This window comes from Zalophus californianus, chromosome 1, assembly GCF_009762305.2.
Source record: "Zalophus californianus isolate mZalCal1 chromosome 1, mZalCal1.pri.v2, whole genome shotgun sequence".
NCBI classification, from domain to species: domain Eukaryota; kingdom Metazoa; phylum Chordata; class Mammalia; order Carnivora; family Otariidae; genus Zalophus; species Zalophus californianus.
The window spans coordinates 3,173,122-3,240,631 of NC_045595.1; the positions used below are offsets into that span (position 1 = coordinate 3,173,122).

A 67,510-nucleotide genomic window follows, 5' to 3' on the forward strand; every position below is an offset into this window, starting at 1 on the left:
CTCATACAAGTCCTGTACCTGTTTTGGTAGACTTACATCTAAGCATTTCTTTTTTTCTTTTCTGTTTTTGAACAGTTATAAACAGCATTGTATTTTTTTATATAAGATTGTATTTATTTATTTGACAGAGAGAGAGAGAGAGAGAGCACAAGCAGGCAGAGCGGCAGGCAGACGGAGAGGAAGAAGCAGGCTCCCTACAGAGTAGAGAGCCCAATGTGGGGTTTGATCCCAGGACCGCGGGGATCATGACCTGAGCCAAAGGCAGACACTTTTTTTTTTAAGATTATTATTATTTTTAAAAGATTTTATTCACTTGACAGAGAAAGACAGAGTGAGAGAGGGAACACAAGCAGGGGGAGTGGGAGAGGGAGAAGCAGGTTTCCCACCGAGCAGGGAGCCCGATGTGGGGCTCGATCCCAGGACCCTGGGACCATGACCTGAGCACAAGGCAGCCGCTTACCGACTGAGCCACCCAGGTGCCCCCTGAAGGCAGACATTTAACCAACTGAGCCACCCCAGGCACCCCAGCATTGAATTTTTCATTCCAGATTTCACTGCTAGCACACAGATGTGCATTTATTTTTTTTAGGCATAGATTTTTAATTTTTTTTTTAATTTTTAAGTAATCTCTACATCCATAGGGGCTCAAACCTACAACCCTGGGATCAAGAGTCACACGCTCCACTGACTGAGCCAGCCAGGTGTTTTTACTTAAGGGGCACCTGGCTGGCTCAGTCGGTAGGGGATGCGATTCTTGATCTTGGGGTCATGAGTTTGAGCCCCACCTTGGAGGAATAGATTCTACTTTTAAAAAATCTTTAAAGTTTTATTTAAATTCTAGTTAGTTAACATACACATTATATTAGTTTTAGGTGTACAATCTTGTGATTCAACACTTCCATACATCACCCAATGCTCATCGTGACAAGGGCCCTCCTTAATCCCCATCAGCTTCTTCTCCCATCCCTCTGGTAACCATCAGTGTGTGCTCTATGGTTAAGAGTCTTTACTTAGGGGTGCCTGGGTGGCTCAGTTGGTTAAGCGACTGCCTTCGACTCAGGTCATGATCCTAGGGTCCCGGGATCGAGCCCCACGTAGGGCTCCCTCCTCAGCGGGGAGTCTGCTTCTCCCTCTGACCCTCTTCCCTCTCGTGCTCTCTGTCTCTCATTCTCTCTCTCAAGTAAATAAATAAAATCTTTTTTTTTTTTTTTTAAAAGAGTCTTTACTTGGAGTCTTTACTTGTCTCTCTCAACCTCATCTATGAACCAACTCCTTCCAAACTCCTGGTACTGTTAATATTTTGCCCTCTTCCCATGAGCCACCGTAAGTATATAATAATAATGCAAAAGATTGGAATGGTATGAGAATTACCAAAATGTGACACAGACGTGAAATGAGCAAACGCTGTTAGAAAAATGGTGCTGCTTGACGCAGAGTTGCCACAAACCTTTATTTAAAAAAATGAAATATTAGTGAAGTGCAATAAAGTGAAACACATGAGCATGATGTATTCCTCCTGTACATTTCTTGGCATTTTTCATGAAGACCATCACGTCATCTGTAAATGGGGCTAGTTTTATTTCTTCCTTTCCAATTTGTATGCCTTTCATTTCCTTTTCTTGCCTTATTGCCCTGGCTAGAATTTCCAGGACTGTGTTGGATATGGGTGCCCTCTTCCCTCTGTTATGGGGAAAACATTTAGTCTTTCATCATTAAGTAAAATGTTAACTGAAGATTTGCAGATGTTCTTCAGCACGTGGAGGTGGTTTCTGTTTCTAGTTTGCTGAGAGTTTGTATCATGCATGGGTGTTGAACGTTGTTGACAAATTATCGTAAATGTAGAGGCTTAAAACAACACAGATGTGTTACTCTACAGCTCTGTACAAGTCCTACATGGATTTTACAAAGCTGAAATCAAGGTGTTGGCAAGTCTACCTTCCTTTCTGGAGGCTCAAAAGATGAATCCGGGGCGCCTGGGTGGCTCAGTCGTTAAGCGGCTGCCTTCCGCTCAGGTCGTGATCCCAGCGTCCTGGGATCGAGCCCCGCATTGGGCTCCCTGCTCGGTGGGAAGCCTGCTTCTCCCTCTCCCACTCCCCCTGCTTGTGTTCCCTCTCTCACTGTGTCTCTCTCTGTCAAATAAATAAATAAAGTCTTTAAAAAAAAAGATGAATCAATTTCTCTACCTTTTTCAGATTCTAGAAGCTTCTTGCATTCCTTGTCTCATGGTCCCTTTTCCCCATCTACTAATCCGGCAATGCAGGTACAATCCTTACATCATATCACTCTCAATTTCTTCCACTGTCATTTCTCACTTCCGCTTTTCGGAAACCCTGTGATGACATTGGGTTCATCCAGATAATCCAGGATAATTTCTTTAAAGTCAGTTGATTAACGATTTAAACTCCATTTGCAGTTTAAATTCCCTTTGCCACGTAACCTAACATATTCACAGGTCCTGGGGATTAAGATGTGAACATCTTTAGGGAACCATTACTCAACCTACCACAGCCTGTTAAATATGGTGGATAACATTGCTTCTTGAATACTGAACCAGCTTTGCACCGCTGGAGTAAACTCCACTCAATCATAGTATGTAATTCTTCTTATATATTGCCGAATTCTATTTCCTAATATATTTTTAAACGAATTTATTTATTTAAGACACAGAGAGAGCACAATGGGTGGGGAGGGGCAGAGGGAGAGGGAGAAGCAGACTCCCCGCTGAGCATGGAGCCAGACTCAGGGCTGGATCCCAGGACCCAGAGATCATGACCTGAGCCCAAGGCAGACGCTTAACCGACTAAGCCACCCAGGCGCCCCTATTTCCCAATATTTTGTTAAGGACTTTTTGCATCTATTCATGAGGAATATGGTCTATAGTTTTCTTTCCTTTTTTTTTGTATTACCCTTAACTGGTGTTGCTAGCAGGGTAATGCTATCTTCATAAAATGAATTGGGAAGTGCTCCCTCCTCTTCAACTTTCTGGAAGAGATTATTTAAAAGTGGTGTTAATTTCTTCTTTGAAACTTTGGTAGAATTCTCCATCTGGGCTTGGAGATTTCTTTTTGGGGAGTCTTAAAATTACACATTCAATTTCCTTAATCATTACAGGTCTGCCTGGACTTTATACACATAGTGAAAAATAGCCTTTGTAATCCGTTCAAGAGCTGTCTGACTTGGTAATCTCTTTATCTGATTAACTGTCTTACAAAGTTGATAACAATACCTGCCATAAAGGGGAGTCATAGATGGTTAGTAAGGTCACAGCCGTTTAATTTTATTTATCAAAGGCAATGGGGAGCCATAGAAGGGTTCAGACCAGGAGAGGGAGGTGGTCATGGTTGCATTTTAGTAAGATCCCTCTGGGGCCAGGGTGGAAGATGGATGAGGAAGATGGAGAGGCTGGAGGTCTGACCCAGGGTCTTGGGAACACAGTCAAAGAGAACATGGGCAAGGATATAGGGGTATAAACTGAGGTCAGAGCCTGGAGATGCTAGGGAACGCCCAGTTGGTAGCTGGACCGGGGTGGGAGGGTGGGGGATGTGGGTGGCGGGGCGCGTGTGGGAAATTCCAAAAGCAGGCGTGGACTTCACAAAAATTTATCCAGCTCTTACAAAGCTGTCAAGCCTGTTCTGCAACAGCCCTGAGGTAGGTATTATCATCGCCCCCATGGTGAACCCCAGACGAGGAGCCGCTCGGCCAAAGTCACAGGGCTGGGAAGTGGTGGGGCAGGGTCTGGAGCCAGGTCCGGTCGGACTCCAGACCACCCTCCGCGAACGTCCCCGCCCCCGCCCCCCACGTCCTGTCCCGCTTTCCAGCCCGGGGCCGAGTAAACCCGTCCGCGGCAGAGCCCAGCCCACGGCTCCCCCCACCCTGGACTTCTAGTCCTGCCAGTTCTGGGAAGCGTCGCTGCGCCTCGGAGCAAAGGTCCTGGAACAAGGACCGGGGACAAAAGACAGGGACGCACCCTTCCAGCAAACACCCGGCCGGGCTCCGCCTACTAACACCCCGCGCAAGGGGGCGTGGGAAGTGGGGGCGGGAGGAGAGCCAGACCGCGGACGCGTTTTTTTTGACCCGGGAGCTGATTGGCTGGCGGAGGACCAAACTCTACCACTGAATGGATACGGGAAGCCCAGGAGCTCCTGCTCATTGGCTGGGGGGGACAAGTTTGGCGGTAGCAGCAGCTTAACACTGGTTGGCTGGGGGGAATCCAGCGGCTGCTGCCTATTGGTTAAAGTTTAAATGACCCTTCTATAAACGGGCCAACCGTGAAATCAGTTCAGGGACTGGAAATTAACCCTTTAGAGACTGACGTCCGGCTGGGATGCTTCAGAGCCGCTGCGCGGGGCTCCTTCCCCATTCTGGCTTGCAGCCCCAGGGCGCTGTGGCTCGTTCTCAGGGCCTCAGTTTCTCCCCTGGTCTCAGCGACCGAGATCTCTGGCCCCTCGAGTTTCCCGTCTGGTCCCAATGAGCTGAGTCCCCCGTAGCCTCCAGCTCCAGGCCTCAATCCAATAACGGGTCGCTTCGAGTGGAGGCACTAGTTCCCCGAAAGCCGAAGTCCCGGGGCCTCAGTTTCCCCACTTGTATGTTGCCACGCGCCTCCCACGGAAGGTAGCCTTGGGCCTGCGTTTTCCGAATGGTCCCGGAGGGCTGAGTCCCCCAGCTCCCAGTCCGCGCACAGGCGCGAGGCCTCAGCTTCCCCGCTCGCCCCGGCCGGCCGAGCTCCCCGCCAGCCCGCAGGCTGGGGCACCTCCCCTTGGGGGGGCGGAGCCGTGTCACGTGCCGGGAAGAAAGGGCTCGCGGCGCGCGGAGCGCACGGGGCTCGGGGCGCGGGGCGCTGGGCGGAGCGGCCATGGCAGGTACGGCGGGCCTGGCGGGGGCCGGGGAGCACCCGGCGGGGTGGCTGGGGCGGCCGGGGGCGCGCGGCCCCGTGCAGCCTGTCGCTGCCCGCAGCTCCGGAGCCGCTGTCCCCGGCGGGCGGCGCGGGCGAGGAGGCGCCGGACGAGGATGAGGACGAGGCGGAGGCCGAGGACCCCGAGCGGCCGGCTGGAGCGGGCAGCACGCGCAGCGGAGGCGTCGGTGGCGGCGGCGGCGGCGGAGGAGGAGGAGGAGGCTGCGGGGCCGGGGGCTGCGGCGGGCCGGGGGGCGCTCTCACCAGGCGCGCGGTCACGCTGAGGGTGCTCCTCAAAGACGCGCTGTTGGAGCCGGGCGCCGGGGTGCTGTCCATCTACTACCTGGTGAGCGCCCCTACCCCCATCCCATCCCGGCTGAGGCAGGAAGGGGAAACTGAGGCCCAGAGCTTCCTGGCCGCCGGCCGAGCCCGGGTGTGGGGAGGGAAAGCTGAAACACGGAGCATCCAGACCCAGCAGGAGCCCCTCTGCGCGGGAGGACTTCGTTTCCCAAACACCCTACTGCACAAAGGAGAAACTGAGTTCAGAAGAGGACACCACCGCTTTCCTGGCTGTGGGACCTTGCTCAGCCTCTCCATATCCTGGTTTCCTCATGTATAAAATGGCATTTTTCCCCCCCTCACGGAGTTGTATGAGGATTAAATGAATACAGCGCACAGCAGGGTGCCTGCTCTACCGTGAGTGCTTTACAGGCTTGCTGCTGTTGCTGTAGGTCTGGGAGTGGGAGCAGTTTATGAATGGAGCGCTTGCTGGTCTGGGAGTGGGAGCAGTTTATGAATGGAGAGCTTGCTGCGCGACTGACTGTGAGCTGTGTGTTAGGGATCGAGCAGACCCCGTCCCTGCCCTTTGGGGGCTCACAGTCCGGTGAGGGGGTGGAGACACAGAGCTGGGCACTTTCAGCCCAGGCTGATGAGGACTGTGATAATGGACACACAGGTACTGGGAGGCACTTAAGCCGGAAGGCTTCCTGGGAGGGATGCTGTAGGCGGAAGTGGGTGCCAAGCCCTGGGGAGCAGCAGGGGGTCAGGGAGGACTTCCTGGAGGGGCCTTGGTGGGTCCCAGGTCCCTGGGCCCAGCCAGGCCACTGTTAACTGCAGGGGAAGAAGTTCATGGGGGACCTGCAGCCCGACGGGAGGATCGTGTGGCAGGAAACAGGGCAGGTGTTCAACTCACCCAGCGCCTGGGCCACCCACTGCAAAAAGCTGGTGAACCCGGCCAAGAAGTCCGGCTGTGGCTGGGCCTCTGTCAAGTATAAGGGCCAGAAACTGGACAAGTACAAGGCAGCCTGGCTCCGGCGACACCAGCTCCACATTCCCACCGCTGCTGCCGATGAGGTGCGTCCTTCAGCCTCCTGGAGCAAGCTCTCCCTGACTTGCTGTTGGATAAGGAGTGCCCAGAGTGAGGGCGTTGGAGCTGGGGCCCTGTGGTATGAGCAGGAGTTTGTCAGAGCAAGGTGAAGAGAGTTTTCAGAGGGCAGGAATGGCACAGCCAAGCCACGTTGGTAGAAAGCAACAGAGCACTTGGGGGGCCATGATTAGCTGATACAGCTGGAGGCTCACGTGTCTTGGGTAGCTGAGGGGACTGGGCACATTGGCAGGGACCAGATCTGGTTGAGTTTCGAATGCTACGATAATAATAGATCTTTGAGTATTCACCAGCTGGGTGGACTTACCAACCAAAGACCCTCTCTGGGTCCTAAGTCTTATTCGTATGTAAAATGAAGATGACCACAGTACTCATATGTATCAGATATGTGTATCTGGCTGGCAGGTCTGAAATCTGTAGGGCAGCTGGCAGGCTGGGAACAGGCAGGGAGGACTTGGGCTTTTACCCCGAGGCGGATGGGAGCCCTGGAAGGCTAGGTGCAGAGGATGGACCTGACTCAGGAGCCCACAGGGGCCCTCTGGTGGCCGCTATATGCTGTACAGACTAGAAGGCAGGGCGAGGGTGGGAGCTGGGGACCAGTATAGGAGACTGAACTGGTCCAGGTGGAAGATGATGGGGTGGGCCAGCCCAACAATGGATGGGGGGAAGAAGTGGGCAGGTTTTGGCTAATTTTGACGGGATCTGCTGCTGCATGAGATGTTGGTTAACTGCTGAGGGATATTTTGTTCTGAGGATGGCTGGAGCTGCCATCCTCAGAGAGATGGGGATTGGGGAGGAGCAGGTGTGGGGGACAGTCCGGTGCAGTGTCGCCCAGCTGAGTGTGAGACGCCCGGGGGGCCCCCCACAAAGAGACCTCCAAGTCTGGAGCTGGACCCCCGAGTCTGGAGCTCAGGGGAGGGCCTGGCTGGAGACAGGACTGTGGGCATCATCCTGCCATAGACAGGGAGGGAGAGTGGACGAGGCTGCCCGGGAGGGGAAGAGGCCCGAGGACCGAGGCGGGGTATGGGGGGCCGTGGCGGGAGGGGAGTGAGGTCCTTGAGGAGTTCCCAGGAGGAGGGCCAGTGAGACACCGCGGCGAGGGGGAGGAAGACAGAGACCATGTGACTGTTGGATTCGGACACTGGGAAGTCACCCGAGCACAGGCAGTTAAGGGGAGGTCGGGAGGAGGGATTATTGAGAGAATCTGATAAAATAATCCCTGTAAGCACCGGCTTGCCCCATGAGTGAATTCGACAGGAGGCATGCTGATTGCTTTGCAAGGCATTATCTTATTTCACCCCAATACTGTCCTTATGCAGGTGAAGGTCACTGTGTGGTTTTACAGATGAGAATAGAGCTCAGGGAGGTTAGGGCGCTTGCGGGAAGCCACACAGCTTGTAAAAAGCAGAGGCGAGGTTTGGATCTGCAAGGCGTTCAGACGGGAGTTGCGACCGAACCGTAGGCCGCCTCTGCTCACTCCCTCCCTCTAGTGGACATCTGGGGCAATGGCAGGAACCTAAGGCTCAGGCCCGCCGAAGGTCTGGGTGGACCGTGGTGAGGAGGGTGGGCGGCACCCAGCTGAGGGTCCTGCGGCCTTCCCCCACTCCCGCCCCCTCCCCATCAGAGCCCGCCTAGTGAAGGGGAGGAGGAGGAGCTGTTGATGGAGGAAGAGGAGGAGGACGTTCTGGCAGGGGTCTCCACCGAGGACAAGAGTCGGAGACCACCTGCGAAGGGGCCCTTGGAGCCTGCCCACCCAGGTGAGAGGCTTAGGGGAGGGGAGGAGGCCGCGCAGGAGGCGGGCCCAAGTCAGGTGAGGGAGGTGGCAGGGGACAGATCTGGCCTTTCCTTTTCTCAGCGCTCCCAAGATGCCTGGCTGACTTCCTAGCCCCACTGCCTAATTTCTTTCCCGTGCTGCCTGATTTCCATGCTCCCCTAAAGGACTTCTTTGCCTCATTGCCTGATTCCTTTGGCCCCCTGCCTGGTTTCCTGAGGTCCTCACCTGATTTCCTAAGCCCCCCTTCAGCTGGTATTTTAATCTCCTTTTTCTGATTTGTTAACTCGCCGCCCTGATCTCTCGGTTCTGCGGTCTGATTTTTCAAGCGGCCTCGGGAGGCTTTTCTTTCTTGGGCCGCCTGGGCTTTTGTTTTCTGGTTCTGGGCTGGGAGGGATTGATGCTGTCTTCTTTCCGTTACCCCACACGTGCAGAGGCCGTGCCCCCCGGGAAGCGGGTGGAAAACAAGATCCGGGTGCCTGTGCGTTACTGCATGTTGGGCAGTCGCGACTCTGCCAGGTCAGACACACCCTGTGCCTGCCGCCACCAACCCCCGGCACCCCCCGTGTACATTCGCTCTGCGGGAGTGGGGGCAGCCCGAGCAGGAGTAGGGTGGGCACAAGGCCTCCCGTGCTCAGAGCTGGCTCCGGAGGCCTGGGGAGCTAGCTCCTGAAGCTGTGGGACCCTCTGGCTCCAGCAGGAGCCCCCACACCCTGGTGGAAGTAACATCCTTCGCTGCCATCAACAAGTTCCAGCCGTTCAACGTGGCCATCTCCAGCAACGTGCTGTTCCTGCTGGTGCGTGCCCCGTTGCCACCTTGTCCCTTTGCGGGCCAAGGGCCAGGCCTGGGCAGGTGGCTGGGGCACCTGGGAGGGGTCCCTGGAACGTTAGCTCTATGAGGGCAGGGACCTTGTCTGCTTGTCACTGCTGGTAAACAGTAGGCACTCAAGGTTTGCACCTGGGAGGCGGGTGGGGTGGTCCCCGCACATAGCAAGGGCTCTGGCCCTGTGGATAGACATTTGGGGCTGGGCTGCAGCCTGAGCCGCTCTTCCGATGTCCATCCCCTCCCCAGGACTTCCACAGCCACCTGACTTGCAGCGAGGTCGTGGGGTACCTGGGGGGCCGCTGGGACATCAACAGCCAGAGTGGGTATTTGGGGCCAGGTGGGCAGGGGGGTGCTTAGGGCTGGGGATGATGTCTACACCTTCTCCCCACCTCTGCGCAGTGCTCACGGTGCTGAGAGCCTTCCCCTGTCGGAGCCGGCTGGGGGACGCGGATATGGCCGCCACCATGGAAGAGGAAGTGAGGGGGCACGTGGGGTCAAAGTGTTCTGGGGAGGGCAGGGGTGGACACAGCTGTCCTGGCGGCTAGCACGGTGTCCTAGTTCAACAAGTGCACAGATGTGTGTGTGTGTGTGTGTGTGTGTGTGTGAGAGTGAGTGCCTGCCCCGTGGCTGTGACCCCACGGTTATCCTTCCTCTGGGCACAGGTGGCCCACCCCCTTTCCCTCTGAACCCCCGTCTGCATGCCGTGTCCGGCGTGCAGTGACAGCCCCGTGAATACCAGCTGCCATTCTAATAGTGCTTGCCTGGAGCGGCCTTGCGTGTGCCTGGCGCTGTGCCAAGCGTTCCACACCCGCCTTCTCCCGGCCCAGCTCAGCTCGCTCTTGCTCCGTAGGCCCCGGCTTGCCCCTACTTGCTTCAGGCACCCGGAAATGCCTGTCCTGCTCAAGTGCGCCACACCCACCTAGCTCCTCACTTAATCTGAGTGCCTACTGAGTGCCAGGAATTATTCCATGAGCTAGGGATACCGCAGTGCCCCCAATAAATTTCTGCCTTTGCTTTGGTGACAGGTGCGTCTTTTTTGTAATGTATTTGTTGACTGTGCCCCCTCCACTGGCCTCATTGAGGGTGGGGGCAGGGTCCTGGCCACCGCTGTGTCCCCAGGCCTGGTACACAGCAGGCACATATTCAGTGCTGGCGTCACATGGGGATGGAACACGGCAGGCAGGTGTGCGCACATGGGCTGGTAGAGCCCCCGGCCTGCGCCGCCCTGCCCCAGCCTCGCCTGTGCCCCCCCCCCCCCCCAGATCTACCAGAGCCTGCTCCTGCGGGGCCTGTCCCTGGTGGGCTGGTACCACAGCCACCCACACAGCCCCGCGCTGCCATCGCTGCAGGACATCGACTCGCAGATGGACTACCAGCTGCGCCTGCAGGGCTCCAGCAATGGCTTCCAGCCCTGCCTCGCCCTGCTCTGCTGTAAGTCCGGCTGCCCGGAGTGTGTGCGCGTGCGCGTGGCCCTCCCGGGCCGCTGACCCCCTCCAGGCCCAGCCCCCACTCTCACTCTCCTCCTGCAGCCCCTTACTACTCTGGCAATCCGGGCCCGGAGTCCAAGATCTCACCCTTCTGGGTGATGCCGCCCCCTGAGGTAGGCGGGACTGCTGGGGGAGGCGGGGCCGGGAGGGGGCTGGGGCCTCAGTATCTCCTGTGAAATGGGAACATAACCCCTGCACTATCTGAGGTTCCGGTGAAGGCCTGGGCCGTGAGGGATGTTGAAAAGGTGTGCGCTCCACACGGAGCATGCTGCCCTTGTTACTAAGACGGCCTCCTTCCCGAACCTGTCCTGGGGTCGGAAATGGGGTTTGGAGAGCTATTCCCGGCCTCTCCTGCTGGGGGCAGGGCCACGTGGCCTTGAAGCTGGTCGCAGGGCAGAGCCAGGCCTGGAGTCTTGATTCTCCGATTGCTGGCCCAGGGCACATCCCTCATGGGATGGGGCGCTGGAGGTGGCTGGTGGTGACCTGCTTGTGTCCCTGCCAGCAAAGGCCCAGTGACTACGGCATCCCCATGGACGTGGAGATGGCCTACGTCCAGGACACCTTTCTGACTAATGACATCCTGCATGAGATGGTGAGCTCACTTCCGGGTGGGGTGGGCGGGGCCCCAGCGGGGGGGGGGAGGGTGGGGCTTTGGGGCCCCAGCTGGACGGGGGCGATACTGCAGGACTCAGGGTGGCTGAATGCACCACATCGGAGCAGGGGTCAGACTCCTCTTCCGCGGCCGAAACTCAAGTCCCAGATTCTTGCCCACCTGCCCCCCCGCCACCCTCCCCCGCCCCAGACCTGGCCTTGCTCTTCTGGAACTTGCTGGAGGTGCCCCGGCCTAGCGCCTCTACACCTGCCACTGATTGAAGACACGTGAGGGATTTCAGGTGGTGCCCAGATGAATGTTTTCAGTGCCCACGTTCCAACAGCCGTTTTAAAAACAGCTAGTAGGTCACACCTGTGGTATCGCGGATTCACTGCTGCGTGGGAGGAGGCTACACAAGGGGGCGGGGGCAGGTCTGTGGGGACATCCAGAATCACTGCTGCTTCCCACTGCCGGGGGAGGGGGTGCCCCTTCCGTCTCCCCCCTCCAGGGGCCTGCTGCGAAGCTCCCTTCCTTCCCTCTGGTGGCGCTCCCGGGTGGTCTGTCTTGGGGTCCTGGGTAGCGCCTGTGTGCTATATAGGACTGGGAGCCCCCCCGAGAGGCGGCGGTAGGCACCCGTGGTGCTCGCTGCTGTGTGCCGAGCGCCTGCGTGGGAGGGCGGGCGCCAGGGGTCCCATCGGTGCCCCGTCCTCTAGATGCTGCTGGTGGAGTTCTACAAGGGCGCCCCGGACCTCGTGAGGTTCCAGGAGCCCTGGAGCCAGGAGCACACGTACCTCGACAAGCTGAAGGTAAGACTCATGACCCCAGTCTCCTGCAAACCCCTTGTGGAAGACAGTTCTTGGGGAGCCCTCGAAGGATCTATCCAGGGGCAGCCTGAGAAACGGTGCTGTCCTAAAGTGTTCTGTATAAAGTACGTCAGCTGGATATTAAAGCTTGTTCGGCCCCATGTGGGTGGTGACGGTGACAGGGAGCACTGCTGAAATGCAGCTGAAAGCACAGCGGCACACGGACCTGGGCTGGGGAGAAGCTGCGCTGGGGCCGTCTCTCCGCTCGGGCGCCCGTGGGGAGCGCACGGGGGCTGCAGTCCCAGAGCAGCTGGTGCCCTGAAGGGTTCCTCCAGCTCACCGGCCCTACAGTCATTTAGGGGGACACGTAAAGGCTTGGTGGCCTGGGGGGGGGGGCGGTTTCTGACTTCTGACATGGAAGTCCTTCTCAGAAGGCATTTTCAACTCTACTGGGTAGAGAAATGCAGTTTTGCATGCTTGTTTTGTTCAAACTTAAGAGTGACCAGAGCTTCAAGCTGCCACGGGTCCCCTCCACCCCATCACTGGGCTGGTGGGGTCGGGGGTGGCTCCCCTCGCAGGGGGTGTGAGAGCCTGGGAGGGAGGCAGCTAGGGAGAGAGCAGGATATGGAATGTGCAGAGAGCACAGAACATTGCAAGGGAGAGCCGCCTCCTTTAAAAAATAAAACGTTTTCGGGACACTACTGTGTACCTCGGTTAGTAAAACCCCCCTGCCAGGACGGGGGCGGGCAGGACCACAGGGCCCAGCCCTGAGGCGCCAGCCCTGCCCGTTTCAGATCTCCCTGGCCAGCAGGACACCCAAGGACCAGGGCCTGTGCCACGTGCTGGAGCAGGTCTACAGCCTTCTTAAACAAGGGAGCTGAGGCACCACCGTCTCCGAGGGCCTCTCGGTCAGACTGTGAACCCCCAGTGGCTCCGGCTGAGGGGGAATGGGTCTGGGGGCTTTGTTTGTGGCACAGATAATAAAGGGGAGAAGCAAATAGTCTGGGCGTGTGTCTCACCTGGGGGTGCCTCCCCCCCCCCGGCGCCCCCCGCACTCATCACTGGGCACGTGGGTGGCTGTCTGGGCAGCGTGGCACCTTGGCCGGTGCAGGAGGGGACGCTTTTCGTGCAGCCGTGGTGTGGGCTTCCCGGGGCCAGGGCTGGACAGAGGACAGCTCTCCCTCCCTGGCTCCTCGGGGGCAGGTACCCTCCCCGGGAGTGGCCCTGCCCCGACAGGGGATGCCTCGGGGGAGCCGTGAGGGTCCAGGGAAGCTGGGGGAAGACCCACCCCACACCACAACCAAGCAAGAGGCTCTAGAAAGAGACCTTTAATACTTTTTTAAAAAAAATCAGGATTACATTTTGATCTGCCCTTGATTGTGAACAAGGCTACGCTGCTCATTCTTTGCTGGGAGGTCGGTGCCTCCCCCCCTCCCCCGCCCCGGAATGGCAATGGGGGGGGCGCTCAGGGAGGAGCAGAGCCTGGTGTCCCCAGGGCTTTGCTGAGTCATCAGAGGAGGGGGGGATGTGATCCAGTCCCGAAGTCCCCCAGTTGAGCCAATTTTTGGACGAGGCAAGAGAGGAGGTGGATGCAGGGCTGGGCCCTGCTCGTCAGGGCAGCTGCGCGCCTGGGGCCACTGTCAGCAGTGGGCACAGCAGCCGGCTCAGGAGGGGGAGGCGCCTGTGACCCTCTCTTGAGGGTAGTCCCAGCAGCCAGGGGTCTGGGAAGATGCCTCAAAGCCTGTGTACTTGACCTTCAGCCAGAGCAGAGGCTGCAAGACTTCTGTGGTCCCGTTTGTGGGTGCACACGGGTGTGCTGCGTGCACAGTTGGTGGTGGCAGCTCGTGCCGGAGAAAAACGTCTGTGTGCTTGTCTGGGGTGGGGCACCCTACACGGGGAACTGAGGAGAGGGTGCGGGATGGGGGGAGGGTGCTGGCGTGCAGGGCTGGGTGCCCTGTGGGAGGAAGAGAGCCACTCCAAGGCTGCTCAGGGAAGGGCCGGTCTTTAGGGGAACCCTGAGGACCCCAGGCTTGTGTCTCCCCAAGGAGGCGGCACCCCGGGTGTGCCAGGGCCTGGGGAGGCCTGGAGTTGGGGCTGGGAAGGAGTGCTGTGGGGTAATTTAAAAGCACGGGTGGTGAGTCTTGGCCACGGGGCCTGCTCAGAACCCCCAGTGGCACAGATGTTTCAGCTCATCGTTAAGAGCAGCTCTCCTGGGGGGTGGGGGCCACCCCAGGAGAGAGGGGACGAAGGAGGGACAGAACAGGGTGTGTGTGCACGCACCTGTGTGCGAGTGAGGGGGCCCACCTGGAGTTACCCGTTCCTGGACGGGCGGGCAGAAGTTAGTGTTTCTAAGAGCACCTTAGTGTTCGCCCCCTTGGGGCGCGGGGCTGGGGAGATGCAGTCAGGGAGCAGCCCGGCCCAGACTGCCGCGTGGAGAGGGGGCTGGGGGTGAGCGCTAGTGTCAGCGCTCCCCGCTGCCCCCCCACTCCGCCCCCGGCCCCAGGAGTGCCACAGACGCAGGCGGGATGCAGGCCGTGTGGACGGGGCCGACGCCCTCACTGCGGCAGGGGCACCAGCACCTCCACGTAGCTGAGGGGGAAGAAGCCCGACTGGCCGTGGAGCATGCCCTCGTACCAGTTCTCATCGATCTGGTTGGTCAGCGTGATGACGTCGCCCTCGTGGAAGCCCAGCTCCCCGGCGTTCTCAGGCTCGAAGTCGTACAGCGCTTTGCAGCTCGGCTGGTCCAGGGGTGCTGGGGGCAGGGGCTCGGCTCAGACCCCTGGCTCCCTCCCACCGCGCCCGCCCCAGCCTGCTCGTGGCCCCTGAAGGACGGCTGCCGCTTCCTCTGTTGCCCCCCAGTCTTGTCAGAAAGGAGGGACAAGGGAAAAGGGGACAGAAAGGGACTCCGGACGTGCTCCTGGGAAGAGCTGGGGACGCCCAGTGGCATCAGGGTGAGAGAATGACCAGAAGCCCTCCGGCGGCCCCTCAGAGAGCCTAGAGGCTGTTGGACACCCCTGGTGTTCACGGAAGACCCTCACGCGGATGGGGAGGCCCGGGGAGGCCGTGCTGTGCCGTGCAGGCCCAGTGCCTAGCTCCTCCCCTGCCCGAGATGGGCCAAGAGGACCAATCCCAGGGGCGTCCGCTTCTACCAGAGGAGGGTCCTTCTGAACAGACCAGAAGGCAGTGTTATACACTGAGGTGGGGAGCTTGTGAGGGCAGGGCCTGTGCCCACAGGGACACTCACGCATGCTCCTGCTAGGGGTCCGGGTGGGCTTGTCGGAAGACCGGAAAGATGATGAAGCTGCTTGCAGACAAAGCAAAAAGGGGGGCTGAGAACCTTGGGCTGGGCCCCCTCCCCAGAGGGAGTGGGATGGGCCTGGCTCTGCAGTTTGGACAGAGCAGCGGGCTGGGGGCGACCCCTCCCCACTCCTTACGTGTGATCTTGGGGGCTGTGGCACAGGGGAAGCCCCCATTGGACTGCTCAGGCTCCCCAAGGTCGAAGGACTCCCGAGGCTTGGGCTTGTATTCCCGCTTGGGACGAGAGGAGGCTTCCCGCATCCTGCAGGCAGGGAGGGAGAGCTGTGAGCAGCCAGCAGGGCCTGAGTCCTGTGTGTGCCAAGGTGAAGGGGCACCTCCCTCCCCACCGTTGATGCTGCTGTCCAGGACTTGGGGTCGGGGGAGAGAAGCCCAAAGGGTCTAACCAAAGGGCCTCCCAGTTGGTCAGCTCCCCCAGCTCAGGCCCTTCTTAGAGGCTGCCAACTGGCCAGGTCCTGCCAAACCCTGCAGCCCCCTTAGCATGCCCACCCAACCCGGGGACACGGCTACCCAAGGCTGTCCTTCTCAGGCCCTAGACTAGTGACGGCTCTCAGAGGGGAGCCCCGTCCACCCTGGCCCTGGGTAACGCACCCCCGCAGGCCCAGAGCTCTGAGGGGCCTCTTTCTTCTGGCCCCCCAGCCTCAGGTCACCCCAAGCCTCCCCTCTGACAACTGTGGCAAGCCTGATGCATCTTGCTTCCTCCCGGAGTCCCCATCCTACAAGTGTAGTCTGGGGATTCTTTATGAAAAGAAGCCAAGCCCCTTGCTCTGACACAGGCTCCAAGCAGGGCTGGGCTGTTGGGGAGGCTGGCGGTGGGGTCTTGGAAGCCCTGAATGGCCACCCAGGAATCCACGGGAATGACTCTAGGCTTCCAGGGCACCCCGGCCCAGCCCAAAGCAGGATAGGCTCCCACAGGGAAGGCCAGGGGCTGGGGCTCACCTTCGCTTGAGCTTCTCAGCCAGCTCGTCCAGGATCTGCACGGCCTGCCGGTGGTAGTCCAGCTGGGCATCCACCAGCGCGGAGAGCTGGCTCACCTGCTCGATCTGCAAGTGAGCAGCCCGCTGAAGGGCGGCCCTCCCTGTGACCCCTACCCCCAAGGGCCTCCTCTTTTAGGAAGTCTTGCTAGAATGCTCCTGGGACAGGGGCCGGCCCCCTCCCCAGCTGCCTGACCCCTGCGCTGCTGCTGGAGGAGACCCGAAAGCTTCAGGGGGCAGGTGGAGGCCCCTCGGGTCCCACAGCTGCCCCTTCAGGCTCAGAGCAGGGGCTGAGCCCACTATGGGCAGGGCATGGGTGACTCTGCCCACTGCCCCGCTTTTTTTGGGTGGGGGCCCTCCCCCGAGGGAGGGCCCAGACGCACATCGGTCTCCAGGAGGTTGTGCATGCTGGTCTCGGCCACCTCCTTGGACTCCTCAAACTTCTCCAGGGCCTGGCGCAGCTCTTCGTCGGGGATCCTACCCTGTCGCTTCTTCTTGTAGTCGAAGTCCAGGCGGCGGCCCTCCAGCTTTTTCAGGTGGTGCTGTGGGGGGAGGGGGAGAAGGCATCAGAGCTGTGAGGTACGTGCTGGGGTCTGCAGGAGGACGGGCACACTGGGCGGGGCGGAGAGGTGGGGGAGCAGGGCTGTGAGGAACCTGCCCTGGGGGCTGTGTGAGGGCGGGCACACTGGATGGGGCATGGGGGGGGCAGCACCTGGATCTCCTTTAGGTCTTTGTCACACAAGTTCTGTAGGGGGTCGATGAAGTTCTGCTTGACCTCTATGTCCAGAGAATCCTTCACCTCTGCCAGGCGCTTCATGGACTCCCCCGCGTCCAGCAGGGCATCCCCTGCAGCAGGGCAGGGATTGGGAGAGAAGCTGTCATAGGAGACCGGGGCCTGGGGGCCCAAGATACCCCCAACTGCTAACCTGCCCTCACCCCAGGGCCCAGACGCTAGAATTCAGGACAAAACAAGGGTCCCTGAAGTCTGAGCCCCAGCAGCCAGGAGGAGTTGGCGATGACGCGTGTCAAACCCCCGCCCCCGCCCGCCACTGCATGGCTTCCCCAGCATTAGCTGTGGCTTGAGGGTAGGCCTTCCAGTGGCCTTGGCCCTACAGGCAACACTCTGATCCTCGCTCATCCCCACTGAGGAAGGAAAGGTGTTCTTGGGAATGTCAGTCGCCCTCGTCCAGGGGATTAACGGGTACTGTGGAAGACTCTGGAGCAGTGGCAGGGAAGTGGCATCCCACTGTCCAGTGCCAGATGCTCTGGCCCTCCAGAGCCCTTACCGAAGTTGGACTCGCCGCCGAGCTCCTTCCCATGGCGGATCATGCACTCGCCCAGCAGGCCCTCTGACTGTGGGTAGCCAGGGTTCTTCACCTGCCCTCGGATCTTGGACACCGTGTTGAGCATCGTGAGCTTGGCCCGTGAAGCTGGAAGAGAACAGGCTGGGTAGGCGTGCGGCCAGTCTCTCTCGAGAACCAGGCCTGCACTTGGCCAGTGCTGCCGGCTGCCCCCTCCCAACACCCTTATTTCTAAAGCGCTGCCCTGACCCAAGGAAGCTTGGTTTCTATGCCTGCTGATGGCCAGCTCTGAGGAGAAACTCCTGCATAGACTTCCCTCCTCTGCTCACCTCGGCCACAGAGAACCCTGGCAATAGGCAGGTGACCGGCTCTCCCGGACCCCACGGGGCCTCCTCGTCCTGGAGCACAGCTCCGATCACAGAAGCTCCTTTCCCTGGCCTGGGGAGTAGCACCCCAGAGAAGTAGGGGGGCAGGTATAGGTGTGTACAGGTCCAGGTGCCCCAGACATAGCCCCCCTCACCTGGCGTGGGGGAGGAGCTGTGCGCTTGCCTCTGCCCGCTCAGGTCTGTCCCTGGCCGCGAACGGACCTGGCTGGTGTTGCTGCCGGTCCCACATCCATCACCTCCTGCTATGGGAACCCAGATTTGGATTTTCCTCAGGGAAAGGTCCTCATCTCTCTCTCAGGCTAGGAGATTCCCACTCCCACTCCCCGTGGGGTCCGGAGGAGCCAGTCACCTGCCCGTTGCCTGCTCCAAAGGTGGGCCTGCAGCTGGGGCCTGGCAAATGGGTGGGCAATTCAAACTGGTCCAGTGAGTTGGTTAAGGTGGAAAAGATGCTCTTTTCGGCTGGGACTATTAGCTGTAAGGGTGATTTTGGACTAGGGTTGCCACACAGAATGAGAGCTGCCTGATGAAGTGGAAAGGAAATGCAGGGCTCTGGGGACATCCTTTGGACCCTTGGATCTGCCCATGAAACCCGCCTGCTTACTCCTGGGCACTTCAGTTCTCTGAGCTCACACATTCTTTCTTAGGCTCCGGTAACCGGCCAATTCCGGGCTGACACGGACCCCTCCTAGCTGGCTGGCACCCCTACCTGGGTTGGGCTGCAGGTACTCAATGGTTCTGGCCAGTACTTCTGTCACAGCCTTGCTGGTAACATCCACTTTCTGTCAAGAGAGGCAGGGTGTGGGCTTTTGCAACCATCGGGGTGCCAGAGGCCAAACCCGGAGTCCCTGGACAGCCCATGCCCTGCTCCCCGGCCCCACCTGCCTCAGAGCCTGCACAAGAATGGCGTGCTGCGCTCAGGGCTGCTGGCCTCCCTGCCTCCCGGGGCCGAGGGACCCGTCCGTCCGTGAGCCCCCCCTGTAGCCCAGCTGTAGCGCTGCTGTGGCCCGTGAGGGTAAACGGCGCCGGGCGTCAGGCGGGCCGCACCACCTCTCCTGGTACCTTCTCCATCTCTTTGAAGTCTTCATCAAGCTTGGTCCCTTCGGCCCCTCCGACCTTCTCACTGACCAGCTGGGGGACAGGAGGGAAAACAGCGTGAGCCTCAGACAAGGAGAAGGCCCAACTATGCCTTCCAGCCACGTCCACTGCCGGGGAGAGCTGGTGAAGGGGTCAGCACATCCATGACGGCTTCTCAGGGACGCAGCTGACGGCAAGATGGGTGGCCAAGTGAGGCCCTGCTTCCACACCCACACCCTCCTTGGATCCCAGGGCAGGGTGGGAGGGTGGCGCCTCCTGCTGGAAGCCTTCCCTGGCCGTGCCTACCCCTCGAGTGCCCACCATCCCTGGAGACCTGCCTGGGGCCAACCGCAGCTGAGTGATGTCCTCTCTCAGGGCCAAGGTGCCCACACCCAGACAGTGATGCCATGGTTCAGCTCTAGGTGTGGGGAAGAGGTTCATCAGAGCCTCTTTGCTCGGGGATTGCACACCTCCCTTTCCCCCACTGAATTCCGGCCTCTTTGGGAAGGAATCCTGGGAACCCTGGGGCCAGCACTTCCCCAAAATACATTCTCCCTGGGCACCTCTGGGAAACGAACAGGTCTGTGGTGGGGAGGAGGTCCTGCGGCTGAATGGACACGGGGACGACCCAGTCCATCACTTTGGGCCCCGCCCCCCAACAGGGTCCAGAAGAGACAGGGCCATTTCCCCAGTGGGTCGGGGGTTCTTACTTGGCTGAGTTTGGGAGTCAGGAGGGGCCTGGGGTGCAGGTGAGCTGTGAGGCCGCTGTAGTGGGGGGACAGGAAGGAGGCAGGGCTGGTGCACGGCCTGCCTGGTGACTGTCTGCCACCTGCAGCGGCTCGGGCCCCGTGCAATCCTCTAGGGGACCCTGCAGGACGGGCAGGGGCTGCCCTCCTGCTGCTAGCCACTCTGTAAGGAAAGACCCTGGTTGCTTCCTAGGCATTTATGGGGCGTTCCACTTTATTTCATGGGACAGTTTCACTTCTTTTGATGACGGTAAAACAGGACGTTCTCAAATTCAGTGGTTGCCAGAGAGGGAAATGAGTTCACTGCCTAACAAGAGACAAGACTCTTCTGGTGAACTGGGAGGGAGCTGAAGCGTAGGTGCTCAAAACCACACCTTCCGGGGCCCCAGGACTGATGGCCCGCTCAGTGCAGGAGGACATGGCAGGGGGCAGACAGGGACAGGTCTCCCAGGCAGGAGCCACATCCTTTCCCTAATGGGAGGGGCATGAGCAGACCCTGCAGGCTGCTGGGGGCGGGTGGGGGGCATGAGTGGCACCTCCCTGTCTCCCCAGAGCCCTCAGCTCTGCAGGCACTATGTGTGGGGCTGGATGTACCAGGCTGTCCTTGCACCCGGGCACACAGGAAGCCATGCTGGGCCCCTATCAGTCTCCCTTCCCCCCGCCTAGGAGCTCTGGGCTCAAGTCCCTCAGGTAGCAGACGATCATTCCCCATGTCCTTTCTCTTCAAGGCTCACGGTCTTGGAACCAGCACAAATGGATAAAAGGATGACAAGAGGCCAAAAGGTAAAAGGGAAAATCAAAGAAGTCCAACGAAGAGCCGCGGCTCTGAATGTGGGGCTCCCCAGGGTGCAGACCCTGTCTGGCGGAGAGGGACCCGACTGGTCCATGGGAAGAGCTGTTAAGTGGTGCTGATAACAAGGACGCACCTTTGGGTACGAGGAGCAGGTGTTTCTAGGGACCAAGGCCTCCTGTCACTGAGCAGCCAGCCCTGGAGGCTCAGCGGGTGGGACGCTGCCTGGTGGAGGAGGCAGGAGGGCCCCGAAGGGCCCTGCCCATGGGGAAGCCTACGACCCTGACGTTTCAGTCCCGCTCAGGAAAAATGCACACGTTTTCAGATCCAACGAGAGCAGCAGATACCACCATGGAAATAACACCTGTAGAACCTGCACTGCACACAGAGCCCACCCCCCCCCCCCCCCCCCCGCCCCGCTCAGTTGGAGCTCAGCACAAGCCAATCCCGCTCCCACACAGGGCGGGAGGAAACAGCCGAGGTGCCTGGTGGGGCCCGCGGCACCGAGGACCTGTCCCCCACTGGCTGAGCCCTGCGTGGCTGCAGCACCTCCCGGGCGCAGGCAGAGAGGGTGGTGACCAGCGCCCACTGCCCTGCAGGGCCATGACCGCGGCAGTGTGTGTAAACTGCAGCCTCCCAGGCCCCACCCAACTGCATCAGGGCCTGAGTCACTAGCAGTGATCCCATCATGGCTGCCGTTGGGAAAGCCAGGCTGGTGCCTCCTTGGGTCCAACATGAAGCCCAGCCTGGGCCGGAACCTTCTACAGAACCCTGCCCCAGTTCGGAAGCCAGTCTGCGCCCCAAGTGGCCCCCACCAGGTGAGACCCAGGGGCTGCGGAAGAGGCTACCACGCAGGGGGACCTGGCAGCGGCCTCTGGAGGTGAGCTCCCCATTGCCCACCGGATGCTTCCCGGCTCTTTGCGAGACTGGCTCAGTGACTGTGTCCATGTAGGGCCTAGAGTGGGGTCTCTCCTGGGGGAGGCTGGGCACCCTGAGCAGCGAGGCCCCCGTGTCTGTCGTCAAGATCCTGCTGGCCTCCCCCATGTCTACCGGTCATGAATTCCCCTTGGATGAGTTTTAGTGCCAGCACCTCGATCCAGCTTCAGGACACCTCCAGTGGGCAGGAAGTTCCCTCTTTTCTCTCTGGTGGCACCTCTTCTGCAAACTGCACACACGGATTCATGCCGTATGTTTGGCCAGACTGATACTACCCCATACTACTTTTGACTTTTGGGAAAAGCATGCTCTGCCCCCAGCCCGGGTGGCAGGCGCTCCAGGATGGGACAGGGATCTGTGGCTCTGAGTGCCCTAAGTTCAGGCTGAAGGGGTGGGTGCTGCCGGGTAGGGAGCAAGAGGCCCTGCTCCTGTATGCCTCCCCGCATGCCTGACCCCCTCTTGCTGCTTTCTGGCAACTCCCCAGGCCCAGATCCCACCTGGCCTTTGAATGATCACATTGGCAATGACGTGTCCACATCGGGCAGACAGAGGCCTGTCAGAGGCTCCTGCGTTTATGAGCAGCAGGGCCACGTCGGCTGATGGTACCCCCTGCGAACTGGGCACCTGGGAAGTGAGCAAGCCTGGAACAGAGCTGGATCTTCACCCAGAGCACCCACGTGACTTCCACGCACAAGTGTTGGCCTGTGGGTGTTAACAGTAAAGACCAGTTGGGGGAGGGGCTGTTCTTTCAAAGACGGTGTTATCACTCCAGACCTGTGGCATCTTTGGGGAGAAGCAGGGAATCTGACACTCGGGAGAGAAAGAGCATATGCAGTGGAAGGATCCACGAAAGGAACTGGGGAGCTGCTGCACGCCACGAGCCAGCAGGGCAGCCCCTCCAGTAGCAAGCCAAACACGGAAAGCCAGAAGCTGCTTTCACGGGGGCGAGCGGATGACGGCCGCCTGCACTAGCAGGCACGTCCGCCGTGGCCACTTGGTGGTAGCTGGGGAAGCAGTTCGAATCCTGTGGGGTGGGAGGAAGCCAACAGCAGGCCTCCAAATGAATCATCTCCACAGGGAAACCTGATCAACACACGCAACACGGAAAATGAAGGGGCCAATCTGCAGGCTCGGTGACCTGGGCAGATGACCTGCTTTGATGATGTAAAGGTTTAAGAGAAAACAAGAGGAGGAAGAGGAGGAGGAGGAAGCTGGCACGGAGGCGCCAGGAGGAGGGGAGATGTGCAGGGCTGCTCAGGGCTGCACTGTCCCGGATGGGCACAGCGTGTCCCTAACTCCAGTGTCCTGCACCTCGTCCAGCCACCTTGTGTTTGGGGGCCACCTGAGACGCTCCAGGACCACCTCCCAGGGTAACACTGGAGGTCACCTGCACTCTCCTGGCCCGGGCTTCCCCTCCTGCCTCTGCGTGGCTAACTTCTCCCTGCCCAGCTGTGGGTGTGCCAGGATGATCTTTCCCTCACCAGGCATAGAGGGGAGAAGCTGCTTGTCGGCACTGCTGGAGAGCCGGAGTGAACGGCACAGAATAGGTGACCGAGACCAGGGCCCCGGGGCAAAGGGGGCCTTGAGGGTCTAGGCCCAGCCACTCTGGCTATGGCCCTACACGAGCCATCCTGAGATCTGGGCCGGTGAACAGGCCTCCCAGCTCTCGCGTGTGAGCCTGGCTGCCTCGTTAGCGATGGCTGTCAGAACGGGGGTCAACAGGCCGGCACCAGCTAATGACCACGTTACATGATCTGTGTCTAAAGCAGGAGAGGATACAGAAGGGGCACGAGAGTCTGTCTCCTGGCCTTGGGGACCAGCCCTCTGGCGGGGGCGATGAGAATGTCCGACATAGCAGCAACGCAGGGAAGAACACGGTGAGAGTCACAAAGGAAGTGTGAATGTGCCCAGAGGGTGGCGGGATGCAGCTCCGAGCTGGAGGAGCCACAGGGCCAGTGCTATCTGAGCTGGGCCTGAAGGGCAGGGTCCCAACTGGCAGAGCCAGGCCAGGTGGGCACAGAGAGTTCTGGGTTCTGGGTGAGATGCAGGTTTGGGGCACAAGGGCTACCATTCCTGGCCGACTATGTGCCAGAAACTGTGTAGGCCCATGCACTGTATCTACTGATGAAGGTGCAGGGACCAGCCAGCCCGCTTCACGGATGAGGAAACTGAGGGGTGAGAGGCTGTGGGGCTGTAAGTGGAGGATGTGGGTGCTGTGCCCAGACCTGTCGGACTTGCCAGTCCACCTGCATTGTGTCCTGTGCTGGAGGACTGGGCAGCAATAGGATGTGGGTGAAGCCTGGGGCCCGTGCGGGCCTCCGAGGGCTGTGGGGAGGTGTCAGAATGCCGTGTGCACAATGCCTGGACATGGGAAGCCCCAAAAGGCAGCAGTGATGATCCTGGGCGGAGCTGAGAAATTCCTGAGCCAGGGTGATGGCGTAGGGAGGGGAGCCCCCCCCCCCCCCCCCCCCCCCCCCCGCTGCCGGAGGACAGACACACTCCCTCCAGATCCCTTCCAACTCCACCCGCCTTCCTGCCACCTCCTAACATCTGGAAGGCTTGGAGCCAAACGCTGCGGAGCAAACCGCTCTAGTTTCCGTCACGGTCTTCTGTCTCATGACCCAGCGTCCACGGCCCCTCCGACTACACGGCTGCCGGCCGCCTCGTAGCTCTCCCTCCTCTTGCCGTGCTCCTGGGCCCCCGCCTGAGGGGGCACTAGCACAGATACCACCTGCTCTACTCTGGCTAACGGGACTCTCTTTCTGAAAAGGCAAGGCGAGCTGAGCACGCTTCCGGGTGGGTGATGTGTGTGGTGCACTGGCTGCCCCCAAACCCCCTTCTCTTGATGATCTGTCCCTACCCAGAAACTTTCAGTGGCCCCTGGTGTCACCAGGATACTTGGAAAATTCCCAAAGCCCGGGCCCTTGTGAGCTGCTTGAGGACAAGCTGCTTGATGACTGGGGTGGAGCTCCCTCGTGGCTCTGAGAGCAAAGGCCATGAGACGTGGGGCTGGGCCACAGTTTGGGGGGTGAGGAGGTGCCAGGGAAGTACAGCCTGTGGAAACATCATCTGCACCCTAACAGACCTTCATTCCCCTCCTGGGAGGAGCCGGAGGACACGCAGCAGACATGTGAGCAGAAGACCGAAAGCTCTTGGCACTAAGTGAGACGCTTCATCCGTCACAGGTCCTCCATAAATATTTGTGAGGTGACTGGGAGAATAAGTCACCAGCCCCTTGGTTAAACCTCACAGAGGGCAGGCTTCGGACAAGTCAGAACTTCCGGAGACATACCGGGAATTCTGAAATTTCCCCGGATTTGCTGGTACCCTTCATGCCTCAGGGCACATGCTTCCTCTCCTCCTAGCCATCCCAACTCAGTGTTTTCTAAAAAGCAGCTCGGTGGAAGGGCGCAGTGGAAATGATCAAGCAGGAAAAGTCTTCTGAAGTTATGTGCCACATGAAAACTCCCAATTGGACGCTGCGACTGCCAGATCAGGCCCTGGCGGACAGACACGCAGGCAGACATGCACCCAGACACACCCCTGCACGTGGTACTTCATCGGGAACCTGGTTCTGGGTGCCAAAGGACCGTGGCCTCTGAAGATCTCTTAGCAGAAGGGGTGGTGGTAGCCACGATGCTGGCTCAGAAGCAGAAGCCAGAGGTCCCCTAGACTGCAGGGCCGCACCAGCTCTGGTCTCCCAGCCAGAGTGGGGCTGGCTGTTGTCTGGGGAAAGAGCCAGGAAAGCTGTGGAGAGGAGCTGGGCAGGGGGGCCCTGGTCAGACCTGGCCTCTCACTGCCGAAACCCCCGTGGTCTTCTGCCACCCGCAGGGCCGGTCATTGATGTCCCGTCTTGGGCTGGCCTGAGCCTCCCCCATCCCTGCACAGATGCAGCTCAGGGCTGCTTGGCTCCCGGCTCCTCGAGATAGAGAATGGGACACTGGGCTGGCACGGGGAGATAAACGCTGTGCTGTCTGGAAGGTGGCGAGCCGAATGCCACACGAAGTCCCAGCTGCCGCTGCCCTGCCTGGCACAGGCTGTTCGAATGCCGGGGGGAAATCCCTCAAACAAGAAAATCCCTCAAAGTCACCTGTCTGGCTTCATCTGAAAGTCTGAGGTGGCCACGGCAAGGGCACTGGGAGCAACGCAGGAACTGACCACTGTAAAGAAGTGACTTTAGAGGGAGGTGGCGAGGCAGACGGGGCACCGTCACCCAGTGACTGTCCCGGTGGAGTAAGGAGCCAGATAATGAAGTTCTGTGTGCTGCTGTCCCGGAGATGGAAAAGGGATGCGATGGAGGCCTGGTCTTGAGGCCCTGACCTCTGCTTTTGCAGAGTTAAGTCTGAGTCCTGGCAGGGAGAGGCTCCTGCCGGGCAGACACCAAGACAGCTGCCCCTCCAGCTCCAGGCTAAGAAGAACTTTTCTTCACTGACTCCGCTAGAGCCTGCTTCATCCACCCCTCCCTGCGACTGTCACACTGCTTGCCTGCCAGGCCGACAACACCCAGAAATCCGTCTGAGGGCCGCATGTGTCTCTGCAGCCCTCCACATGCCCGAGCCAGGCCTGCCCCCACCCTGGCTCGGACTCTCCTCGTTCCTCCCCAGGACCCCGGGTAGCCTCTGCCCGGGTCCCCCTCCCCAGGCCTTGCTCCTGCCTTCTGTACAGAACCCTGCACGAGTCAAATCGGAGCCTGCCACCCTCTCCCCGCACCTGCCCTGTCTTTGCACTGCAGCCCCCACGACTGCTCCCCTCCCCTCCCCGCCACTCCAGCCTAATCCCTGTGTGGAGTGGGGGGGGGGGGGGGACTGAGGCCTCGGCTTCAGTGTAACTTCCTGTTAGAGTCCCCCATGCCTTTCAGAGCTCTTCCCGTTCTAATTCTGCATGCCACGCATGCCATGGATCCCACACTTGTCTCTGGGTGATGGCCAGCTCCCAGGGTGCGGGGACCCCATGTGTCTTGCTTTCTGGCCCAACCCAGCACATTGCATGGGTTTGATGGACACCATCTGACTGGTTGGCCCAAGGCCCACTGAAGGGCAGACTCTTGCTGGCCCCTCTCCCCACCTGCAAAGGGCAGGCTCAAGATGAAGCCTCCCTCACCTCCTAGGGCATGGCTAATGAGACAGAGGTGCAGCAGCACAGGAGGCCCCAAAGGCTGGGAGAGATCTGTGCACACGAGGCCGCGGAGGAACAGCGAGGGGCTGGGCAGACACAGACAGTTGCGAGGTGCCATTTCTTGTTGCTCGGTCCCAGTTCCCAGATGTTATGGAGCTGGCCTCGGCCCTCTCTGTTTGAGGGAAGTGCCTTGTTCCTCCCTGCAGGGTGACTCAGCAGTCCTAGGAGATGTGGTAACAAGGAACTCACCCTGCCTGGCCCCAGCTCCACGTGGATGGTGTGGGGAGAGGGCAGGCTGGCCAGCACTGGCCACGGGCAGGGATTTCCCCTCACGGTCTGTCTGGCCGGGAGCCAGGGGCTGAGCACCCTCCCGACGCACTGTGGTGCGGCAGTGGCCTGAGATCCTAGGTGCGGCTCCTCTGGGGACCCTCCCAGTTTCCTTGTCAATGAAATGGAGTGTTGGCCCAAGTTCAACAGTAAAGGTTGGCAATCCTGGGATTTCTATGAAGATGCCAAGTTTCCCCAAAAGGAATCAGAAGCCACTTAACAGAACTGGTCCCCACTTTCATCCATGGTTCACCAGTTCCCTGGTTGATCTCATAGAAACTGGGGGAGGAAGTGGGCCGCGCTGGGTGCTGAGAAGAGCCAGCCTCTAGCTCTGAAGCACTTAGGGCTTGCAGAGGGAGGCAGGACAGCAGGAGCTAAGGAGGGGTCATGCAGCACAGATGATGTTCTGTGGTCTTGCTGCCTTGCTGGCCCTTCTGTCATCCTTGAGACCCCAAGAGGAAGGGACAGAGCCATCAGAGAGCTCCAGCAACCACCTGGCCTAGCTGCGGCCTCTGGGCAGGTATCTTTACCTTATAAATGGGATAACTAAGACCCAGGAGGCCCCAGGATGTGCTGTGCCAAGGGCCAGGCAGCATAGTGCGTATGCGCAGGGGTGCTGGGGGGCGGGGTGGTGGTGGTGGTGTACGTGCATGTGTGTGTCCAAGCCAGGCAGGAGTCCCAAAATAGTTAAGTCCAACCCAACTCGAGGCTGTCCCTGGACTTCTCTGGCTTGTTTCCTCATTTTCAGAGGCGAGCTGGGTGTCAGGGTGCTGGGAGACAAGAGGCTGATTAATAATGAGCATGGGTCTGCTAGAGACTAAGGATGGCACTTGGGGTGGGCTGCAAATGCCAACCCTCCCACCAGCGAGCGTGGAGCCACATCTCAGGCCCTGTAAGCGGGTGGTCAGGAGGACCTTACCTGCTCCTGGACACCAGGCCAAGAACCTGAGTTTAAAGCAGGGCGGCCGTCCAGGACGACTCTGAGTTAACTGTGCCGGCCCAGACACCAGAGACCTGAAGTTGAGGGCCAGCCTTGCCCTGAGCCTTCTGGAACGCCACACAATACCCACGGCTCAGGGCTGACAGGGGGCCAGAACTCCTGGAACACTACAGAGCCCTGTGCAAACACCGAGGGTGCACCAGACTGGAGCCGTTTAGGGGGCTCACCAGTCTCCCTCACGGAGACCCATGCCCAGGGCATGGTGCTACTGACCTGGAAAGAATAGAACAGGAGTTCTCTCGGGCCGCTGGCTGTGACTCGGCCCAGGACGCACCCTGGGAAAGTGAGGAATCTGGGCGGCACGAGACCGGGGCGGGGGGGGGGGGGGGCGCTCAGGCTGCAAGCTCATTCGGCTTCCTCCTAGGACAGGTGGAAGGAATGAGGCCTGCTGACCAGGGGACTCTGAGCTGGGCCTGATCCCAGCTGGTGCCCCTGGCTGTAGAGAAGGTTTTTCCCAACCCCCCCACTGGTCCAGGGGCACCCACCTGTCTCAACTGCAAAATCAGTCTTGGAAGGCCAGAGCTGGAAGGGGTCTAGTCTCAAAATCACTGTCAGCCACCTCAGCACAGAGGAGGACACCAACAGGGCTGAGGAGGAAGGAGCTGCCTGGGTCAGGCAGGTAGTCCGCAGTGGTCACGGGGGCAACCTGCCCCTATCCCCCCAGCTGCCACCTGCCCTTTAGTGACCCGGCCTGTTCTTCCATGGGACGCACGTGCGCGCGCACACACGCACACACACGCACACACACACACACTGCTGTCAGCACCCAAGCCCCAGTGGAGGGAGCACCCAAGACTTTGAAGTTCTCAGGGACTCTGCCGCAGGCCACCGATGCAGAAGTGCAGGTCTCAGGGGCCCTTTCTCCTCCCTCAGGGTTCATCTTCATTCCAGCAATGCCACTTGAGACTGCCTGGCTCCACCTCCTCGCCCCACCTCCCCGCTCCAGGGCGCCCCAGTCGGCAGTGCGGCTACGGTGAGGAGCTGGGAGGGCAGCATGGGCCTGGCTCCCAGTAGGTGCTTGGGCAACCAATATTCGTTGAGACAATAGATACGTGTTGGCATGCACACCCTGCCCTCTGGGAGCTACTGGGCGGGGGCTCTCCGCAGAAACAAGCACCACCTCTGCCTACCAGGCCATGACTTTACACAAGAACGCAGACTCTGCTGAGCCTCAGTTTCCTCAACTGTAAGATGGGAGGTGTGTGACGACGTGCTACGGGACTCAGGCATGAACGTGCTTTAAAACCCACAGACTAGGGGCGCCTGGGTGGCTCAGACAGTTAAGCAGCTGCCTTTGGCTCAGGTCATAATCCCAGGGTCCAGAGATCCAGCCCTGCATCGGGCTCCCTGCTCAGTGGGGAGCCTGCTTCTCCCTCTCCTGCTGCCCCTCCTCCCTGCTCTGCATGCGCATGCCCTCTATTTCTGATTTTATTTATTTGAGAGAGAAGGAGCAGGAGGAGGGGCAAAGGGAAAGGGAGAAGCAGTCTCCCCGCTGAGCAGGGAGCCAGATGTGGGACTCGATCTCAGGACTCCCGGATCATGACCTGAGCCAAAGGCAGACACTTAGCCAACTGAGCCACCCAGGTGACACCTCTCTCTCAAATAAATAAATAAATTCTTTAAGAAAAAGGGGGGGGGGGCAGCCACCTGGGTGGCTCAGTCGTTAAGCGTTGGCCTTTGGCTCAGGTCATGATCCCAGGGTCCGGGATCAAGCCCCACATTGAGCTCCCTGCTCAACAGGAAGCCTGCTTCTCCCTCTCCCCCTGCTTGTGTTCCCTCTCTCGCTATGTCTCCCCCTGTTAAATAAATAAATAAAATCTTAAAAAAACAAAACAAAACAAAAAACAGCCCACAGACTATAGGTACAGGCCTGCTGCTCACCCCGGGGCAGGCCACCCAAGGAAAGGCGGCCAGAGGGCTGTGTGCAGCCTGCTGGGCAGCGTTCCACAACTCGGGCAAGGGCCAGAAGCAGGATCTGCCAGGCGGCCCACAGGACGGGGTGAAAGGCTTCCTGGGGAGCCCTCCTGAGGGACCCATGGTCCCACACATACATGACCACGCAGAGCCAGGCAGGGATAAAAACTGCGTCCACAGCAAGCTGATCTACTAGCTCTTCTTTTGCAAGAGAAACTCTGAGGGATCAGTAACGGGACCTTGACTCCAGAAAGCACACAGCACCAAGAATACCTGTTGATGGGCAGCTGTGATACACAATTCTTTGAGAGTGAGAGAGAGCAAGAGAGAGCGCAAGAACAGGGGGGTGGGACAGAGAGAGAGAGGGAGAAGCAGGCTCCCGCTGAGCGGGGAGCCTGATATGGGGCTCAATCCCAGGACCCCAGGATCCTGACACGAGCCAAAGGCAGACACTTAATCAACTGAGCCACCCAGGAGTCCCTGCGATATACAACTCTGAAGCTCTATTTGTAGGAAAGGGAGGGAACAGGGCACTGAGATGAAACGACTTGGTTTGCAGGAAGACGGTGGGTAGGAAACCCCCAGTGGAGGGTAGGCCCTGGCACAGAACTGCTACCATGTCACATCCTGGCTGCCCCCCCTCTGCAGGCTACCTCTCCTCGTCCCGCATTCACTCAGCAACCAAGGTGGCCTGCTGGCCAACCCTGAACACCCCCGAGCAGAGGTCTCAAATTCATGTTAAACAATGGTGATGGAGGACTTCCTATCAATCCATCAGCTTTTAAGTCACCAACATGGGATCCAGGAACCAGGGAGTGACTTCTGCAGAGCTTCAGATTCCCTCCACAGAGCCCTTTACCTAAAAATGGCTGGGGGGTACCTGCTCTCAGCACGGTGACCCAGAAGTCGACTTGGCCAAACGAACTGGTCCCATTTTCTGGCTGACTTCGGCCATCAAGTTGGAGGAGGCGAGAGAGCTCACGGAGGATAAAACACACAAGCACATGTGCGCACACACCCACACCTTAAAGACGGAGCTGAAAACTTTTATCAGGGCAAGGCTTTAAGACCGTGCAGACCTACGGCTGCCATAACAAATTACTATAAACTCAGGGACAAACACCACAAAACGTTAAACAACCTGACACCATACAACATACAAAAATAAATCTTAAAGGGGTCAGAATTCCGACATGGATCTCACTGGGCTAAGACCAAGGTGTTGGCAGGGCCGCATTCCCGTCTAGGAGGGCTGGGGTTTTTGGTGCCTCTCCTGGCTTCTAGAGTGGCCCCCATTCCTTGGCTGTGGCCCATCCTGTCCTCAAAGCCAGCGAAGCCGACCTGCCACACTCCCTTCTCCCTGGCCCTCTGCTCTGCAGTCACACCTCCCTCTCACCACAAAGGGGACAGGAATGTGCCTTTAAGTGCCCTGATCCCTAGAGCAGGGCCCACCAGGTTAATTCCAAGTGATCTCTGCATCTCCAGGTCCACACCCTGGCTCCCATCGGCAAGATCCCCGCACCAAAGCAGCACACAGACAGGTTCTGTGGAGCAGGGCGAGTCACCCTGCCTGCCACAGGAACCACAGCTGGGTCTCGCCACTCGTCCATATCAGTTCTGTTCTAGAATGTTGCAGCAAACACTGAGCTGTTGAATATGGAACCACTGCTCCTAGGGGAAACAACCAGGTTAGGCTCTCGTAAGCCTCTGGCCACAGCCAATCAATACATAACCTTGTGTCACATGCATTTCTGTTTAAAGACACCTTATTTAACACACGCTATTGACTTGTCTACACTGAACTCAGCCAGCAGCGCCGTAACCCCCTCCTGAACCAAGCTCATCTGACACATGGGTTTCCTCCGTAAGGTACAACACAGCCTTCTCGCACTCAGGAACACGAACTGGCCCTGTAGCTCTGTGCTTGGGGCTGTTTCAAACAGCAAAATCACCCACAAAAAGCACAAAATTGTAAAAAACTGGCACTTAAATATACTGCAAGGACACTGGCTAAGAATCTGAGCTGAAACACAACATCTCAGCAGGGAACTAGCACATCGGGAGACTCAAAATTGTTTGCCCCTCTGCACATGTTTGCAAATGACTGCAAAGTGCCCCAAGTACTGATTTGGGGGCTACAAATAAATACCAGCAAACAGGTGAAAGTGCACACACAGACTCTCCAATCAGGGAGCTTCGACTGTATATACCAGCGCAAGTGGCCCCTTTGCGACAAGGCTGGATGCCAGGTGCTTTCTGCAAACTCAATCTCACTGTGGAGAACAGAACTGAAAACACAGCTATTGAGGAACTGACAGGCTGATGAACAAATGAATTCTGTGAGGACGACACGGGGCAGACAGAGGGTTCTGGGTGCCGGCTACAGCTACAGGCCCCCCTGGATCACACCCCAGCTAACCCCAGGCCTGGGGAGCCTCCGCCCCACCCACTCAGCATCCTGGCCAGGGCCCCCGGGCGGTACCGCAGAGTACACTTGAAATATCACCCTTATGAGTGTTCAGACACATGACTCCCGCCAGCTTTGGGCTCAGGACTTTAGGTCACACAAATTGAATACGATTTTTTTTTCCATGCTGCTACCATGGAAAACCTATATAGTTACATTAAATGAGGTGTAAGTCTGGAAAACTTCTCAGACACGTGCCTGAGAGGACATCTGCAAGAGTGCTCACTGCCACACAGTCTGAAAGAGCGAAGACATGGAAACATTGTAAATGCCCACTGGCAGGGGATGGTACAGCCATGCCAGGGAAAGGTGTTCAGCTGAGCTATGACACTAGAGCTACACAGGTCCGTGTGGACGGGAAGCAGGAAGGGTACCGAGCCAAAAGAGCAGCTTACACCAAATAACCACGCAACACTATCTGGAGGGGTAAACTTGCAAAACAACACTGTGCACCTTCTGGTGACAATTCACGTGCAGTAAAGGTGTAAATCAGGGAGGAGCTTTGCCTGTGACTGCAGTGCCCATGTTTTAGTGAAACTCTTGTGGGCGTGTGGCTACTATCGTGGCCCTTCTTTATATCTTTTCCCGTGTCTGAACCACTTCATGATACAGCAACACAAGACGTGGATGATACACAAACTTACGTGGACACATATAATTTAACATTAGCTAGATAATGGTTATGGACAACACATAATGTGGTGTGTCACTCCACGTAGCAGATCAATGTACCCACGTTAACGGTTATGATGTGAGGATGTGATTAACAATAAGGAACGCTAATAACAGCAGCAACAACCTTAACAAGGCGCCTGAGAAGTGACGTGCCCTTGACAGCACCCCAGGCACCCCAGCACCCACTGGCTCGGGGCCTGCTAAGTGCACCGGGAGCTACCCCAGTGACCTCTGCAAGAAGGTCAACCCTGCGGACTCCGCTGGAAAGCGGAGCGGACTCCTGGACTCCAGAAGCACAATGGAGGCAACTGGGCAAAAGGACTTTCTCCCCGCCCTCCTGAACTGGTGCACTTTCCTCCTGTCTCTGCAGCTTCCCACCTAAGACTCCCAAGCCCACTTGTACTGAGGTGGTAGAGAGGCTCTACTCAACAGAAGGGGCCTGCTAGCACCTCCTGCCCACCCTGAGCTGAAGCTATGCTCTGGGGCAGCGCAGGGGGCCCGCTGTGGGAAGCACAGGACGGGAGAGAACACTCAGGTGTCCCTGAGGCTGTGGGAGAGAAAGGAACCTTGCAGGGAGCCCGAGACAGACGGTCAGACTCCGCTGTGAAGATGTCCCAGGCCAAAGCTGGGTGAGAAAGCCATCCGGATTGGGGCGTCCAGGACCTCTTCACAGCCCACCTTGGCGTGGGGCATCACTTGCATGCATTTCAGGACCCTGACCCAGATACCCACTTGGTGGTCAGTGGGGAGCTGCAGCAGCTCCTACGTTCCACAAAGATGCGGGAAATGCTGCCTTGCGCTGGGCAGAAAGCAGCTAGAGACTAATCTGTAGCAACGATTCTCAACTCTCAGGAGCTACAGGTCAACCCTAGACCAGCCAGGTTCGATTCAGGGATGAAGAAATCCCATCCCCATTCCCTCAGCTGCCCTCTTGTGAACCACAAAGGCTGGCCTTGAAGGGCCAGTGCTGGGTGTCCGCCTCTAGACAATCACGGCTCTGATGGCCCAAGGCCTTCGGGCTGGCGAGTACCTGCCCCTCTGCCCCGAGGCAGCCACGGGGCCTCGTCTGGGAAGGTGAGTGGCTGGGACCAGGGGGAGCCTTGGAGGGCAAAAGGAGCAGGAAGTTCCCAGTTTCCTTCCCGCGGGGCTTCCTAAGAATGTGGGTTGCTACTCAATCCTGGGGCTGAGGCCCAAAATGACAGAAAGTTCATCATTCAACTGTTGCACTTTAGAAAAAGTAGGGCTGGGGCGCCTGGGTGGCTCAGTTGGTTAAGCGACTGCCCTCGGCTCAGGTCATGATGCTGGAGTCCCGGGATCGAGTCCCGCATCGGGCTCCCTGCTCAGCAGGGAGTCTGCTTCTCCCTCTGACCCTCTTCCCTCTCGTGCTCTCTATCTCTCATTCTTTCTCTCTCAAATAAATAAATAAAATCTTAAAAAAAAAATAGAAAAAGTAGGGCTGGGTGGAGGGGCACTGGTGAAAGAGATGTGACTTATGGGCCCAGGTGATGGCTGGGGACTCCCTGAGAGTATCGACTGAACCGTGCACTTACTGTCATGCCCAGCCAAAGCCAGGGGAACAATCTCTGAGCTTTGACTTCTTATTTTTAAACCAGCTGGACCTGTTCCTGATCGAGGGCTGTTAGCCACTCTGCTTCCCTGGGGTTCTGCCTAGGCCTGAGTAGGAGCCACCCCAGGGACATTGCAGGAGGCCATTGTCACTGTCACTGGACTGCCCCAGTCCCACTCAGAAGAAGCCCACCATTTCTGATAACTTGGTCAGCAAGCCATGGCCCAGGGGGGCCCTGGGCCTGTCACAAGCCACCAGGTAGCCCTGCTCCATCAGGAGCTCAGGTCTGATGAGCAGAAAAGCACATTCTGGTGTGAGGATGTGTTTGGCGTGTGGCACATGGGCACGAGAGCACTGGGTCAGATGCTCAGAGGATGGAGACGTCTTTCCAGTGGGCGGCCACAGGAGAGGGTAAGGATAAAGGGAGATACAAACAGGGCTTTACAGGGTAAACAGGAAGTGGGCAGAGAGACCAGGTTGGGATGCGGAAGGTGAGGCACAAGGCAGTATAAAGTAGCCCGGCCGGCAGGCAGACTGGTCAGACTGGACTGTGCCACCCATGAAGGAAAGAGGTGGGATTTAAAACTGGGACCAGGCGGGGCTCCAGGAGGTCCTGAATGCCAGGTCAGCTGGGGATGTTCACCTTTCTGCTCTGCTTCCTTTAGGCGTGCTGACGCTACAGCTCTGGCATCTGCACCCATAACCCATGATGCAACCATTTGCTCACTAGTGTGCAAATGTCCGTCTGTCCATCTATCCATCCAATTCTTCCTGAGTTCCCGGGACAGGCCAGGGACTGGGCTCAACTGGGCACACAGCAGTGGCAGAACCACATGGGCCCTGCCCACAAAGACTTAAGATCCAGTGACAAAGACACCAATCTTAGTCCTCAACTGGAAAGGCAGCTACACGGGAGTCAGAGAGACAGGAAGACAGGGGCTCTGAGTGCCCAGGGGCTGGGGAGACGTCTTGCAGAGGCTGAAGGGACACATGGAAGGTGAACTGAATGTTCATCTACCAAAGGCAGGTAGGGCTGCTGAGCCCGGGAGAAGAGGCCGTGTCCTCTCTGACACTCAGTGGATACTTCGCATGGCTGGGCTAGGATAGGGCACCCCTTACGAATGCGAGCCCTGCTGGGACAGTGGCCACTGGGCTAGTGGTCTCAGGCACCGGAAGTGACACCACTGGAGGTGCCTGATTCCCAGGTGTGGAACTCTGAGCAGCTGGGCAGTGACCCAATGCTGAGTCAGGTCCTTTGGAGGAAATCACACTTCTATTTTCCTGCTGTGGTTGGGAGTCTCCGCGTGACCCTTGCTCTCTGGGCCTAGTCAGCAGGTTTTTTTCTAGGAGCGGAGCGGAAAAGGAAGATGGAGCTGTCCTCTGGGATCCTGCGTTCGTGGAACCCTGGTTACTGCCTAATAGGAAATGAGCGGAAATGTACCCAAACTGCAGTGCTCTGTAGAAGCAGCTGCCAAATCCAGCCCTGTGAACGGCTTGGGGGGGGGGCGGGGGCAGGGACAAGGAGGGAGGAAGGGGAGGGGGAAGGGAGAGGAGAGAGGGGAGAGAGGAGAGAGCAAAGAGGAGAGAAGACAGAAACCAGCTGCTGCCAATCTGACACACTCCTCCATCCAGCTTGCCAGGGACAGCTTTGAAAAAGAACCAGAAAAAGCCACCCCTAAAACTTCACCAGGCAGAAAAAGCCATTAGGGTTTGAGTACAAGGGTAAAGACGCCTCAATGGGCCTGCAGATCTCCTAAGCCCTTGGGGCAGAAAAGGTCTGTTGCTGAAAAGCTTCAGCATCAAACCATCCTACAGCTTACAAATCTCAGCTCCTGCCTTGGAAATCGGGAACAGAAGACTACTTGACTTTCCTCTGGCCACCTCCCCCCACAACTTGCCACAGTGCCAAAACGTGCAGCACACTTGCCTCTGAAATCCTATGGAGGAAGTTGGCCCAAATTAAAAACTAAGTTTCCCCAGATTGGATCAGTATCAAAATATTGGCAACAACGGAAGAGGAGGAGAAGGGCTGAGACAGGCCAGAGCAGAACTGGCCTACGTCCTTGGATCAAAGGCCGTGGGATGGGCTCGCCAGAGGCAAAGGGCAGGCCTGAGTGGTCCTGGTCACAGAGCCAAGCGTTTCCTCTGAGGGAAAAAACGAGCAGATGTGCATATGGACATCTGAGGGGCCAACCGGTGAGCTCAGGCCTGCAAACCTAAGGTTCAGAGGGCTCCACAAAGGGAAGGCTGGGTGGATGGGTGTGGGGATAAACAGCACTGTATCCCTGGTTCACTTACTAAGTTCTGGGGTCTCAGGAATGCAACAGCCTCCAATTTTTGAAACTGAACAGAGAGACATTATGAAATCCCTAACCTCACAGGCCATTATTCAGTGGCACGCGGACTATAATTAGGTATCCTATGGCTCTGCCTTCACACTGAGCCAGATAAGTAGGGAGAAGTGCACCCAGGCACGCTAACAGGTCTTTAATAAACACAGGGTTCTGAGTCAGAGGGGAACTTGCCACCTCATGTTTGGCAGGCATGGGTAGCAGAATCCGAGTATGATGCCCTCTTGGTCCTGGTTTGTTAACAACAAGAATATAGGATTCTGCTTGGTTACAGAGTGCCTCCATGACTGTGAACAGTGGGTCCTGAGAAGGTGGTCGGGCGAACCCAGTTTTACAGACAGGCCTGGGAAGTGGTGGGGTTCCAGGAGGTCCCAGGATCCTTTGGGGGAGAGCAGTCTCATACTTGTTCTGTAGCTCCACGGTCCAGCCTAAAACACCAGGCTGGTGACCCAAAGCCGAGTTGGGAAGAGCAGCCTGGCCTGTCTACCGATGGAGCAGGATGGGAACATCTCTGTCCAGGGTCCCGCAGGGACACTGCCAGTTCAAGGGTCTTCTTACAGAGGGAGTCAGCAGAGTTGCTTCCGGCAAAGTTGGACTTAATCCAGTTCCCATCACACATGGATATCGCCAACAGCCAAAGCCATTCCCATGTCTGCTGCCCCAAGGCAGAAGATCTTCAGCAAGTTAGCGTGCAGCAGTTGAGCTCAAGGGCCTGGGGCAGGGACCCAATTTTGCCTGTCACCTGTTGGTTCTCAGCACACAGGTTTCATGCTTTTATTCCACTCAGGTGAAGGAACTACAAGTTCCAAACTTTTGTATCTAAGACTATTCCACATTTATTACTTAACAGGCCAAACCCTTTCCTGGGAAATCAAAAGCCTGATTCCACACAATAAGGTTTTAAAAATAGGTCAGAGCAGGTAGTACCTACTGACGTTCCAAATACCAGCCACGTCCCCCAGATATTACTTACTCTAGCAGGTTGGCGTCCTGGGTGCCCCAGCCCACTCCCCACCCCATGCCTCTCAAAGGAAGTCTGATCTTTCCTCCTAGGCACAAACCCAGAGCCTAGCAAGCATCCAACGAACTTCAAAGCTATGTGATATGGCAGTCATGAATTTTCCTCCTAGCTCTGACGGAACCAATCTTTCAGTTCAAACTCTCTCGCTCCTTTCAAGCCAAAAGAAAAAAAGAAAAAAGAAAAGAAAAGAAAGAAAAAAACTTAAGCCAGCATTCCAGGCAGCTGCCAGATCTATCCCTAGTTACACTCTCAAATCTGGCCTGGCCACAAGAATTATCAGAAATCAGCGAGCAGCTGAGGCCTGTAAATTAACATTGTACCACAATGAGAAGTGAACTTCTGAGTTTGGATCTCACTAGCGGGGTCCCCTGACCCTCCTTAGTCCCCCAGAAATACTCAGATTAAAGCATCTCCCCTAGTTCTAGATGCGCAGAAGTACCAGGTGGGCGGTAGGATTGAGGCCCCAGACATCTTTTCCTTCCAGCGCTTTCCTCTACAGATTCTTCAGCAGGCCTCAGCCCAGCAGGCCTCAGCCCAGTAGCAGCCAGTTCTGAACAAGTAAAAGCTCACAAACTTCTCACACAAGCCCAAACCGACCTTATACAAGACCTGAATGCTTGCACCAGAGATGAACTAGCATGGCATTTGCAAGGATGCTGCCAGATACTAATAACTGGTTTGTTACCAGTATCATCAGTAAGATCAGAAACTTTTAATTAATATCACAGCCTCAATTGCTAGAAATCAAGCCTCTCCATGACCCACTCTCTCCCACATCCACCTGACTTCTTTTTCTCAACTTAGAAATAACACTGTTACAAGCCTCTGAGATCAAGAACCTGTTTCAAAGCATTGTTTCTCAACCTCGGTGCACTGACATGTGGGGCTGGATAATTCTTTGTTGTGGGTAAGGCTGTCCTGTGTATTATAGGATGTTTAGCAACCATCCCTAGCCTCTACCCACTCAATGCCAGTAGCCGCCCTCTCCCCAAGTGGTGACAACCAAAAACCGTCTCAGACATTGCCAAATGTTCCTGAAAGGGCGCATGGGGCTGGGGAGGGGCGGGGGGGGAAGGGAAGGGTTAGTCACCCCAGCTGAAAAGTACCAATGCAAGCTTATACCTTCTTAAAAATACCAGATGCCAAAAGATACCCTGGGGTTCGAACAGCTTGGGATCTGGATGCTGAGTTGTATGTACGTGTCTATCTATGTATATGTGGTTATCCATGTTTTGAAAACGAAGAAAAGCAGGCGGCTATCACAAGAATGGCCCAGGAGAGATTTTTTTGTTTTGGTATAATTATTCTCACTTCTCACAAATCTTAGGGCAGGGTTTCTCAACCTCGGCACTACTGGCATCTGGGCCCAGATAATTCTTGGTTGTGGGGGCTGCCTGTGCATTATAGGGTGTTGGGTGGCACCCCTAGCCTCCACCCACTAGATACTAATAGGAACTCAGGTTACGACAACCAAAAATATCTCCAGATATTGCCAATGTCTCCTAGAGAGCAGAACTGGCCCTGGTTGAGAACCACTGTCCTACAGGATGATATAAATGTCCCCACATCGCTTTGTGTAAAAAGGGGACTGCATTTACCTTTGTGCCAGATAAATGAGACCAGTGGCTGAAAGCATACTGCCTGTTCATATGGTGAGAATTCAAGAGACATTAATTACTGCCTCATACTCTCAACAGCCGACCCCACTCTGAGAACAAGAGGATGAAAAGAGGTGTACTGAGCAAGCACAAGAAAAGAAACACACAAGGAGATGAACACGTCTGGATAAACAACCGAGATGCTGGGGGCCTGTGGAAACAACTGCAGAAGAGCATGGAGCAGAGCCAGCATGATTCTTGAGAGCACAGCTCAGCAGAGGATTGATCAGGAGGCCAAGGCAGCCGCTCCCAAAGTAGGACGCGGCCGTCGCAGCAGCTCTTTGGGGATGGGCCCCAGAACGGCAAGATCACAGATCGATCTGAACCAGCAGCTTACACTGCACGGTGCTTTCCAGGTTTCAACATATTTCTCACAAATCTGAGTGCAGGACACCCTGCTTCTCCCTGAGACCAAAAGCTCTGGTGGCCTGCCAGAGCGGCCTAGCTAGTGCCTCTAGCAGAGTGTGTCTGCTTGGGACAGTATGGGGTGTGGACCTCCAGCATGGGCCTTGAGAGCTGGGGGTTGGGAGGAGAGGGCCTCCCCTGCAGGAGGGACTACATCAAGGTCATCATCAAGGTCCAAGACAGTAAGCACCATCCCCAGGTGCTCTGGTCAAGCCCTGGGGATCTGGTGCCTGTTGGACAAGGTCTAACCCAGGGCCAGGTCCCTTTAATTCTATCCTGCTGGGGCAAAGGGCTGTACTCTCAGCAATAATCCTAGAACCCCTCTGGATTAAGTTTCTCTTCCACCAGGGGTTAGCCATCATCTGGGGTTTGCCCTAGATAAAACAGTAGGGTTGGGTCAGGACTTTTTCCATCAAGGGGCAAAAGGTACCAGCTGTGTTACTGTGGACTCATTTCTCTTCCCTCCCACTGAACTTCTCCAAATTGTGGGAAAAGCCCAGTCAGCCAGCAGGGATCACACCATCCCTAAGATGGTCGCTCATTCCTCCGAGGAGTCTATCCACACAGACTCCATACCTAAGGTTCTTAATCTGGGATGGAGGAACCAACAGGATTCAAGGAATCTGGGACTTCGTGGATCTGAAACTATAAACTGAATTCCCCCATTGCCCAGTTTTCTGGAGAGTGGATCCCCAGCTTTCACCAGATTCACAAGCAATGGGGCCTGGACATTCCAAAAAAACCTATACTTAACCGTCACACGTAAAACACTATACTCTTGGATTCAGCATCCCCCTTCTGGGAATTTGATCTGTAAGTCCAATCCCACCTGTGAGCAAAGATATTCAATGGATATTCACTACAGTATTGTTTGTAGCAGAAACCGACTGGAAACAATCTACACATCCATCAAGAGATGACTGGTTGGTTAAAATTTAACCAGCCCCCAACAGATGACTGGAACACCACCAACCCATTACAAAGATCAAAGAAACTCTAGGGGTATGCTCTAGCGCAGTAGTTCTGGGGTAAGGGGAGAAGGGGAGTTCCCCCAGGGATATTTGGTAGTACAGGGAGATACGTGTGGTGCTGGGATGGGGGGGTGCTCCTGGGATCGAGTGGGTGGGGTCAGGGATGCCGCTCATCACCCCACGGTGCCCAGGACGTCCCTCCGCAACAGAAAGCGATCTGAGGTGGAGAATTCCAGCTCCAGCGTTATCTCCAAAACCATGTAACGAAAAACTCGAAGCACAAAGGGCTATGTAGACTATGCTACCACCGCGTGTGTGTGTGTGTGTGTTTTAAAAGGAAAGGTGTAACGTATCTTTGCAAAGGGATGTGAATTGTGGGTGACAGTTCTTGCCGCTGGGGAGAGGGACTGGATGCCTCAGGGGCCGGAGGCGGAAACGGACTTTTCACTCTACCCTTTCCCAACTTTGTACCGGGTCCATCAAAAGGGGTTCTCGTTTGTTTGTTTTAAAGAACTACTCCAGACGCCAAGTTTCCCTCCCCTGGGCTCTCTGGCAAGAGTCCCGTGTCGACAGCCTCAGGAGTGTTTCTTCCCTTGCTCTTTCCCCACTCCCCGCCCTTTTACAGGGAAGGGAGGGGAGGGGTCCATGTCCCGGGTCAACCTCCGGGTGCGTCTCTGCCCCTCCCAGGGGTCTGCCCACCCTTCTCGGGGGGACCGGAGCCCACATGGCGGGCAGGGCCTGGGCCACTTCGTGGGCAGCCCCCTCCGTCCTGGGCTCTCCCCACCCAGCGGGGAACACGCGCCAACGCCGCCCCCTCGGTGCCCGTGGCCCCCTCCCGAGCCAGGGTCGGGCCTGGCCGGGTCCCCCCCTCCGGGCAGCCGGGGTCCCGGGGCTCGCTCCCCCCGCCTCGGCCTCCGCTCACCTGGCTCGCCTTGTAGAACTGCTTCTTCAGCCCCGCCACCGACATACTGCCTGCCGCCGTGGGGGCTCCCGCCCGGACCCAACGAACCGGAGGGACCGCGCAAGCGACAGGCTCCCGGGCGCCGCCGATACCCCGCGCGCCTCAGCGGGCCCCGTCGGCGCCGCCTCCACCGCCCTCTCGCCAGCTCCGCGCCCGCCCCGGCGCCGCCTCAGCCCCTCGCGCGCCCGCGCGGCCAGGATATTACATGGCAACCGCACACTTCCGGTGCCGGCCTGCGCGCGCCCCCGGCCCGACTGCGCACGCGCGCCCCCTGCCGGCCAGAGAGCGCACGCGCATGTCGTCTGCCTTGCTGGGGCTGCCTCCGCCAGCGAGCCGGCAGGAGCGAGCTTAGAGAGACCGGGGGGCTACAGCGTCCCCTGGAGGCCCCGGAGGTAGTCCTAAAGTTTTAGGAAAGGCGCTTAAATCCTGGGGAAGTTGGGAGACTGCGTTTCCAAGTCTCCAGATACCTGTTCGTTAATCTCAGCTAACCCAATTCTCTGTGCGTTTAGTCCCTCCCCCACACACCTCCTTAACCCTGCACGTGCTCATCCAATCAGTTGCCCAAGTCAGACATCAGGGTGTCGCTTCTACTTCCTTTCTATCCCCTTGTCCTCCCTGCCCTGACTAGACCATCCCACCAGCCTCCTCTCCGGTATGCCCACCTGCAGGTTCCCCCTACAATTTCCCCTAAAATAGAGTCAGAAAGATGCTCTATAACACAGTTCATATCACATTAGTCTACTGTCCTCAGAATACACTCACAACTTCCTAGCAAGGCCTGCCTACAAAGCTTGCACATTTTGGTTCCATCAACCCTTCTGACTTCAGCTCTCTTCCTCTTCTATAATCCATGATCCCTGTTTCCTACGGGCCTTTGCTACTGTTGTTCCATTCTCCCCCAATCTTCCCTCCATCCTTTGTGCGTAAAAGAGAAATCTGTTTGGAATATCATCTCCTTCAGGATGTCCTTCCAGGTTGATACATGTTAATTGATTTTGTTTTTTAAATCAATTGTTATTGAATTGAATTAATTGGAAGTTAATAATGAATTGAAATGGATAAATTAATCAAAAAGAGGAACAAGAAAGTGGCTAGAGCTAACGTGTTTGCAACTTCAATGTTGAAATCTCTGACAGATCTGGGTGATTTTCTGAAGCAGAAGGTTGCTAGAAGTTTCCAAATGCCTCAACAGAAGGTACTGGACTAGACGGAGGATTGTTTCAGAATATGTATGCCACAAACCTCCTTCCCAAAGATCCTGATGGGGCTGTTATGAATAGTTTTTTTTTAAATTCCCCATGTGATTCTGTAAGGCACTCTCAACGGTGACCTACTGGTTTAAATCATTGCAAAATGCCAGAATGTCATGATTCATATGGGGAAACTCAGGTCTTGAGTAAAACATGACCTGCCCAAAGTGATATACCCAACAATTCAGCTTTTTTTTAAAGTATGTTATGTTAGTCCCCATACAGTACATCATTAATTTTTGTTGTAGTGTTCCATGATTGTTTGTGAAAATTCAGCTTTAATTATCCAATCTATAGAATCAATAGAATTACAAACTTGGGCTAAATTTCACTCTTTGTTCCTCACTTCTCCTCTTGAGAGATTAAATTGGTGCTAAAGAAAACCGACTCTAAGGCTCGCAGGTTGACCCTGAAGGTCTCTGTCCTTTTTTTTTTTAAAGATTTTATTTATTTATTTCACAGAGAGAGAGGGAACACAAGCAGGAGGAGCGGGAGAGGGAGAAGCAGGCTTCCCGCTGAGCGGGGAGCCCGATGCAGGGCTCGATTCCAGGACGCTGGGATCATGTCCTGAGCCGAAGGCAGACGCTTAAGGCCTGAGCCACCCAGGCGACCCAGAAGGTCTCTGTTCTATGTGAGGTTTTTTAATCTACATGATCACACAGTCCAATCAAATGAGGTTTATGCATTCACTCAACTATTTATTGAGCCCTTGCTAATGTATCAGTCACTGAGAGGTACTGAGGATACAGTGTTAAATTATTCCTGCCCTCATGGAGCTAGTAACAAATACAGATACTAAATCAAATAACACGCTAATAAAAAAAAAAACACGTAAGCTGTAATTGCTTCAAGAAAAAGAACTGAAAAGAAAAAAGGGCGGGGGAGGAGGAAAAACAGAAAAAAAGGGGAAAAGAACTGAGTTGTAGTAATTTCACCCTGTTGGGGATAGGGAAGGAAAGGAGCCGCTGAGGTGCAGATCTAAGATCTGAAAGTTAGATACAGAGTAGCCAGGAAGAAAGCTGCGGAGAGTTTTCTGGGTGAGGAAACGGCGTCTGCAAAAATCCTGAGGATTAAACCAGAAAGATCCATTTCATTCATTCCCTCTGAATATATTTAGCGCATATTAAATGCTTCTAAAGCGCTGCACAGAATTTAACTTATTTTCTCCTTGTTGTTCACATAAAAAGACGTTTACAATTTTAATACTTATAATATTCAGCCGATGCCCGATTAGCATAAACTAAAAACTGTTCCTGCTCTAAACCGCAGTTTCAGGTTGTCACCCATCACCCTACGTAAAACGTTTCGTCATGACGTAAGAGCCTGGCCCTCCCTCCTCCTGCAGACCTATCCCACGCACTCAGCCAATCATAGTGTAGAACTCTCAGCTTGACATCTTCTGCCGCCAATCGCAGGGCACCTCCTCCCCGCCAATGACCAGCGGCAGAGAGGAAGCCCCGGTGCTCCGCGGGAATATCAATAAGGGAGCCATGGGAGGAATGGAAGCCTCGGTTCTCGCGAGGATGCTCCCGGCGCTCCCTTCTTCCCGAGGCGGGTTGTCACGTGACGCAGCCTCGCCCAATCACCGCGCGGGCTGCGGGGGTCGCCGCGGTTCCCGCCAAATACGAGCTCGGCGGCCGCGGCAGCAGCGGCGCGGGCGGGAGGGCGAGCGGCAGTGGCCGCCTGAACAGAGCCCGCGCCTCCGCCGTCTGAGGGGAGCTCGAGCCGCCGCCGGGGCGATGCTGGAGGAGCTGGAGTGCGGGGCGCCTGGCGCCAGGGGAGCGGCCGCAGGTCGGTTCGGGCCCGCTCCGAGGGGAAGGGGGGGCACGGCGCGCGGCCTGCGCAGGCCGAGGCGGTATTTGGGGGCGGACGGGCCTCTCGGCCCCCGGCCCGCTCCTCTTCGGCCGGCGTTCGGTCGGTGCGGCCGTTACGGTCGGAGCCAGGGCCTTGCGACCCGAAGGGCGCCCTCATTGATGTTATTGTTGCGGCCGCGACCATTTTTTTTCCGGCGCTTTTGCGTCAGTTCGTCCTTGCAGGGCTCTCTGCGGTGACGGATCCGTATGGCCCGGAGGGGAGACTGAGGCCCAGGGAGGCGAAAGGGCTGGCTTTGCAGGTTGCTGAGTGCGTTTGTGTCCCCTGAGCAAGTTGGACTGTGCAGCGACCCTCTGGCCGGGTGGGGAAACTGAGGCCCGGGGGCACACGGGCTCGGGGACCACAACAGCTGCGTCTGCGGGTTAGGGCAAGCCCAGGTAAGAGGCCTGGATGGTGGGATCGTCAGGGAGCTGGGACTCCCGAGTTCTTGATCCTGCCCGCTATGCAAGGTGAAGACCTGCCGTCCCCTCCCCCACCCCACCTTGGGAGGGGGCTTTCTAGCACCTGGCAGGGCCTTGGAAACGTGGGATGGTGAGCCAAAGAGGACCAGACTGCCTGTCTACCTTGCTTGACTTCCATTTTGTCCCTAGCACTGGCGCAATGCTTGGCACATAGTAAGTGCGGGACAAATAACCTGTTCATTGACTTAAGGGTTGACAGGGAGATCAACTAGTCTACTCCAGGGTTTCTCAACCTGGGTGGGCACTGTTGACATTTGGGGCTGTCCTGTGCATTGTAGGGTGTTGAGCAGCATCCCTGGCCTCCACCCATCAGATCCCAGTAGCATCCCCTTTTACTGTTTGTGATGACCAAAAATGTATCCAAGCATTGCCAAGGGGCCCCAGGATGAGGGGGCAGAATAGCCCCCTAGTTGAGAAGCACTGTTCCAATTCTTTCCAAACTTTGAAATTTCACAGAGACATAAAATTCATATCAGTAGAGTTGGGACCGATTGTCCTGGGCAGTCATTTGATCCAGTAAGAATGTTTAATTTAAAAATTAAAAAACAACACTACCTTGCTGTGACCATCCTCTCATAAAAGGAAGGGGTGTTTTAATGCTAAATAAAATTAGGAGGCATGTAATCTCAGAATAAAGAGCATTGGTAACTTTAGACAGGAGTGTGTGTTAATTGTATGTGTATCTTTGAACAGTTCAGATCCCTGAGTGGGCTACTCTTTTGTGCTTCTGGGCCTAGGTCATTTGTGTTCCACTCACATCAAAGCTGGTGACTCAGGGCCACACCAGTAAATACTTGTGGTTGTCCTAAAAATAAATTTAAGTAGGTAAAGATGATGTATACTTCTGTTGAGGGGCGAAAATCATGTCTTTGGTAAACAAGGACTTGAGAATGATACTGTCTTGAAATGGGTAGAAAGGAAATGTGAATCCTCAGGGTATTTGTATTCCAAGCTTGGAGGGTAGGCGAGAGCAGTTTCATCTATGGACAGCAAGTTTTTAGAAACCTTGATCTGCTTTTTAAAAATACTTACGTTTATGTATCTTTTACAAAACATATGTAGATTGCCCCAGATAACTAACCTAGATTTTTCTCAAGCCAGATCTCCTAGCAGGTGTCAGCTTCTAAACTTATTCTAACCAATTGAAGCATATTTTCCAAAGACTTAGTTCTATTTACAGTCATTTCTGTATTAGCTTTGATAGATGCTTTTCTTGAGATTTTTTTCATGCAGGAGAACATTCTCCCTTATTTCTTGACAGCACTTCAGCTCCAGCCCGGCAGGCTCAACATGCTTTAAATTGTTTTACCTGTATGGACTCTAGTTAAACTTTTTTTTTTTTAACATTTTTTAATTTATTTGACAGAGAGAAAGACAGCCAGAGAGGGAACACAAGCAGGGGGAGTGGACAGAGGGAGAAGCAGGCTTCCCGCAGAGCAGGGAGCCCGATGTGGGGCTCGATCCCAGAACCCTGGGATCATGACCCGAGCCAAAGGCAGACGCTTAACGACTGAGCCACCCAGGCGCCCCAGTATGGACTCTATTTAAAAAAGAAAATAAGCCCTATTCTGATTTTGCAGATTTGGTGGTGGGGATGGGTTGATTGGAGGAGAACATTTTGAGGTCATTAATGGTGAAATGGGTAATGCAGTGTTTTCTGTAATCTCTGTACTCTTTTCCCTTTTCTCTTCTCTCTCTCTCTCTTTTTTTTAAGATTTTATTTTTAAGTAATTCTGCACTCAGTGTGGGGCTCAAACTCATGACCCTGAGATCAAAAGTTGCACGTTCCACTAACTGAGCCAGCCAGGTGCCCCATCTTTCCCTTTTCCACTGTCCCTGTTACCAGCTCATTGGTGTCCCACTATGTGCCAGTTCTGAGCTAGGTGCGAAGGTACAGTGTGGAACAAATCTCCCTGTTGTCACAGAGCTGGCATTGCGGGGGTGGGGGACATAATAATGTAAGTTTCAGAGTGATAATTACCACACAGAGATGAGAAGGTATGACAGTGTTGAGAACAGAATTTCTCAACCTGTTAACATTTGGGGCGGATAATTCTGTCGTGGGTGCTGTCCTATGTATTTTAGGATATTTAGTATCTCTGTCCTCTACCCACTAGATGCTCCCCGCTCACAACAACCAAAAACGTCCCTAAACATTGCCAAAGGCCCCTTGGTGAGGGTGGCAAAATCACCCCCACTGGACAACCACTTTGGACATATTAGGTGGCTGCATATGTATTTACTACTTCATTATTTCTAACTTTTAATAACTTATCCTTTGACACTTCATTCACAGCCATGGATTGCAAAGACAGACCAGCTTTTCCAGTCAAGAAGTTAATACAAGGTAACTGTCTGGGAAGGGGTTAAATACTGTTCCTAATTTATATCCTTCATTGTCTTCTCAGTTGTATTTTTAATTTTCTTTGAGCAGGGGCCTTCTGCTGGGGTCCTCAGCAGAAGCCTCAAGGGCTAGGGACAAGATAAACAATTGCACCTTCCAGTCAGAAGCTGGGGAATCCATGTGATTGTTACTGTTTTCTTAGGTTCCCAGAAGCAAATCCAGTGGTCACTGACTTTATGAGGGTTTCTCTACTTCAGCACTGTTGATGTTCTGTAATTTTTTGTCACAGTGTGGGGCTATCCTCTATAATGTAGGGCTTAGCAGTGTCCCTGGTCGCTCACCCGAGTCATGACAACCAATAATATCTCCAGACTTCACCAGAAATCCCTGGCAGGCACAACTGCCCCTGGTTGAACCACTGTTGTACAGGACAATAAATGTGTCCAAATCCTTCTGTTATGAAAAGAGTAGTATATTTGCTCTTAGGCCAGATTAGCTGAGTGACTGTATAAAAAACTATGGTTTCTGATTTTTAAAACTTGGTATCTGGTTCTCCTGGAGCAGCTTTCCTCCTCCTGTGATGACTGATAGCAAGTTTGGTATTGAGGGGAGTCATGTTAAGGGCAACCGTCTCTGAGGTGAAACGATCATGGGCAGGGGCAAACTGTGGAACCCGAGGGCATGAGTGTTTTATAGGGAAATCCCCACCCCCTGGGCCCTCCTCCAGCCCAGCAAGGTTGATACTTGAGCATATGGAATATTAAATTATTGATGGGTTTTTGCTCTTCACACTTTCCCCGTAAAGATGGCCTCCTCTCTCTGTTTCAGCTCGTCTGCCCTTCAAGCGCCTGAATCTTGTCCCAAAGGAGAAGAGTGAGGACGGGTCGGATGACATGAGGAGCTCTGAGGGCACTCCTGCACAAAGTCAAGTACCTGATCTGGAGACCTCTTTGGACACCTTGGAGAACAACTGTCATATGGGCTCTGACATGGACTGTAGTCCAAAACTTGTCAACGGGAAGGGTCCCTTAGATAACTTTTTAAGAAGCAGAGTCAAAACCAGTATTGACCAGACCACAGTGATCATTGATTTGACGGAGGACTCGAGTGACCAACTAGATGGCCTTGTGGCCCACAGTAAACTAGATCCTGCAGCCTCTCCCTCCGAGGAGGCTGTAAGTGGGGTCAGAGAAGAAGCTGGATGTGACAGGGGGACATTGGAGGCCAGTCTGGAGGACGAGCTGACGTATCCTGAGGAGACCCTTACAGACATTCCATGCAAAACAGAGGAGGGTGCTGGCTCCGGGGGTGCAGAGAGGAGTGGAGATGGGCAGAAAGCCTCGCCCCCAAGCAGCCCTGTGCCGACAGGTGGTCCGAGAACGTGCTCCGAAAAGGACCAGGATGGTTGGAGTGAAGCCAGGGGCATCCTGTTCAAAGGGAAGGTGCCTGTGGTGGTTTTGCAGGATATCCTGGCTACGAAACCTCCTCAAGCCAAGTCTCCTCCCATGACACCTGCAGACCAGGGCATGCCCTCTGAGAGCGAGATGCTGGAGTCCGGCCCTGAAGAAGACTCTGTTCTTAGCCATTCGTCCCAGGGTTCTTCCTCTCCTACCAGCTCGCCTGAGGGGCAGTCTGCTGCCAAAAAGCACAGCAGTCCCCGGCCTTCCCCCACCTCCACACCTATCCGTAGAGTAAGTATCTCTGCCGAAGGCCAGTGTGGCAGTGCTGCTGGGATTCAGCCTCTTGCTCTTCCCCTGGGGATAACCATGTCACCCAGGTGGTTAGTGGCCAAGCAGTGGGGCCACAGACTGATTCAGAATTCCTTGGCTATCAAAAACCATTAGCAGTGTTCGGTTACACATATATTGCGATGTACAGGGTCCAGTGTGTCGGATGTCTTCTGTGTGTTGGGTGTTTTCTGTGAACTGCCATCTTGGTAGCCATGGTTGTTCACACCTAATGAATGGTGCTAGTCACCGTAGCAATTTTAGTAAGGAACGCTTGTAAGCAGGCAGCTGCGACGCCTCATGTCAGATGTTAGCTCCCTTCATTTCTCCTTGCTGTTCCAACACAGGCTCATAAGCGTGTTGATGGTAACGAGCCTTGGTGAAGAGACCCCAAGACAGCAGGAAGAATAAAATGGGGATTCTGTAGGGTCAGCTCTCGTCAACCTAGACACCCGCCGAAAAATCCTCACCCAGAGCAACAAGAACAAAAGGAAAACATGGCACCATTTTTAAGGAGCACAGAAAGATGACTTGAAATGCCTGTTTCTGTTGCTGGTTTGCGATCAGCACGATGGCAGCTGTCTCTGCTCTCACCCACCTTTAGGGTCTTATGGGTAAAACTGATAAAATGAGTCAAGAATCCAGAATTATGTTTAACAGTGTTTTTTGTTTTGGGCTTTTGGGGTTTTGTTTTTCAGTATTTTGGTTTTGTAGAATTTTTGTTTACATTACGTTTTGTTTTAGGTAGGCTCCATGCCCAGCATGGGGCTCAAACTCACTATTGAGATCAAAAGTTGCATGCTCCACCCACAGAGCCGGCCAGGTGCCCTTAGGTTGTTTTGTTTTTTGGTTGCTTTTTAATGTGAGATCAGATCCTGAGTTGGATCATTCAGTCTCTACTGTACCTGCTTGATTTGACCTTGATCACTTTCTGAGATTTGATCTCTAAGGGACTCATTATTTTTCTAGATGATTCCTTGGCTTTTATCTCCTGAGGAGTTGAGAAGAAAAGAAAAAAATGGCTTTCTCTTTAGGTCTTCAAAATGTCAAGAGTGGAGCAATCTTTTTTTTCTTGCAGACGGAGATACATTTTTAAACTTCCACGTGAGCCATTATTCAGACTCTCAGAATCAGAGTTGACGTCCCTTTTTGCTGTCGGCCATCTTGTTCGGTCCAGCCAATTGCTTGAAATCCTTCCAGACTGCTGCTTCTACTTTGCCAGATCTTCTGTCATGTGACATGTTACAGCCAGTTAGCCTAGAAAACAGGACATGTACACGTGTTTCCATTCTTCTTAAGCACTTCATTTTTAAAGTTTGTTTTTATGCCCGTAGCTGAGCCTGAGATTCGGGAAGTGACATAGTTGGGCGTTGTCATGAAACAATTTTATTTCTGTCTGCTGGCCCACATGGCACTCGGACAGCTGAGCAAGTGAACTACTTGTGGTCGGTTAGAAGATCCTGCACCTGAGATGTTGGGTCTTAACTCTGAACACAGGCTTGGAGGTCTGAAATGCTCCAGAAGGCAGTGTTCTCACATGACTTTGCGAATAATTTACACTGTGAGTGGTGAAGGTTCAGACTGCCCCAGAGCCTGTGGCAGAAAATTGCCTCTGCCACCCACAGGCGGGCTGGTCCATCACAGGAATGGAAGTAGAGCCTCCTGATGGTGGTCGACCCCAAAAGGATGAGAGCAAAGTGAAGTGATCATCAGGCACCTCTGGCTGCTGTGAGAGCAAGACTCCCCGGGGGAGTGGCCGAAGACAGACCACTTGCCGCCACACCCACAGCCTCGTCCTTTATCTCCCCGTCCCCCCCCCCAAGGAGCAGGCGTTTCTTGATTTGCTGGTTAGTTTTGTGTTTGGTGCTCAACCAGCACCTTCCCTTGAGGGGTGGTGCTCAAGGTTTTCCTGACCCTTATTAGTTTGGGGAATGCTTTTGTTTTTCCACTTTCCTTCCCCACCTCCTCTTATCCTGATTATAGGTAGAAACTCAGTGAAAGCTTACACATTGTTTCATATTACTATGTAATGTGTTTGATTTTATATGGCTCCCATAGTCCTGGGGATGGTACCATAAAATCTCTGCATTTGGATTCCCTAGGCATGGTCCTCGAGTGAGTGAGTGAGTGAGTGTGTGTGTGTGTGTGTGTGTGTGTGTGTGTGTGTGTGTGTGTGTTTCCCTTCCGGGGAACTTGTTAAAATGCAGATCCTGCTGTACCTTCCCAGGGAGTCTGAGATACTAGGCCCGGAAGACCTTCATTCTGTTGTTTCTTTTGTTTTGTTTTAAAGTACTCCAGGGGTTCTAGAGAATCTCAACTTTGAAAAAGTTATTTAGGAACACCAATTTTAGATAATCCAGGGTCTTCTGACTAAACAGTTGCTCTTTAGCATTAGAGCATTTTACCATTTGGAATAGAAGTTTGCTTGCATTTTAGCTGTGAAATTCAGCCTGCTTTATTGGTGATTCAAGATTTATTTTTTAATAAACGATGATGTTGATAGTGTTACTGGAATCTCTGAATCTATACAAACGAACTGAGATCACTGGAACTTTCCCCAGTATAACTTAAACTATACAAGTATTAAATTCTTCGTGTTCAAAGACATCGTTGAAGCATGACAATCCCTCCGGGCCCGGCTGTCCCAGGAGCTCGTCACCAGTATGTGAGAGATCCCTTGGGAATACACATTTTGTTTCCTTATATGAGCCATGTGCTGTAAATATGTTTCTTTTTCATTCTGGGGTGTCTTCGATATTTTTGATATTTTCTGTACAGGACTGGGAAGATCTCTCGTTAGCTGCCATGTCTTATACCTGTGGTGTGGACACACTGCAGTTCACGGAGTCATTCACGTTGCTGGGTGTTTCCGTTGTCTCTAATTCTCATCCTTGACAAAACAACTGTAATGAGCTTCCTTCTTCGTGTTTCCTCGGGCTGCTGTTAAGTAGCGCTTGGAGCTCACAGGGAGGCGCAGGTGAATCTTGCCTGCTTGCCCTCCACCATGGCCGGAGCGGTTTGAGTGGCATGTCTTCCCCGCTGCTGTCTCTCCCCTGCCGGTAGGTTTTTAGCTGCTCCTGCTCCTGCCGCATCGCCACCTCTCCTCACCTCGTTCACCGCTGCTTATGAGCTAAGAAATTAAATCTCCCTGTATATATAAAATCAGAGCAAGTGGCTCTGAGAAGGTCCTGCCAAATAAAGTGCGAGGATGTTCGTGCACATAGTTCAGTCGGTCTTGATGACACGGGATAGTTGATGTGTGTGTTTCAGCTTCCTTCTGGGATCTTGGGTCTTGTTTCTGGCAGCAGAGTTCCAGATAGGTAACGCATGTGGTCTCCACTTGGAGAGAGTTCCATAAACACTTGGGCCAAATGTCAAGAAAATAACATATCAGGGGCGCCTGGGTGACTCGGTTAAGCGGCTGCCTTCGGCTCAAGTCATGATCCCAGGGTCCTGGGATCAAGCCCCGCGTCGGGCTCCCTGCTCAGTAGGGAGCCTGCTTCTCCCTTTCCCTCTCCCTGCCTCTCTGCCTACTTGTGCTCTCCCTCTATCTCTCTGTCAAATAAATAGTCTTCAAAAAAAAAAAGAAGATAACATATCAGACCAGTAAGGCCCACCTGAGTGCCTAGTGAAGCAGTAGATCCTGGTTCTGCATGAAATTGTAATTGCTGTGGTTGTTGATCATTAGCCGGCTCCTGGGAGTCATGTCAACTGTAAGCCTGGACTCACAGTGGAGGGGGAGCTCTGTAAGAGGCACTGATTCTGCATCTGAAATTCACTAAGTGTGGGCAAGACTGTTTTTCCCTCAAGTGCTCTCCTCACGAGGGAATCTGGCAATCACGTTTGGTACTGTAAATTTGAACGCAAAGGACAACAACAGAGATACAGCAACTTGCGGATTCTGCTGTTAAATCCTTTCTGGGGGGGGTGAAGTCCAGGGACTTGGCAGGCAGAGTAGACTCTGGAGAGGCAGATGCTTTGTCTCGAGCCCTTGATAAAACCACTTTGGTCACTGGCATTTGTGCTGCTCGTGCTTAGTACAGACAGGCTTGAGCATCCTGGCACAATGTTGGTGGCGTTTGAGGTCCTGCCGGCAAGTGGCTTTCATGTGACTGCTCAGCCATTTCCTAAGGGAAGGCTTAATCCAAGAAACTCGGTGTGTCCCAGGTAAGAAGGATGTCTTCTTGAATTTATTAATCTGTAATTTGTATTCTGCACGAGGTCTTGGCTTTCTCAGAGAAATCACTGCTACCTAGTTTTGTCGATATGTCAGAGCATCCAGAGAATAGGCCTTTGGTTTTTCGACTCTTCAGTCTCACATTTTGGTTGCCTCTGTAAGTCTCCAAGGAGCCTGGGGAGTTACTGCTTTTCCCGTCTGTGCGCTCCCTCCCCACTGTTCTTCCATCGGGTGGTTTGGTTTTCAGGATTCCCCGCTCTGGAGATAGCTTAGGCCAATAGTCTGAACTGGCTCATACTCATACCTGAGGCCACGTTGCCTGCATAGGGAGTGAATCCAATGGTGCGTCTTGGTGAGTCCTTCCGGCCCGTGCTCACTTTGTAGCAGGGCAGTAGAGAATGTTGTGCTCTAGGATATAGGGGTCCTAGACCAGATCACCACCTCTGGCAAGCTGACTTTTCCCCCTGAACATTCACTCCACATCTCAGAAGGCAGAGAGTACGCATTGGTGGCTCATGGGAATCCAGCCCGTAGACCTGTTTTATTTGATTCACAGTGTTAATTTTTAGACATTACCTACAAAATTTAAATAAAGTCGCCAATATCAGCTCCTCTTGGAAAAATTGGAAGGGGCTGCCCTGTTTCTCTTGTGCCTGGCCCCCTTCATTTTGGTTATCTGTCTCCCCAGTCTCCTGTTTTATCCCCAGATGCATGCACGTGCATGTTCATTGGAGTTCACGACCCCACCATGACATTTTGGTTTTCTGGTTCTGTTTGGAAAGGTTTTCACTGTGCTCCTTTTGTAAAGAAATTCTTAATTGTGTGAGTCCCCTACCCCCTCTTCCCTTTCTTTCCCAAAGAAGTGTGTAGTATGTTATGTGAGCTGTAGTGATTGAAACAACCCATGTTTAAAGAGAAATGTTTTTCATTTCAGATAACTAAGAAACTGGTCAAAGCTTCTGCAGAGAAGGACCAGCGCAGACTGCAAAGAGTAAGACATTTCCCCTGAAATAGAAAGTTACCCTGTGGTGCTTTTTGCATTAAATAGTAAGCAAGGCCCCCGTGCACCTCCTTTGCCCGTTGTCACCTTTACCCACTTGTCCTGACCATGACTTTGGTTCTTGCTTCATTTCGCACAGCTGTGCCTTGGGACTTGTGGGTTGCATCGTAATTTTTAGCTTTGGTAAATCGTCTGAAGATTTTGCACGTAGCCTTTTTTAAGCTTCTATTATTATCATTGTTATTCCTACTGCCTTGATAGCTGGGCATCCCATCATCGTAGTTGAAACTTGCCTCCCAGGCCCCTTCCCATGTGCTGTGCTGGTTTGGTGGCCACGACTAGGTGGGTGATTATTGCCTAGTGTTGCCTTCTGAGTCTTCACTTCTGTCATCTGGAGGTCACCACATGTCACACACTTCAAAGCAGAGGACTTTTTGCTCATTGTCATAAAGAGCAGGGAAGCCCACTGGCCGCCCCCCCCCCCCACAGCAGCTTGTTGAAGGGGTGATGATGACAGTGGGGCTGTGCTCACCCGGTGCTTCCTGTGCCACCTGCCTAATGGCTGCATTCAGTCTTTGTGGGTCAGGTTTTGATGGTGGCAGTTTTAGAGTTTCTCTCACTCTTGGTTGAAATTTCAGAGGTGAACGCATGTGGGGTGGGGATGGACATGGGGCTCAAGTATGGCTGGTTTCCAGAAGCCTTCTGCCTCCTTATTTAGCAGTGGGGAAAGGCGACTCCTCACTGCCTTGCACGCTTTCTCCAGACCAGGAACCTTCTTCAGGTATCCGACCCGTCAGAAGAGGGTGCAGAGGATACTTTGTAAGAACTGAGCAGTTCCACCATCTCTAACAGGGAGCCTCCGTGGCTTTCCTTAAAGCAACCAGAGGTTTTTTAGGGCAGAGGGTAGGATATTCCCTAGAGATGAGGGCACGGTCCTTTGCCCAGACCAAAAGTGGAGTTGCCAGGCTCCTGATGTTGGGAAACCCATTTCCGACAGATAGAGTCCTTGAAAATTCCCTGGTGCTATGGCAGAAGACGAGTGCCCACGTGTGGCAGGCGAGCCTGCTGAGTAGGAACTGGAGCTTATATAATAACGCAGTGCCTCAGGCCATGTGCCAGTTGTTTGGAATGAGGAACTGATGGAAAGATAGAAACAAATTCATTTTTCCCTCTGACTTAGCAGGTTCCCGGTCCCCGCCTCATCCTGATCTTCCATTTCAGAGGAAATCAAATAAACCCTATGAAGGTTTTATTTGAAGGTGGGAAAGGTGGGAAGAAAAATGCTTTTGTTTTAAACATAGGGAAGCAAAACCTGCAGGTGTTTTTGTGTCTTTATTTTATCATGGTTTTCTGATTAGATAGCGGGGAGGTTCTTAGGTCATTGTTTTTAATTAAGTAAAAAGATAAAACTCTGCCCCATGTTTAAAGATGGTATTTTGAGTGAATCTTATTTTGAATTGCCCAGGAGGTCCTGTGACCAGTGGCTGGCAGCCATCGCTTTTCTCCTAGCGGCCCGCGCAGTAGCGGGGCCCGTGTGGGAGGGCGCGGGCCGGTGGGGTCCCTCCCGGGGGAGCCACCCCACCGAGCCCTCCCCCCGCACGTGGGCCCTCGGGGAGGCGCGGGGACGGAGCTGTGGGACCGTCTCTTGGTGCAGGATAAGGAGCGTCTGGGCAAGCAGCTCAAGTTACGGGCCGAGAAGGAGGAAAAGGAGAAGCTGAAGGAGGAGGCCAAGCGGGCCAAGGAAGAAGCCAAGAAGAAGAAGGAGGAGGAGAAGGAGCTGAAGGAGAAGGAGAGGCGCGAGAAGAGGGAGAAGGATGAAAAGGAGAAGGCGGAGAAGCAGCGGCTCAAGGAGGAGCGGCGCAAGGAGCGGCAGGAGGCGCTGGAGTGCGTGTGCCCTTGGAGGGCTGGGGGGGGCAGGGGAGCGGGAGCACCCCCCCCCGCCCCCCCGCACACGCATGCCTGCCCGGGACCCCTGAGCCGCAGCTCGCCAGCGCAGGCTGCGTCTGTAGGCACCCGAGCTGCTGGGCTGAAGCTGAATTTCCCGTCTGCCAGGGCGAAGCTGGAGGAGAAGAGGAAAAAGGAAGAGGAAAAACGGTTGCGGGAAGAAGAGAAGGTGGGTTATTCTCGCAGAACCGCTGCAGAGTGTTCCCTTTGCCTGGGGAAGCCAGGTGGCCTGGGCAGGCTGCACCGACAGCCCGCTGGCATGCAGAGTGGCCGATGCTGGCCTGGGGGTCGGCGGGTTTGGGGAGCTGACGTCAAAGGAATGCTTTCAACTGAAAAACGCTAGGGCTCCCGTTCTTGGGGCTACGATCTCTCTTCCTTTCTTTGTGCTCATCTCCTCTTCCGTTGCAGCGCATTAAAGCAGAGAAGGCTGAAATCACGAGGTTCTTTCAGAAGCCAAAGACCCCACAGGCCCCCAAGGTGAGCAGCTGGCTTCCTCTGGCTTGACTTTTTGTCTTTGTCGTGTTCTTCCTTTTGAAAAGTGAAAGGGTGTCTTCTGACCAGGTAGCTTCCCTTTCATCAAGAGGGGGTCTCTGCTGACAGAGGGAGCTTTATTTCTGGTAGAGGCTGGAGACGCAATCTTTTGTCATTTGCTATGTCCTTGAAAAGACTAAAAGTGGCACATTTGCTAAAACCCTTGCCAAGTGTTTGGAGGTTGCTTCCTGAACAGTTTTGCGTTGGGAGCTGTTTGGGAAGGTGCCAGAGAAGACCTAGTCCTTAGGTTCAGGGAGCTGAGGCTCGGGGTGGGAGGCGAGATTAAGCATAAAACAATGGTTTAGAATTCACAGAATTCTGCTTCTCCAGCCCGGCATCTGTTGCCTTCTAGCAGCATCTGCCTCCAGAGACCCCAGACTTCCTTCTCCCTCCCTCCATGCTCCAGAGGTAACCCGTCTCCCCCGATGCAAGGGTGTCCATCTAGACCTTACTGTGCATTCACATCCTTTCGTGTATTTGTGTGTTTATATAGGTAATAAATCATGAATGTGTTCTGTCCCTACTTTGTTTACATCGCTGTATCTTGGATCCTTGCCATGCTGGCACGTTTGGGTCAGCTTCCTTCTTTCTGTTGCCACTTTTCATAGTGTGGATGGTGTCACAGTCTATATGGCCATTGCCCCACTGATGCCCCATCAGTGGCACGATGACTGTCACTGACACTCCTCTGCACATGTGCCTTTCTTAGGACGGCCACCTGGAAGTGGGCTTGATGCTTGGTCCCAGGTTACGCACTTGGACAGAATTACTGATTGTATTAGTTCCTGCCCAGGTGCCCTCCCAGCGGGAATGTCTGTGCTGGGCCTCGTGGGGAAATTAGCTCTTCCCCGCCTGCACTGGCATGGAATGGAACGTGTTTTCTTCTACCTTCACCAATTCAATGGGCAAAAAAATTGACATTCTTCTTTCCCTTTACGTTTTTCCTTGATTCCAATTGGACATCTTTTTGTGTTTTGTTTGCCATTTTATATCTTCTGTGACTTGCCAATTTCTATTTTTTTTTTTTAAGATTTTATTTATTTTTTGACAGAGAGACAGCGAGAGAGGGAACACAAGCAGGGGGAGTGGGCGAGGGAGAAGCAGGCTTCCTGCTGAGGAGGGAGCCCAATGCGGGGCTCGATCCCAGGATCCTGGTATCATGACCTGAGTCAAAGGTAGACGCTTAACCGACTGAGCCACCCAGGTGCCCCGGCCAATTCCTATTTTTTACTCATTTTTCTACAGGATTGGCTTTTCCCCTGACCTCTAGGAGTTATTTAAGCAAGCAGGATCTTTTTTAAGATTTTATTTATTTATTCGAGAGAGAGTGAGAGACAGAGCATGAGAGGGAGGGGGGGTTAGAGGGAGAAGCAAACTCCCCGCTGAGCAGGGAGCCCGATGCAGGACTCGATCCTGGGACTCCAGGATCATGACCCGAGCCGAAGGATTTTCTTTTTTAAGATTTATTTATTTGACAGAAAGAGAGTGCACACGTGCACTAGCAGGGGGAGTGAGAGAGGGAGAAGCAGGCTCCCCACTGAGCAGGGAGCCCGATGCAGGACTCGATCCCAGGACCCTGGGATCATGACCTGAGCCAAAGGCAGATGCTTAACCGACTAAGCCACCCACAGCCAGGATTTTTGTTCTTGGTGACACACGCAACAAATATTCCCTCTCAGTCTGTTATTTGCTTTCTAAGCTGTTTATTTTTTTTTTTAATTTTTTTTAAAGATTTTATTTATTTATTAGAGCGAGAGAGCACAAGCAGGGGAAGTGGCAAAGGGAGAGGGAGAAGAAGGCTCCCCACTGAGCAGGGAGCCCGAGCCTTCTAGCCTGTTTGTGGTATCCTTTATCCTACAGAAATTTTGTGTTTTAACGTCAGCATTTTAAATTTTTTATGCCACTTAGCTTATGGTTGCAAAGCCTCATGTACCCTGTGGCCATGGACAGATATATTCTCTTTCCTAGTTTTTTTGTTTTATTTTTTGCTGTTTGTGTTTTGTTTGTTTTTAAAGTTTTTTTTTTAAGTAATCTTTACACCCAATGTGAGGTTCAGACTTACAGCCCCAAGATCGAGAGTCGCATGCTCCACCGACTGAGCCAGCCAGGCGCCTGTTTGTTCATTTTTCATGTGTAGTTCCTTAGCTTGGCCGGAGTCCTTGGTCATGGGGGCTTGGTCCTAACTCTGTCCTGTATGGGTGCCCGATATCCCAGCACCCATTCATTAGTGAGGTGGGCAGTCGGCTGGTTCTTGGCTTTGGCTGTATATTGGGAAGCACCAGGGAGCTTTACAAAATCATGGAGCCTGGATCCCATCCCAGAGCGTCCCCCAGGCCTGGGGTGGGCCTTGGGGTTTTCAGCAGTTCCCAGATGGCCTGCTGTGCGGCCATGGTGAAGGCTGTTGCTGTAGTACTCTCTCCTCAGTGAGGTCGGAGGCTGGCTTATACTGAGCTTCACAGACTGGACTCTCCTCCTGACTCCCCAAGTCCTCATGTGCTGCCAGCTTTGGGATCCACTGACAGACATGGCAGATGCTGAAGGAACTCTGAGGGGGGAGATTAAATCCACCAGAATTTGTGGGGAGTGATTCTTAGGGAACAGACACCGTGTCAGGTTCACGTCCGCCTTCGGTGTTGAGATGGGCTCTGGGTCGTGAGTCATCTTGTCACGGTGCGGCTCTGGGTAAGCGGTCACTCCCCGGGGGCTTGGCTTCCTCACCTGGGATCGCAGGTCCTTTTGCGCCCCACCCCCTTCTTTTTAAAGAGCCGTGTTTATTGAGGTATAATTCACAGTAAGATTCGCTCGTTTGGTGGGTTCTGACAGTGTGTCGGGCTCCACAGCACCCCCGTACTCGAGTATTGCTGTCACCCCAGTTGGCTCTCTATAGTCAGCGCCCTCCTCCCCTTTCGGGCCCCCCAGCCCCTGGCAACTGCTGATGTGACTCCTGGCCCCTGTAGTTTTGCCTTTTACAGAAACTCAAGTAAATGACATCACCCAGCGTGTAGCTTTTTGTGTGTCTCCTGGACTTACCAACCTGGATGAATGCGAAAAGGAACATGCTCATGTGGCATGTCCAGGGGCTCACCCTGGAGCCTGCTGAGCAGCAGGCATCCCACCTTACAGGCGTGCATCACATCCTCTTCTCCATTTCAGACCCTGGCCGGCTCTTGCGGGAAGTTCGCCCCTTTTGAAATTAAAGAGCACATGGTTCTCGCCCCTCGGTTTCGGACTGCCTTCGACCAAGACCTCTGTGATCAGTTGGACCAGCTCCTCCAGCAACAGAGTGGCGAGTTCTCCTTCCTGAAAGATCTGAAAGGCCGGCAGCCCCTCAGGTCTGGACCCACCATGGTTTCAAACCGAAACACGAGTATTTATAACAGGTTAGTGGCCAGGGAGACCATCTTTTGCCTGTTGGTGACGTCAGAGCACAGTTGGAAAGTCCTGGGGGGCCCAGGGCAGAGCTCTGGGTTCTGGCCTGCTGCTGGCTCATCGTGGCCTTGGGCCAGTTGTCTCCCTTCTGGGCCAAAAGCTTAAATTTCACTGCTGAAGTCTCGCATGCAGCAGCGTTGTTGAAAGCCGCTGCCGCAGAGGGCAGACTGCCTGGCCTGGCTTCCTGGTCTTTTGAGGGAGGGATCCTAGTTCCGTGCCGGCCTCTCTGGGAGGACATTTTGCTGTTCTTGTTGATCTCCTTGTTCTATAAATGCTGTGGGGCAGCAGCGTGGCAATCTTGTTTCTCCCTCCTCCTTGCTCTGTGTCCCTGGAGTGAACGTCCCTTAGCTTTCTTGGGAGCAAGTGGTTACCCATCTTTGTAAAATGTTGATGGCCTGCTTCCTTGAGAAGCATGTCGAGCGGGCATGTTGCGGAGGAGGCGCGTTACTGGGTTTCTTCCTCAGCGACGTGGTGATTGTGGAGAGCGGCAAGGTGGACGGCGTTCCTGAGAGGAAGAAGTTTGGCAGAATGAAGCTCCTACAGTTTTCTGAGAATCACCGGCCGGCATACTGGGGGACGTGGAATAAGAAGACAACTGTCATCCATCCAAGAGACCCCTGGGCCCAAGACAGGGTGAGCTTGTGGCAGAGGTGCTGCTGGTCCAGGCACGTCTGTCTTTCTGCATCTCCTTCTCGTTTTGCCTTTTTTATGCTGGTCTCCCGGATTCTAGCGTTTCTGCTTTGCCAGCCCTGAAAGACAACCATGACGCACCGCGTCTTTGTTTCCTCAGAAGCTTCTGGACTATGAGGTGGACAGTGACGAGGAGTGGGAAGAGGAGGAGCCGGGAGAGTCCCTCTCCCATAGCGAGGGGGTGAGCACGCACCTGCACCTCATTTGGGTCTTGCCCAGAAGGCTGAGTTCACTCACAACCAGCCTGTGTTTGATGGCAGTGTTGTCTGAAAATTGCAGCTGGCGTTTACCATCTAGATTTCCGGGGGCACCTGGGAGGCCTAGTCAGCTGAGTGTCCAACTCTTGGTTTCGGCTCGGGTAGTGATCTCAGGCTCGTGACATGGAGCCCCATGTCAGGCTCTGCGCTGAGCAGGGAGTCTGCTTGAGATTCTCTCCCCCTCTCCCTTCCCCTCTCCCTCCGCCCCCCTCCCTCCCGCCGTGCTCTCACTCTCTCAAATAAATAAATAAATCCTTATTTTTAAAAGAATAGTTAAAAAAAAAAAAACCCAAACAGATTTCCAACTTTTCTTGGAAAACCTTTCTTGGTGACGCTGGCCCGCTCGGCGGTGGGACTGAGTGGTGCCCACCCCGTTAGATGGGGCACGCTTACGCCTAGTCTGCCCTGGTCCCCGCCCCCTCCGGTCTTAATGTCTGGGCGGCTTCACTCGCTCGTGTTCTGCCTGCCCCCCTCCCCCGTCAAATAATGGCATTCGTTCACGAATTCTTGTGTCCGTAAGAATGACACTCAAGGCAGTAGATGGTTTTTCCTTCCTTAGGTGTTTGCAGGTTAACATTTTAAATGAAGTATTTATTCAGTTGCCACATATTATGAGCATCTTTTTTTTTTTTTTTTTTTTTTGTGGTTGATGATGACGAAGTGGGAGAAGATGAAGATGAGGACGATGGTTTCTTTGTGCCCCATGGGTACCTGTCTGAGGACGAGGGAGTAACCGAGGTGAGGGGCAGGGAGGTGACTGTCCCAGAGAGAGCTCTCTGGGCCAAGCTTGGCTGCTAGCCTGGGTGCCGTTAAGACTAAGCGACAGCCCCAGCTCACCCACCTGGTTCCACGTGCACTTTGTGACTCCAACATGTAGTCATTTGTGGGGTCGTGGGGACCTGAGCTTGGGTTTTGCCTGGGGAGGGTAGTGGGGTCTGCAGAGGTAGGCGAGAATCCCAGGTGGGGAGGCGGCACGAGGAGAGACCAGAGTCAGAGAGGCGGGGGCTTTGTGTTAAAGCGCTTTCGTTCTTTTTACGTTTTCTTAGCTGAGGTATAATGAACTTACAAGAAAACATGCAGATCTTAATTATTGAGTGCAGTGAGCTTTAATGATCGACATTTGTAAACCCATCACCCGAAATAAAATCTAGAACTTTCTGTCTCTCCAGACGGTTCCCCCGTGCCCTTTCAAGTTAACCCCCAACCCCTGCCACCAACTCGCTCGACTCTGCCAGGTGGCCGCTCTTAGGGCTCCTGACAGCCTGTTGCGTTGTAGCGTTGGGGCAGAAAGCAGAGAAATGGAGAAGTGGGATGTTGCCCGGGGCAGTGGCTTTGTCTCTCCAGATCCGACCCGGGGTGGGGGGGGCGGTGTTCCTCAGATGTTTCCAACCAGTGAGGCAGGCGTGTCTGTGGAGCCCATGAGCCTCCCCGCTCAGAGTGGTGTTGGGCCTGGCGTGGGAGGAACCTGGCCCGGAGGGTGAACTGGGCGTGGGATTTGGGGTTGGGAATTGGACAGCCCTGGCATCACACCCTACCCAGAAAATCTAGAGTGGCCGTGAGCGGCTTACCGGTGAGGCTCGGAGAATACCTGAGACTCTGCCAGGCACAGCCAGAGAGGATGGGTGCATCCCAAAACAGCAAAGGGCGCAAGTGTCAGTCACCATTAAGTCTAGGGAAGCACGCTGCTATTTCCCAGCCGGTGATGTTAGGAAGAGGGGTGCAGGACGCCGTGGGGGCCAGGAGAGGTGGACGCAGTGGCCCTGGGGGTGGCATGAGAAGGCTCAGGGGCCTGGGAACCCTGAGTGAGCATTGCTCTCCACCCTGCAAGGAGTGTGCCGACCCAGAGAACCACAAGGTTCGCCAGAAACTGAAGGCCAAAGAGTGGGACGAGTTTTTGGCGAAGGGGAAGAGGTTCCGCGTGCTCCAGCCCGTGAAGATCGGCTGCATCTGGGCAGCTGATAAGGATGGCGGTGCTGACCTGAAGGTGCTGCAGCAGTTCACGGCGTGCCTTCTGGAGACAGTCCCCTCCGAGGAGGAGCAGACGCCCAAGGCCTCCAAACGAGAGAAGAGAGACCAGCAGAGTGAGTGCCGGTGCCTGGCGGGAACGGGAGGGGATCGGGCTCCCAGCTGCCCTGGGTCCAGGGAGACTTTATTAGGTGGCTGGATTAAAATGTAGAAGTCCTTCCAACAAATTACAAAAGCCAGTGCTTGCTGAGCACATCTCTTCCTTCCTTAAGACGACAGCAGTACGGGGCGCTCCTTTAATTAGCCTGCTTCCCCAGCGTGCCTGGCTCAAGGTTGCACATGTCCCTGAGGACTCTGCCTCCTCGCTCTTCAGAGCCAGGGGAGGCCCAGTGACTCAGGAGAGTGTGGTGACCATGACTAAGGAGAGGGAGGCGTGCTAGGTTATCCAGAGAAATCCTGCCTCGGGTGAGACGGGCTTCCCAGCCTCCTGCAGCTCACGAGTGTGTCTGAAACCTACCCTTGAAAGGCACCCCGAAGCTGACCGCGTCTCTGACCTTGGTGACAGACCGGGAGCCCTGTGCAATGTGTGTTCTCTCTCCCCGTGTCTCCCCGCCCTGCCCCCGCCAGTCTTGGGGCAGTTGCTCCCACTGCTGCACGGGAATGTGAACGGAAGCAAAGCGATCATCCGGGAGTTCCAGGAGTGCTGCCGCCGGGGGCTGCTCAGCAAGGACACGGGCAGTCCTGACAGCAGCTCTGCCAGCCCGCCCAGCCCCGGCTCCTCCCGCCCGCAGACCCCCACCACCAGCGAGGACGCCGCCGTGCCCTCCAAGGCCAGGCTCAAGCGGATAATTTCCGAGAACTCGGTGTACGAGAAGAGGCCTGATTTCAGGATGTGCTGGTACGTCCACCCGCAGGTGCTGAAGACCTTTGACCAGGAGCACCTGCCTGTGCCGTGCCAGTGGAGTTACGTCACCATGGTGCCCGCGGCCACCAGGGAGGACAGTGGCAGCGTCCCCGCCACGGGGCCCGGCCAGGGGACGCCCGTCTCGCTGAAGCGGAAGTCGGCCGGCAGCATGTGCATCACCCAGTTCATGAAGAAGCGCAGGCACGACGGGCAGGTGAGGGGCGGGGCGGGGCGGCCGGGGGGTCCCCGGGGCTTCCTCAGTTCCCGTGAAGTTCAGCTTTGAGAGCAGTTTTGTGAGGGTCACAGCAGAACAGCAGAAAGTATCACGATTTCGCATGTTCTCCCAGTCCCCGCCTGCACAGCCTCCCCCTCTGTCAACATGGCCCCAGAGCTGTGCATTTGTCCTAATCCATGAACCTACAGGGACCTGTCATTCTCACCCCGAGTCCCCAGGGGACGGTGGGGGTCACCCTTGGTGCTGTACGTTCTGTGGATTCGGACGAATGTGTGATGGCGTGTACCCACCACTGCGGTCTCCTGCAGAGTAGCTCCACTGACGGAAACATCCCTGTGCTGCTGCTGCTGCTGCTGCTGCTGCTGCTGCTGCTGCTGCTCCTGCTCCTCCTCCTCCTCCTCCTCCTCCTCCTCCTCCTCCTCCTCCTCCTCCTCCTCCTCCTCCTCCTCCTCCTCCTCCTCCTCCTCCTCCTCCCCCCCCCCCCCCCCCGCTCCCTTCCGACCCCTGGGAACCACGCAGCTGTCTGTCGTCTCCACGGTCCTGTCTTTCCCAGACTTGGAACCACAGTGTGTGGCCTTCTCAGACCGGCTTCTCTCACTTAGGGATGTGCCTCTGAGGTTCCTCCGTGCCGTTGCCTGGCTCAATGGCTCATTTCTTTTCCTTTTTTTTTTTTTAATTTAAGATGTTGTTTATTTGAAAGAGAGAGAGAGCACGGGCAGAGGCAGAGGGAGAAGCAGGCTTCCCGCTGAGCAGGGAGCCCGACGCGGGGCCCCATCCCAGGACCCCGGGATCATGACCTGAACTGAAGGCAGACGCTTAACAACTGAGCCACCCAGGCGCCCCGATGGCTCATTTCTTTTTAGCCCCCAACAGTGTTCTGCAGTGACTTTTTAGTTTTTTTATCTATTTTTGCTTTTATTACATTCACTTATTGTAGTTACAAAGCATTGACTCTGCATCAGGGGCTCTGCTCAACCTTGTCTACACAGCGATGAGCAGAACCATCTAATGGGAGCACAGACGAATTTGTCGCACAAACAGCTGCCTGGTCACAGACGGGCAGTGCTTGGAGGAGCAAGTGTGAGGAGCGGAGCGTGGGGACCTGGGGGCGCCCCATCTCCTGTGCCGGCTGCGTGCTCAGAGGGGCAGGGACCCGGGCACAGCCTTCGGTGATGTTGGATGTGTATTTCTTTTCCTTACTGGAATAGGAATGTGATGAGTTTCTTTCCTTTCATGCATCTACTCTTAGCGGAAACCTATTTTGCAGAGTGAGCACGGGGTCCCCGTCTTAGGCAGGCATCTTGCAGGGTTACGGATTTTACGAGGAGGATGTGATGAAGGTGTCTCGCGAGCCGTGTCTCCGGCTCACGTCCAGTGCCCTCCGAGGGGGGTCATGTGACTTGGGGAGCCGCGTGCTGCAACCTGGGCGGTGACGCCCCGCATTCCCAGCTCCTGCGCACGGCTTCTCTCTCTTCCATTCAGCTTCGAAAGTAAAGTGGCTGTCGGAACAGGAAGGCAGGAGAAATTGCTCCTGGAATGACGCCTGGCCTTCTCCCTGCTGCTGTTGCAGACAGATGAGGCCTCGATCTCCTGACCCTGAGAGCATGACCCGAGTGGAAACCGGGAGTCGGGCACTTCCACTAACTGAGCCAGCCTGGCGACGCTGAAGTCCGCACTGTGAAAGCTCCTTAGAGGGGCGCCTGGGTGGCTCAGTCAGTGAAGCATCTGACTCGTGATTTCTGGTCAGGTCGGGATCTCAGGATCGTGGTGTTGAGCCTGCGGCAGGCTCTGCGCTCGGCGGGGAGTCTGCTGGAGATTCTCCTCTCCCTCTCCCTCTGTCCCTCTGCCTGCTTGCTTGTACGCATGTGCGCTCCTTCGCTCAGGGCCCAGGGCCGCGGGGTGGGCCGGCACAGGGTGTGCCTCATGGGGAGGGAAGCCCTGAGCGCCTGGCTTCTGGGGGTATTCTGGGAGTGGTTCCCTGGGCAGTTAGCCTCACCCCTGCTCTGCAGAGTGGGACACAGAACTTGGCGGTCCTAGTGTCGGGCTGCCGGTCACGGGGCCCCAGCGTCACAGCTTCAGCACATGGGGGTTTGTCCTGAGCTCCGTTGATGACAGGCTCCCCCGTGTCCCACTCTCTCCTTCCTTAGCATGTGGCCTTTGTCTTCATGGTCACAGAATGGCTGTCCCACCTGCAGCCAGCAGGACCAAGGCAGCAGAGACTTTCCGTTGAGCTGGAAAGGGAAACCCTCCCCAGCGGACTTCACTGGAGTCCTTCTGGCCAGAATTCGGTCGCACAGCCACCCCCACTGCAGGGGAGGCTGGGTAAATGAGACTGGCCAGGAGCCCTCAACAGCACTCTGGTTCTGCTGTGTCAGGGCAGGGCGGGGGGATGGCTTTGGGGCATGCATTAGCCAGGGTGCCCCCAGCTGCACAGCACCCATATAAACGCGCAAGACACAGGTAAACTTCTAGGAGTTTCTACTTGTGTTTTGGTAAAGCCACTAATGGACACTACTCTTGGGGATAGGTGTTGCCAAACTAGGAACATGTGCAGATGTTTTAGATTGGGTTGAGCTTTTTTAATTTGTGGGAATTCAATTTTTTTTTTCAAATTTTTACTTAAATTGTAGTTAATTTTTTTTAATCTTGTGGGAATTTAAAGATCTTTTTGAGTTGACAGTCGTCCTGCTACACCATGTGTTCACAAGGGGTCATGATCAGTCAGGTGAACAGGGCTGAGGTGAGGCACCAGGTCTGTGGTCTTGGGTGGCCCCCAGGGTGACTCAAACTTTGGGCCGCAGTTTTTTTCTAAAATGGGGAGAGACCCTATTTTCCCTTTCCAGTCAAAAATCATCTGATCAAAATGACCCCGAACAGATGCTCCCCAGAGTCAGTTCTTCGTCGTAGCTAAATGCCTTTCCAAGCATGGGGAGTGTGGTGGGTCCTGGGCCTGGAGGGCTGCGGGTGGGGTCCCCCCTGCAAACTGGCAGACGCGCGGGGAGCCTTGTTCATCTGC

General features: G+C 55.2%; 3 protein-coding genes across 10 annotated transcripts in view; 2 read left to right on the plus strand and 1 right to left on the minus strand.

Annotated features, from left to right (window-relative positions):
* The first annotated feature begins 3,942 nt into the window (after window positions 1-3,942).
* On the plus strand, window positions 3,943-12,754 carry MPND (MPN domain containing). Of its 3 annotated transcripts, XR_003518090.2 has the most exons (14): window positions 3,943-4,859; window positions 4,954-5,237; window positions 6,008-6,244; window positions 7,900-8,032; window positions 8,481-8,565; window positions 8,744-8,843; window positions 9,119-9,191; window positions 9,272-9,348; window positions 10,135-10,303; window positions 10,402-10,472; window positions 10,862-10,951; window positions 11,162-11,312; window positions 11,665-11,757; window positions 12,549-12,596. XR_003518090.2 is itself a non-coding variant. In XM_027584382.2 (13 exons), the coding sequence occupies exons 1-13, from the start codon at window positions 4,853-4,855 to the stop codon at window positions 12,633-12,635; spliced, it is 1,506 nt and encodes a 501-aa protein (XP_027440183.2). In that variant the 5' UTR covers window positions 3,948-4,852; the 3' UTR covers window positions 12,636-12,754. The 3 variants fall into 3 exon arrangements, 2 of the variants coding, with proteins under 2 accessions (XP_027440183.2, XP_027440184.2); XM_027584382.2 differs by lacking the exon at window positions 11,162-11,312 and having other exon boundaries at window positions 3,948-4,859; window positions 12,549-12,754; XM_027584383.2 differs by lacking the exon at window positions 11,162-11,312 and having other exon boundaries at window positions 3,958-4,859; window positions 8,747-8,843; window positions 12,549-12,754.
* Window positions 12,755-13,067: 313 nt separating this feature from the next.
* SH3GL1 (SH3 domain containing GRB2 like 1, endophilin A2) lies at window positions 13,068-41,908 on the minus strand. 2 transcript variants are annotated; one of them, XM_027584397.2, is made up of 10 exons: window positions 41,670-41,908; window positions 18,790-18,858; window positions 18,437-18,509; window positions 17,330-17,473; window positions 16,756-16,889; window positions 16,427-16,585; window positions 16,009-16,112; window positions 15,189-15,313; window positions 14,999-15,055; window positions 13,068-14,506 (listed from the first exon to the last, which is right to left on the minus strand). In XM_027584397.2, the coding sequence occupies exons 1-10, from the start codon at window positions 41,712-41,714 to the stop codon at window positions 14,310-14,312; spliced, it is 1,107 nt and encodes a 368-aa protein (XP_027440198.1). In that variant the 5' UTR covers window positions 41,715-41,908; the 3' UTR covers window positions 13,068-14,309. The 2 variants fall into 2 exon arrangements, with proteins under 2 accessions (XP_027440198.1, XP_035578791.1); XM_035722898.1 differs by lacking the exons at window positions 18,437-18,509; window positions 18,790-18,858; window positions 41,670-41,908 and adding an exon at window positions 17,865-17,964.
* A 2,548-nt stretch (window positions 41,909-44,456) lies between these two features.
* Window positions 44,457-67,510, plus strand: part of CHAF1A (chromatin assembly factor 1 subunit A) — a 25,088-nt gene continuing 2,034 nt past the window's right edge. Inside the window, exons 1-13 of one of the 5 annotated variants that reach the window (XM_027584367.2) lie at window positions 44,457-44,749; window positions 47,588-47,638; window positions 48,464-49,326; window positions 54,474-54,530; window positions 56,194-56,423; window positions 56,592-56,652; window positions 56,892-56,960; window positions 60,168-60,394; window positions 60,908-61,076; window positions 61,234-61,314; window positions 62,036-62,128; window positions 63,219-63,471; window positions 63,983-64,473. In XM_027584367.2, coding sequence (XP_027440168.2) covers window positions 44,458-44,749; window positions 47,588-47,638; window positions 48,464-49,326; window positions 54,474-54,530; window positions 56,194-56,423; window positions 56,592-56,652; window positions 56,892-56,960; window positions 60,168-60,394; window positions 60,908-61,076; window positions 61,234-61,314; window positions 62,036-62,128; window positions 63,219-63,471; window positions 63,983-64,473 — 2,937 coding nt within the window. In that variant the 5' untranslated portion in view covers window position 44,457. Of the gene's footprint in view, window positions 44,750-44,902; window positions 45,208-47,587; window positions 47,639-48,463; window positions 49,327-54,473; window positions 54,531-56,193; window positions 56,424-56,591; window positions 56,653-56,891; window positions 56,961-60,167; window positions 60,395-60,907; window positions 61,077-61,233; window positions 61,315-62,035; window positions 62,129-63,218; window positions 63,472-63,982; window positions 64,474-67,510 lie in introns of those variants that run through there. The other 4 variants (XM_027584366.2, XM_027584364.2, XM_027584368.2 and 1 more) reach the window with 4 other exon arrangements.

Coding starts and splice junctions, on each gene's coding strand:
- MPND (XM_027584382.2), top strand. Junction 6,245..7,899: donor CCACCGCTGCTGCCGATGAG/GTGCGTCCTTCA, acceptor CCTCCCCATCAG/AGCCCGCCTAGTGAAGGGGA. Junction 10,473..10,861: donor GGGTGATGCCGCCCCCTGAG/GTAGGCGGGACT, acceptor TGTCCCTGCCAG/CAAAGGCCCAGTGACTACGG.
- SH3GL1 (XM_027584397.2), bottom strand. CDS start 41,714: ATGTCGGTGGCGGGGCTGAAGAAGCAGTTCTACAAGGCGAGCCAG. Junction 16,890..17,329: donor CGGCGGCGAGTCCAACTTCG/GTAAGGGCTCTG, acceptor GCCCTGCTGCAG/GGGATGCCCTGCTGGACGCG. Junction 15,056..15,188: donor CACAGCCCCCAAGATCACAC/GTAAGGAGTGGG, acceptor GTCTGCAAGCAG/CTTCATCATCTTTCCGGTCT.